At 35.7% G+C, this 72,089-nt stretch overlaps 1 pseudogene; it reads right to left on the bottom strand.

The window, feature by feature from the left end:
* Positions 1-21,366: 21,366 nt before the first annotated feature.
* On the bottom strand, positions 21,367-57,959 carry LOC100469882 (annotated as a pseudogene).
* Positions 57,960-72,089: the final 14,130 nt, after the last annotated feature.

Here is a 72,089-nt window from a genome sequence, read left to right as displayed (position 1 = left end):
TTTTTTAGTCATTCTGGCTAAACAAAACAAAACATAATGTAAACAGACTAATCGCAGTACAATATAAGAAATGCTAAGGTAGGGAGAGCCTGGGTGCCTCAGTCAGTTAAGTGTGTGACTCTTGACCTCAGCTCAGGTCTTGATCTCAGGGTCGGGGGTTCAAGCTCCAGATGGAGCCTTTTTGAAAAAAAAAGAAAAAAGGAATGCTAAGGTAGAAATAAAGGTAGGGTTCAAATAAAACATGTAGACAAAGCTTCTAATTCAATCTTGAGTGGGGATTTAAAGAAGTCTACTGAGAGAAGAAGCTAATTAGGTGGAATAGAAAGAATGACTACAACCCACTTAGGAGAAAAGAGGAAGGAAAACTCTTGTAAGAAGAAGTCATACTGCCATGCCCGGGAATAAGAGGGAGCACCAGGCAAACTGGGAAAAAGCAAATGTCTTGGGATGTTAGCAGGCAATGAGGGATTTGAGGAGAAGATGGGAAGGTGAGGAGAAATCAAATAACAAAGGGCCTTGCATGCCTCATTGAGACTTGGCCTTCATCCAGACAGTAAAGGCTTGAGATAGAAATGATGGTCTCATTTGGAAATACACCTACTTCTTCTTTCCAAATGGCACTTTCTTAGACAATTAATCTGTGAGCAGGAAAAGAAAACCCAAAGAGACAGAGGAGGAGTGGTCAATGACAGTAAATGAATCCCTTGTAGGCAAAAGGTAAAGGCCACCCAGTGCACTAGGAAACCAATGAGTTTAGAGTAGGGGTCAGCAAACTAAACGTGTGAGCCAAATCCAGCCCACTACCTGCCACTGTAAATAAAGTATTTTTGGAATGCAGCCACATCCATTCATTTATATATAGTCTGTGGCCATTTTTACCTATGATAGCAGAGTTTACTTGAGACAGATACACTGTATCCCACAAAATCAAAAATATCGCCTCTCTGGCTCTTCATAAAAAGTGCTTGCTGACCCTTTGTTTAAAGCAAAGGCACAGTTGATCAAGAAAAGGATCAAGTGTCCTCCGGATTTATCAGTAAGTAGGTTTTGGTGACTCGAAGAGCAGTTTTCAGTGTAACAACTGGTGCTAAACTTGAAGAATGGGATAAAAGGAAACGTAGAGAGGAAATGTGGCCAAGTCTTTCAAGATACATTCACCTTCCCATCACCAACTTGCCCTTGCCCCAATTTCCACCATTAACATGTATTATCTCTATTCACAGATGAGGAAACAGCGATTCAGAGATTTTTAACAACTTGGCCAAAGTTGCACAGTGAGTAGATAGGGATCAGAATAGGAATCTAATTCTATTTAATCAAAATCCACATTCTTTCTGCTGGACTGTATTTTTCCCTAGAATTTAAGACCCATGAAATTGTCTTAGATTCTAAAACTTGTGAACTTACAAGGAAAGTATTCTTGTAGTGAAAACGACATCTTGAAACCTCATCTGTTATCCCTGCTGACGGGCACACTAAAGGAGTGAGATCATTTAATCACTATGTTCAATTAATCCAAAATCATTTGCTCTCCAAATGTACAGGATTCTTACTCCCCAGACCCTTCTAATTTTCTGAAACTGCCCCCTCAGAGTAAGTTCCATAGACATAATAGAGTTCACTTACAACAGCATCTGTTCTAAAATATTTTGTACAGCAAAGACAATGAATACATGCAATCTTTTAAATTAATAGCTATTAAGGGAACAATAATAACAACAATAACAATAGGGGGAGGAAAGCATTTCCAACAAAAGGAACAGAGAGACCTGGTAGACCCGAACCTAACTATCTTATAAAGCTTCACATGAAAAACCTGAGTAAAAGGATATGAACAGGGGTGACTGGGTGGCTCAGTCAGTTAGGCATCTGCCATCGGCTCAGGACATGATCTCAAGAGTCCTGGGATGGAGTCCCACATCAGGCTCCGCACTCAGCAGGGAATCTTCTTCTCCCCCTCCCTCTGCTCCTGCTTATGCTCTCTCTCTCTTTCACATAAATAATTTTTTAAACGATTATATGACCATGTTTTCCTAATATGTAATTGATTATTTCCCAAATTCATAGTCTTATGTTATAGGAGACATTAGTTTCACTTTTTCCTCATTTCTTTGTCAAATTTCTGACCAACAATTTTAGGTAAGATTAGCAGGGCAGAGGGAGAAGGTTATCGTATATTTCACCATTCATTACAGATCACCCTAAAGCAGTAATACGCAGTGGGGATCATCTTGCCCCTCTGGGACGTTTGGCTATATATGGAGACATTTTTGGTTGTTACAACCTGGGACAGAGGAAATTGCTACTAGTATCTAGTGGGTAGAGGCCAAGAGGTGCTATTACACATCCCACAGTACATGGGATAGAGGATGGTCCCCCACACCAAAGAGTCTTCTGGCCTAGAATGTCACTAGTGCCCAGGTTGAAAAACCCTGCTTCCGAAGAACATCACGTGGTACACGGCATTTCAGACAATGACACAGTCACCGATAGTTCAAACATACTAATTATACATGGGCAACCATTATTCACAAAGTCATGAAGTATAATTCCTACACTGTCAAAGCTGGGAAGGATAGCCTAAAAGGAAAAATTAAATAGGGACGACTCAAAGAAAAAGTGTATTAAATATCAGTATTACCAAGTATAATGTTCAATGAAAACTAGCCCTCCTCTTAAAAGATGGTGTTACATGCATATATGACTGTGTACAAATACTCTTTGGACCAGCAGCCAGGAACTACATAAAAACAGTGCAATAAAGACCTATATGAGGCATGTGCCAATTTATCCACAAAGAGAGAGAGAAATGTGTGATCTTAAAGGTATTTGTCAAACAAGCTGCAGCTGTGTATAACTAATACCTAATTGCTCATCTAGAACATATTATCTATCAGGCAGAACAAAGGTGGGTAATTTGCTATGATCTACTGAGACGATTTACCAAATTACTGCATAAAAATACACTTAGCTCATATTACGGTTATGACACTAAACCAATCAAACCCCCTTATACACAGAATTAATGGTGATTTGACCTAACTTTCCTTTGTGGGTTTTAGAAAATATACTCCAAGGGAATAAATCAAAGGTAGTATAAAAGCCTCAAATGGAAACTGAAAATTGACATCTGAATTTTTCTAGAACTACTATAAAGATTTCAATAAATTTTGGTACTCAAAAACTGTAATATGGGAAAATGCCAGTAATAATTTTAAACGTGAATTAAATTTGCTATTGCAGTGTTACTCTTATAAAACAAATTACATACAAATATTAGTGTGTAATTTAATTTAAACAGAAATTTACCTTCTTGGATCTTAACAATAAACTCTATAAAGAGAAACGGAGAAAAATCTTCTGATAGCTGACCTTATCATCAAGTAAGCACTAGAAACACACTCTGGTAAATCGGAACGTTGCTCTCAATTTTTCATTCCTATCCTATATTAGAATTATAGATTCTATGCCCTTTGTCATATGACCTTGCACCACTTCTCACTAATGTGAGTAGAGTATATTTCCTCACTCAATTGATGCTGAGTTTAGACACATGACTTGCTTTGCCAAATAGGATGTGGGCTAAATTGACCAAGTCCTAACTATAAGCTGAAGTCTTAGAAGGCATTTCATAATTCTGGTCACTTTTTTTGTTTTTATGTCACTTACCATTAGAGAAATATGCCTTACATAGCTATTAACTAATTAATTAGAGACATGTAGGGCTCACCCACAGACTTGAAAACCAGAAAAAATATTTGTTGCTGTAAACCAATGAGATTTCTGAGGTTGGTTGTTAGGCAGCAAAAATGGACTATTACACTTACTAAAGACTTCTCTAGCAATGTTTATACTATGGATGTTTTATGCTTACCTCCCCAGCCTTTGTTCCCCTGATTTTCAACTGGACACCCACCTTCAGTCCACATAGTTTAGTAAAAAGTGCTGGGATGAACCAGATGTTGCCATTCCTCTGGTCACTGTGATTTGATTTACACCATGGATGCATGATTTTAGAAGGGCCAATGAGAAAACATTTCAGAACTTTTGGCCAAAAAAATAATTTTACTATTTCCTCCTTTCCTCCTAGTCTTTTACTAGAAGAATGGGAAGTTGAGGCTACTGCAGGTATTTTGCCCACATAAGAGAAGCCCAGAATTACCAAGACTTAATTCAACAAAGGTGAAAGTAGAGTTAAGAGACAGAGGGAAACAAATTCTGAAGATGTGGCCCCGTTCCGAGGCCTAACTACACCTGAAGAAAAATCTAACTTTGCTTTTTTTTAATGCGTTGATAATTACTAATTCCTTAATATAATTTGAATTGAGTTATTAGCCTCTGACCACAGAAATATTCTTAATGGATACATCATCACTTATTTCAATTTAAAGGACAGGAAATAGAGAAAAAATATTTTTTGAATGCAAGTTTCTTTTATGCAAACTGAAACACTCAGCAATTTGGTACTGTACATAGAAAGAAAAATTCAGTGTAGAAAAGAACAATTATAAAAGCATATGCAAAGTAGATGCTTAAATCTCCTTCTATTCATATAATTTTCTTGTAAAAGTGAGTATCATTATAACATAATTATAGTTTATCCAAATCCAACACGAAATTAACATTTCAAAGATATAATAGAATTATAACATTTTTCCTACAGGACAAAATATTTTATCAATTCAGACTAAATTTGTAGTCTTCCAAACTTCACATGAAATACAACAGACTATCTAAAACTCTACTAAATTTAAAATGAACAAGTTTTAATCCCAGGTTTGTAAACAAGACACAAAAATACCTCTGATAACAGAGGGAGTAAAGTATGTCTGTCCTGAAGTCAGGTCTGCATTAATCTATTTGTCCAGATAAGACAGGCAACGTGCTTGTTTGTAATTGAGTAAAAGAAACTTATTTCTATCACTTAATCAGGTTGCCCCAATTCACTGAAAAGTTTTCCTTGGTGACCATTAGTAATGCATACACATTGCCTAAAGTGACTAAGTCTTTGATAAGTAAATTACCAGATGTTAATATTTCACTCGAGTTGCTTAGCTACAAACTGTACTTTAGAAAATAATATTCTGTTTCTTTGACTGCAAATGTGATACACACTATTTTATATAATTTGTAAAACACTGAATTGTACAAGGAAATAAAAGCCAGCCGTGCTCTAAACATAGGATATTTATTGCTGTTACTATGTTACTGTATTTCTCTCTAGAATTTATTTTCTAGAATTATATTGTTTATATTATCATGTGCTTTTTTAATACTTAGTATATTTGAATATTTTCCTACGATAATTATTTGTTAAAAACAATTTTAAATATCACAACTCACATCTCACTTTAAGAGCCAAATTCCTACAATAATCTCCATGAATTGCATTGTCTCATAATCTATCTGACCCAACTACGCCACCTCTTTAACTTGACTCTGTTCAAAACAGACTCTACACTTCCTCCAACATGACATGATGGCCCCACCTTAATGCCTTGCTCTTTGTCGTCCCTTCCACCTGGAATGCTTTCCCTCCTGATGTGCATTGGTCATCCCACCTCCTCTAAATAGCAAATCTCTGTGAGATGCACCATGGCCCACCAGGTGACAATGATCATGGTTGCTGGAGTCAGAATTCACATACTAGCTGGTGACCTTGGGGAAGCTGCTGAATCTGTGTTTTGAGGAATAACCCTAACTACTCATGGGCCTGTTGTGAGAATTAAATACATCTCTCTTGCAAAACTCTCTTCCTTCCCAGCATTCTCAGTGTTCCAAGCCAGCTCTTTTTTCTCATGTCACTCTTTCCATAGTCCACATGTCATTTGAGAATATACTCTACTACTTACTGGTTTGTATAGTTTTATTACAAATCACTGACGTACTATGTGTATTATGTACCATTTTATCTCCTCTCACTAGAATATAAGGTCTATTGCTGTCAAGATTTTCACCTTGAAGACTACCTCAAAACTGCACTCAAAGACAAAAATGAACAAACAAAAAGTTAACACTAATGTAGGATGCACAAACCCATCACTATCCTAAGCTTCTTAAATGTAGTAATCATCTGTTCCTTGTCATAACCCATGTTATAGGTATTATTATTATTATCATTATTATCATCTCAATTTTATAGATAAGAATACAGAATCATTCAAATCCTTAAGCAATCCTCCCCACTGGTGAGGATGGTGAGAGGAGGATTTAAACCTAGGCAGTCTGGCTTTAGAGAGAATTCTCTTGACCATTATGCTATGTTCTGATGAACATGGAATGATTAAATGTGCTGAATAAACCAGAGAACGAAGCACCGTCCTACTAACAGAATCAACTTTCTTTCATATGCCTCACCTCCTTCTGAAAAAAAGGTAAATTCGAATTCCTCTAAGACATTGCTTTTTCTAGTCAGAGAAATGTAGGCAAGAAGGCAGGAGAGTGAGGCTTTTATTTCTTAGCCCTCCTTCCGTGTGAGAAAGACCACCTTCCTTTGGGCTGGGTGTCCAAATATGTTGGATTTTTTCCTTTGTTCCTTCCATCACCTTCACTTGGCTTCCAGCTTCACGCTGATTTGCATCCATAATGCAAATGACCTTTGCTGGCCAATGTGTGTTCCCTTTAACTTGGGCATAACTTACTTTTTTCTCTTTTTTCACATTATAGCACAACTTGTTAGTATACTATTAATAGCAGCAATTTTCAAGCAATTACATCATAGTTTTAGTCAATTCGCCAGCATATTCTGTTCTCCCACTCCATATATACTGCATCCTAATATAATTTCTTTTATTGAAATATGAGTTGTTTGCTGAATGCATTATGAAACTCCACATGGATGTATTATGAAAGCAATACTTTCTAGCTGTGCTCAGCTCTGCTCCAGCTTTGCTCAAATATGTCATGGGGTAGGGGGAGGGGTTCCTCCTTTAATCCTTGAAAGGGAGTGAGTAAGCCAATGTTCACACCCCTTTCATCAAAAGAAGACTAAAACACATTTAAACTTCACTGTCCTCTAGGACTACCCAGAACACGATTTCTCAAAATAGAACCCACAGACAACATCTGCATCAGAAGCAGCTCAAACGCCTCATAAAAATGAGGGCTATTATTCCCCATTCTAATTTTTGCCAAGCTGAGGCAAAGGAATTCGCATTTTTAAAAGTACCCCCAAGTAAGTGTATGTGTGTATTAATATATATTAAACATTATCATTTAACAAATAAATGCTGAGCACCTTCTCTGTGCTGTTTCCTATGCTGATTTCTGGGAATATAATGATAAACAGTAAAAGACATAATCCCTGCCTTCATGGAATTTCAGCAGAGCAGGGAGGCAGGTGTTAGTCAATGACCACACAAAAGCACAGAGAATCTTTACTATGGCAAGGACTATGAAGGAGAGAACGTCCAAACTATGGATGCTTGGCCTTGCCAGGAATTTCAAGGAAAGTGTCTCTGAACTGAAACCCCAAACAGTATAAATGAACTCGGGAAGAGAGGAGAGGGGTTGAGCTCCAGGGAGTTGGAAAGTGATGCATAAATCATGCTGCAGAAGGAGCGTGCAGAGAGAAAGGCGGGCACAGGAAGCCCAGGGTGATGACAGCAGCTGGGCTAAGAAGCAGATTATAAGAAGAAGCAAGACTGGTGGCAGCTGCCAGACCATACTGAGCCTGTAAATGAAGCTCTGCCTTTACTTTCTACAAATGCAAGGGAACCCCTTGGAGAACCACTCTGGGGGAGAGGACACTGGCAGGGTGATAGTTAAAATTATTCTTATTGACCCTAGAACTGGGGAGTTAAATAGGGTAACACTAGCCACATGTGGCTATTTAAATGTAATAAAATTAAAAACTCAATTCCTCATTCACACTGACTACTTTTCAAGTGCTTAATAGTCACATGTGGCTGGTAACTACCTATCAGCACAGAGATAGAATATTCATTGTCACAGAAAGTTCTAACAGCAGTGCTGTTCAGATGAGGTCTGCAGACCCCAGCATGGTAGCCATCCCCTCAGACTGGTTAGAAACGCAGAATGTCAAGTCCTGCCCTGCATGCTTAGAGGATTCTTAGGTGACTTGTATGCATATTACAGACATTACAGATTGAGGACCATAATTCTGAAAGGTAACTGAGCATTTATTGAAATCCTATATAATAATCTGATGCTTTGAATGGGGTGAAAATCACAGATAAGCTTCTAATATAGAAGATAATGACTAAAGAGATGTCGATTTTGCCAAGTAAAGGACCAATCTGAGCCCCAGTGTCACAAGATCTCTACAAGTCCCTTTAAGAACTCCGTAAAATATACATACCCATACCACCTGACTCAAAGCAAATGTTTTACATTTGGGGAAAGGGGATCGTCTTACAGTTCTTTCCAAAAGTGATTTTGAGGTGATCCCCTGCTCCTCCCCTTTCCCATCCCTTCCCCTGTATTATCCCTCTCTAAGGTCTCGCAGTTGTGAGTAGGACTGCTACATATCATACCAATAGAATTCAGGCTGTGACACAAAAAGCTTAATTTTCTTTTCTAGGGTTCCCGGTGGAAGACTATAATATGTGAAATGTTATTTGTTAGATCGTTAAGAGAAACTAATGAACTCACTGGCTTCCTGAAATTGTATTCTATTTTTCAGGAATATGGGTGCCTATTTATTTTTAACTGTACTATTATCATATAAATAGATCAACTAGCGGTTGTTACGGTTTTCAGACGCGCGCTCCACTCCACTTTCATTGCACCGTCTGTTACGTGACAAACTACCTGCGGAAGCTCACCAAAATGCCAACCTTGTAAACAAAGCATGAGAACATATGCGGGGATGCAAAAGAAAAATCCTTCCCAACAGCTAGCCTACGCTAAGGGTTAATTATGAGCTACAGTACAGCTACAATAGCAACATGATGATAATCTTCAAATGAACGCTTACCTATAATAAACACGTATTAATCATGATGGACTGATTTTTTTGTGTTCCCCAAAAGTTCACATGTTGAAGCCCTGCCCCCCAGTGTGATGTTATTTGCAGACAGGGCCTCTGGGAAATAATATTGCTTGGCTTAGATTAGGTCATGAAGGGTAACAGTCTCTCCTGACCAAACCTTAGTCAGACTCCTCTGTCTGAGTCCTCTCCCCGAGGAGGCCCCAGGTTTCATACTACCCTGCCTCCCTCTGCATTGTCCGATTTTAGCAAGAATGCTGGTAAATCAGTCAAGCCAGAATTCTCCACCCTCAATGTCCCATCACCCTGCTTGATAACTGGGTTCCTCGTGCCCCATGCCCCCCAGGTGATATCTGGTCACATGGCCTGCCTTCAGCAAGAAACCTGCTCGGTAGATTCAGCCAGAATCCCCCTTACTCCTGATGTTCTCCCTTAGTAATTTTCCCTCCAGTGACTCCCATCCTGCAGTGTTGCTATCAACATTCCGGGATTCCTTGTTGTGTTCAGAGTTGATCCCAATCTCTCTCCCCTACTGAGAAATCCCAGGGCAGTGCCCCTCCCTCTATTACCCAGAGAGTCCTGAATAAAGTCAGCCTTACCATTTTAACAAGTGTCACAATATTCTTTTCTTTAACAGGGTGAGATGGTCAGGATGGGATTAGTGGTGTGTGGAAAAGAGAAAGAGATCTCTCTCCCCATCTCCATCTGTGAAAGCACAGAGGAAAGGCCATATGAGGAAAGGCCATGTGAGAACACCGCAAGAAAGGAGGGTCTGTTTTCCAGGAATACCGTTCTTGCCAGAAACCAAAAATGCCGGCACATTATCTTGGACTGCCAAGCTTCTAGAACTGAGAGAAATAAATTTCTGTTGTCTAAGACACAGTTTATGGCAGCCCGTCCAGCCACTGTGTGCCAGGCCCAGAGCTACGCACCTCACAGATATTGTCCCATTTATGTTTACTTTACATTACTAAGCTAAGAGACTAATATCACAAACCCTTTACAAATGAGGAAACTGAGGTTCACAGAGATTAAGTAACTTCCCAAGGTCGCTCTGTCATTCTAAAGTCATCTCACATTTACTTTTAATCCAATTTCAAAAAATACACAAAAACCCCCTATGTAATCCTTTAAGCAATACAGAGGTAAAATGCAGCTGCCGCAGAGCCATCCAAAGCATTGAAAATGCTAACAATTTCGACAGCTGTATTACACTACTACCTGCACTTAAACACATGCTATTAGTTTTACAGGTATAATTAGGCTGTGTGTACAAAACAAGTACAGCTGTGGTTATTTCTTGTTTTTAATCTGAGAAATCTTACTCTTTGGGACTCATATAGCACAGACAGGATGGCCTGCTAAAATACAAATGTACATCAAAAGGGAAACCCGGTGTGGATTGGAAACCCGAATTCTAATCCTTTTTTGTAACTAATTTTGCGACCTTGGGCAGGTCACTGCATCTCTTAGGACAAAGTGTTCTCCTATGGGAAGAAGGAGCTGGTCTCTAACAATCCCCCCAGAGTTCACACTGTCTGCTTTTGTGTTCTCAAAAAGAGCCTTATCAAGAATTCTATTATCTTAGCTGACAAAATAAAATGTTTGATCTTTATAACAGATTTAAGTCTTGCTATAAGATTACTTTGAATTTTGGCCTCTAGGGTCAAAAAAATAAAAGAATAATAAAGAAAGAAAGAGAGAAAGAGAGAGAAACATTCAGAGAGAGAGAGGGAGAAAGGGAACCAGAGGGAGAGTGTGAGGAAGAGAGGAAAGGGGGAAGGGGGAGGGAGGGAGGGAAGTAGAAAGAAAAAAACAAAAAAAGAAAGAGAGGAGATCAATCATATACGCTGTTCTACCAAAAAGAAAAAAAAAAATCAGACACTGTTTAGCTGATAAAATCCACACTGCTAGGAAATGTTAAATAATTAGTTGTGTTGGCCAGGTCCCATTCAGTTGCAAGTGACAGAAGCCCATCTCAAAATGCATGAAGTAAAAACAATAACAAATTTATTGATTCACATAAATGAAAAGTTCATGGGTGGGTACGGCTTCAGGCAATTATCTCTGCCAGCAACTCCAGGTTTACATACTCTTTCATTTCTCTCTTTCTAATAAAGGCCCCAGAATAAAATCTCATTGGCCAAAAAAGTGGTCATGTGCCCCTATTTAAATCAGTCCTTTGGTCATATGCCTATTCTTTGAACCAAAGATGAGGGCAGCTTTACTCTTAGTCACCTAGAAACCACAAGAAAAATCCAGGTAAGATTACCATATAGCTGGCAAGCAGAAAACAGTAGTCATCTATCTCACCAGGAAAGATATTAACAGTACTGACATTAATAATGGTATGTGAGTGGTTTCCCCATCTTACGAAAGATAATATAATCATACAGGTATACCTTGGAAATACTGTGGGTTCAGTTCTAGACCACTGCAATAAAAAGAATAGGGTAATAAAGCAAGTTAAATTTTTTTTTATTTCCCAGTACATATAAAAGTTATGTTTACACTATACTGTTTTCTATTAAGTGTGCAATAGCACACTCATGTCTAAAGTGTGCATCCCCTAATTAAAACATATTGCTAAGGAATGCTAGCCATCATCTGGGTTTCAGCAAGTCATAATCCCCTTGCTGTTGGAGGGTCTTGCCTCGATGTTGGTGGCACTAACTAATCAGGGTGGTGGTTGCTGAAAGCAGGGGTGACTGTGGCCATTTCCTATAACAAGACAATGATAAAGTTTGCAGCATCAACTGACTCTTCCTTTCACAGTTTCCATGAACATGCAATACTGTTTGATAGCATTTTGCCCATGGTAGAACTTCTTTTGAAATTGAAGTCAAGCCCCTCAAACCCTGTCTCTGCTTTATCAGCTAAGATTCTGTAATATTCTATGTAGTCTATGTAATGTTCTTTGTTGTCATTTCAACAATCTTTGTAGCATCTTCACCAGGAGTAGATTCCCTCTCAAGAAACCACTTTCTTTGCTCATCCATCAGAAGTAACTCTTCATCTGTTAAAACTTTACCATGAGATTTTAGCAATTCATTCACATCTTCAGTCTCCATTTTGGATTCCTGTTCTCCGGCTATTTTCACCACATCTGCAGTTCCTTCCTCCACTGAAGTCTTGAACCCCTCAAAGGCTTCCATGCGGGTTGCGATCAGCTTCTTCCAAACTCCTGAGAGTGTTGATATTTAGACCTCTTCTCATGAATCATGAAAGCTTTTAATGTCCAAATCCAACACAGGAATCACTATCTATGGCACCTACAGCCTTACAAAATGTATTTCTTAAATAATAAGACTTGAAATTTGAAATGAGTCCTTGACTCATGGGCTGCAGAACGGATGCTGTGTTGGCAGGCACGAAAACATTAATCCCGTTGCACATCTCCATCAGAGCTCTTGGGTGACCAGGTGCATTGCCAGTGAGCAGTAATATTTTGAAAGTAATTTTTTTTTTTTCTGAGCAGTAGATCTTAACACGGTGCTTAAAATAGTCAGTAAACAACACACTAAATCAACGTGCTGTCATCCAGGCTTTGGTGTTCCATGTATAGAGCATCAGCAGGGTAGACTTTGCGTGGTTCTTAAGGGCCCTAGGACTTTTGGAACAGTAGATGAGCACTGGCTTCGACTTCAAGTCACCAGCTGCATTAACTCCTAAACCAGGAACTGACTTCTCCTCTCTAGCTATGAAAGTCCTAGATGGCCTCTTCTTCCAAAACAGGCTGTTTTGTCTGAATTGAAAAGCTGCTGTTAGTATAGACACCTTCATTAATCAGCTGTGCTGGATCCTCTGGGTAATCCCGCAGCTGCTTCACCTCGCACTTTATGTCACAGAGGTGATTCTTTCCTTCAACCTCAAGAACCAACCTCTCCTCGCATCAAGCTTTTCTTCTGCAGCTTCCTCACCTCTCTCAACCTTCATAGAATTGAATAAAGTTAGGGCCTTGTTCTGGCTTAAGGGAATGTTGTGGCTGGTTTGATCTTCTAACCAAACCACTGAAACTTTCTCCATGTTGGCAAAGTCCGTTTTGCCTTCCTATTATTTGGGTCTTCACTGGAGTAGCGTTTTTAATTTCTTTCAAGAACTTTTCCTTTGCATTCACAATTTGTCTAATTGTTTAGCACAAGAAACCTAGATTTTGGCCTATCTCAGCTTTTGACATGCCTTCCTCACTAAGTTTATGCATTTCTAGCTTTTGATTTAAAGTGAGAGACGTGCAACTCTTCCTTACCCCTGAATATTTAGAGGTCATTGCAGGGTTTTTAATTGACCTAATTTCAATATTGTTGTATGTCAGGGAATAGGAAGGCCTGAGGAGGAGAGGGATGGGGTAAGGGCTGGTTGGTGGACCAAACAAAACACATACAACATTAATCAATAAAGTCTGCGATCTTACAGAGATGCAGCTCATGGTGCCCCAAAACAATTACAACAGTGACATCAAAGATCACTGATCATAGATCACCATGACAAATATAAAAATAAAAAAATATTGAAATATTGAAAGAATTACCATAATGTGACACATAGACAGAGAATGAGCAAATGCTAATGGAAAAATGGTGCCAGTAAACTTGCTTGATGCAGGGTTGCCACAAACTTTCAATATGTAAAAAATGCAATATCTGCAAAGTACAAAAAAGTAAAGCATAATAAAATGAAGTACACCTGTAGTTGTAAATTATCGAGCATTCCTTATATGCTCAGGTTTGTGCTCAATGCTTTACACATATTACCTACTTTATTCTACACACAGATGAAGAAATAGAGGCTCAAAGAACTTACGTCATTTGTACGGAATCCCAAAAGCTAGTAGGAGGCAGACCTAAGATACAATATGGATTTATCTCATTTCCCAGTGTATGATCATAAGACTCTTAATTAGATACTATTTCCATAAGAACTAACTTGATATTTTATTTTCAGAGCGTAAAAGAAAATGGGAGACTTAAAGTAAAATAACTTCACCATGTGGCTTCAAAAAACAAAAGTCTTTTGCAATAACATGAGTACAATAGAATATGGTTTAATAATGTCCAGAATGGATCTGTGACATAATCAGTAATACACTGTTTTAAAGAATTCAGTTACCTTACTTCCATAGTACCATGATGATCAAAAAATAATTGTCAGAAAATATATGCATATGTATGTGTGCATATATGTATGTGTGTATACACATATACATAATTAGAATTCAATGTTTGCAAAAGAGTCATTGACAATCAGAATATGTAAACCTCTGAGAACCATCCACAACTCTTACTAGTTACATCAGAAATATAAATTATGGGGTGCCTGGGTGGCACAGAGGTTAAGCGTCTGCCTTTGGCTCAGGGTGTGATCCTGGCGTCATGGGATCGAGCCCCACATCAGGCTCTTCTGCTATGAGCCTGCTTCCTCCTCTCCCACTCCCCCTGCCAGTGTTCCCTCTCTCACTGGCTGTCTCTATCTCTGTCGAATAAATAAATAAAATCTTAAAAAAAAAGAAATATTAATTATATCAATTACTAGTGATATCCGAATTATTTCAAGTGTGCAGCTAAGGATACTGGGACACCACAGCCAGTCATTTGAAAGTTGGCTGTTCATATACCTACAACCATCAACTTCTGCAGCTAGTCATTGAGTTACCACAATGGCATTACTCTGAGCTAAGCAATTTTCTATAATAGGGGTTGACAAATGGTGGCCTGTGGGTCAACCCCAGCCTGCTGTCTATTTTTGCAAATAAAGTTTTATTGGAATATAGTCATACATACTGATTTACTTATTGCCTATGACTATATCTGTACCATAGTGCTAGAGTTCAACAGTTGCTACAGGGAACTTCCACCCTTAGGGGTCAAAAAATATTTACTACACTGTCCTTTACAGAGAAAGGTTGCCAAGCCCTGCTCTAGAATTGCATACACATTGCAAGGAGGACTCGAATTTTATTATTTTTTTAAAGATTTTATTTATTTACTTGACAGAGAGAGCACAAGTAGGACGAATGGCAGGCAGAGGGAGAGGGAGAAACAGACTCCACGTTGAGCAGAGGACCCAAAGCAGGGCTGAATACCAGGACCCTAGGATCATGACCTGAGCCGAAGGCAGACGCTCAACAGACTGAACCACCCAGGCCCCCCAAGGACATGAATTTTAAAGGGAAATTCCAAAGTCCCTAATTTTTTTCCTTCCTCTTTTGTAAATCATAGGTCAGGAAGCTAATATTTTATGAATACAGATTGAATTTCTAATGTTATAAAAAGAACATCATATCACACCTTAAATCAACCTTTGAAAACGAGGTAATGAACTGCTTCCCAGGCCAGCTGCTCCAGAACAATTCAGAGTTCACGTGGATGCCTAGAGAATCCTCTCCTGCTTTTACTCCTTTAAATCCTGTTTCTATTCGGCCTTTAAAAAAGGAGTTAATGAGCTGGAATCTTTTCATTTGTGCTCTTTGGGACAGCTGTCATTTGGAAGCTATGACATGAACTTTCTTTTTTAGAAGTTTCTAAAAACCTTTTAAACCTTAAAACCTTCTGTAATGGTTTCCCTTTCATTGGTTTCTGCAAACCATGTCTTGTTTCCTTCCCACTAAATCATGATGACCCTGTAGTCATATATAAATTAGACACGTTCAACCCTTAACAGGCATTCAAAGCACCATGTGGCTACTGAGGGACTTTGCTTACCCACAGGTCCTTTGAAAGATTAACTAGGCACTTGGCCTTTATTGGTCTGTACTTGGAATTACTGTATTTCATCTGTTTTTCTTAAGCAGCTTGGGCTCTGGATGACCCACTTTTACTAAAGAAGGAATTTACTTAACCTTAGAGCATATTGTATTTTCCCTGGTCCTGAATTAAACTCTAGAGCTAATGCCTTCATTTCTACACACAGACTGATTACTCCAATCTTATCTGATTGGATGGAAAGAGGATATTTTGGACGTGAAATTCTTGTCTTGATCCTTTATCTTCAACTCTAGACTGCATAGGGAATCCCTGATCAAATTTCCAGCAGTTACATGCCGACGACATACTAGGCATTAGGGTATACCACTGAGAAGTACCTCTAATGGTCTGCCAGTTGCTGGATACATTTCGCTTGTTTTATTTAAATAAACTAGCCATGTTTCATTGTGCACCATAATGTTTCACTGTTGGCCTCACAAGCCTTAGATTTTTCAGATTTTCAACAAATTCAAGAGTAAAGATGGGAATGTGAACATATATAAGAAGTATTCACCCCAAGCCAGAACAGAATATATCCCCCTCAAAGGAAGAACACATTTTTGGTTGTAAAGAGACCATATGGCTACAAGAAAAGCAAAACAAACAACAACTCTTAGAATATTTTAGAATCAGCACAGGAAAGCTGTTGACAAGGGAAACAGGATTGCAATGTGGGTGAGAGAATCAGAACTCTGAGTTAAGGTCTTCCTAAGAACAACTCATTCATTGTTGCATGCTGTTCCACTTACAGGGAGAAGTTGCCTCCCCTCTCTACCCCAAAGTCCATATCCTCCCAGAGAGTGTTTGCATCAGCCCTCATATCTGTAATTCTCCTTCTGGAATGCCAATTCTATGTGCTGAAACTACTAAAATGCAAATAGAAATGCTTCCACTAACTCCACAGTTAAATACATTTTAGTACGACTGCCTTAAGGCTTGTTGAAAAATGCACTGAGTGTGTTCGATGTATGCTTTTTCCCTATCAAACAACCATCCAAGAAGAATACCATGTCACCATAAGGTGGTGATTTGTTCCAGCGGTCAGCATGTGACTGACAAACCAGTTGGGAATCAGGAACTCTAGGTCTTTTTCTCTACAACTCTTAGAAAAGATGCATTCTCTTTCCACTGAGAATGCCTAGCTGCTCACAGGTAAGCCTGGAGGTATAAGCATACTTGCTCCAGAAAGGCAGACCCTGTTTGACAATGAAGTCGGCACAGACAGCAGAGCTAGGAGACTTGAAAGATGAATCCCAAATGGCATCATTTGAGTCCAAGAGTGAAACGCTCCCCAAGGGAAGAGCTGCTGTTACCTCAGTTAGCTAATAAATTCACTTTTTGTTTAAGCACTTAGAGATGCCACTTATAGGATAGTAACAAGTAAGAGAAATTTTTTAAATGATCAAAAAATAATAAACTCTTAGTATGATATGTTTATTAGATATCAGAATTTTGAAGATCTGTGTTATTTGATAGAAAATTGCTAATATATGAGGAGGGAGGAGGAAGAATCTGGATCCATAGGAATCTGGAATCCATAGACCGGAATGGAATGCAGAATGACCAGGCATGCTGAAAAGAAAGGGGAGGTGGGCTGTGATAGGAGGGGCATTTCAAAAGGGAAGTGAGTGGATGTGGAAGACATGTTTTTATGTACTTGACCACTATGGTTGGGGTTAGGAGTGATTTAGCAAAATGGGAGATCCACAGTTTTATGTAGGACTGAAGCTAAAATACTCCAGCAAAACTATATCTCCACTCATGTTACCTCTGTCGTGAGCCAGAGTCTGATATGTTAATATATATTTCATATTTTTGACTTATTAACAAATACCTCTACCACTTATCAGAACTTTCTGATCACTTTCTGATCCAAGATCAGAAATTTCCAACCACCACACTGAGCTACTCATAGCCTTTCTCTCTTAGGATGAATCGGCGGGTCCTGAAGTGGCTGAACCCTTGAACAAGTCATTGTCAACCATGAAAAGCCATGAACAGTAACAGTGTGAATCATGACAGTCATGTGTGTTTTGTTGGAGTCGTTTTACCTCCCTTAGACTGGTTCCTCATCTGAAAAAGGGAATAGAATATAGAGATCGCATACTATAGAGATTCATAGTGGAAAATTACACCCAATATAAAATAATACATGAAAACTGTCTATGTAGCGCCATAGACTAGGAGGTACTAAATAAATTATAGCTGCTGTATTTTATATAAACAAATTTTACATTTGTTTGCCAATCACATTTGCATTTGTCTGTAAATGCACATATTTAAGACTGAAATTATTTTCCCCAAACAGAATGTATATATGAAAGTATCTATAAAAAGAAAAGACTTGATTTTTCAGAATGCTTTATTGTTGGCATTGTTGAAATCCTGGAGTTAGAGAAGAAAAATGCATGGAATCATATCTAATTATTCCATCCTTTTAATCAGGTAATTTATTTATTACAAAGGAATTATTCACACTGGAATTAGTGGATGACACAGAATAAAATTGGATTTGAACAATAATATGAGGCTATAGTGTTTTTTATGAGTAAATAATATGCATAAATAAAAGATTAATAATCTACTTAAATTATTACTTTTTTTATAGTCTATGTCCTAATTTCAAATATATATATATTTTAAAGAGAATATATATATTAATCATATATATATAAATCATATATATATATATATATTAATCATGCTACTTAACAGTGCAATCATTAAAGGTCAACGTACTTTTGTAAAAGCTGAAAGGTTCTAATAGACTTGCAAAAAGTATTAGCCTCAACAGAAAGCTAGCATTCAGGAGTCAGTGGAAAGCCTAAAAAATTGTAAAAGCAAAAAAAGAAAAAAGTGCCTATGGATAAAATATTCAGCAAGATAATAAGGTAATATGACATTGGTGAACTGTAAAAAGTGCATTTCAGAGTGCATACAGAAGAGAAGAACAAAAAATATTTCAGTGGGCTTAAGATTTGTGACTTTATTCTGGGATGAATACAGTAAAAATCAATGAAGAAAAAAATTGCACAAAGATATAAAAGAGATACTATGTTTTTCTGATAACAGAAATAGAGACTAAATATAAAATTGCTGCTTCTTGATGCCTCCTCTTCCTCTATACTCCAAACCCACCGCACAGCCCATCTTCTCCCTTCTCTTTTATAAAGCTCTTTCTGAAAATGAAATAAAACATGCAAACAGAAAAAGGCACAGAGAACTTCACAATTATTTTTGACGCCTATATAAATGGACTCGCATGGTATGTATTGCCTCCCTCTTTTTTTTTTTTTTTTTTTTTTTTTTTTTTTTTAATTCTAAGTAGGCTCCACGCCCAGCATGGAACTCTTTCTGGATTTCTTTTACAAAATATTATGGTCATGAGATTTTTTTCCCTTACTGTTACATTTAGTGGTAGTTTTCATTGCTGTACATGTATGTACCACACAAGTTTTGCTATTAAAATAATACTGTTCTAAACAGCCTGGAACAACTTTTTCTACTCTCTCTCTCTCTCTTTTTTTTTTTTTTTTTTTTAATATAACTAGGAGTGGAATTTCTGGGTAGAAGTTTTGTGGATCTGGAACACCTGGGTGGCTTAGTCGGTTAAGTGTCTGCCTTCAACTCGGGTCATGATCTCAGTGTTCTGGGATGCAGTCTTGTATCTTGCTCCTTGCTCAGCAGGGAGCCTGCTTCTCCCTCTACCTGCCACTCCCCCTGCTTGTGCTCTCTTTCTCTCTCTTTGACAAATAAATAAATAAAGTATTAAAAAAAAAGTAGTTTTGTGGATCTTTATCTTTAGATTTCCAAACTGGTTGTCCCAGTTTACCCCATTATATGCACTGCTTGATTGTTCCCATGGGTCCATAACCCCATCAGTATTTAGGATTACCACGTTTGTTTGTTTCTTTTAATTTTAGCCATTTTTATACGTAATGACATCTCATTAGGTTCTTTTTTTTTGTCAAAGTATAATGTACATGCAATAAAATACAGATAGTAAGTGTTCAGTTTGATAGGTTTTGACAAATCTATCACCCCAAAGTTATTCTCTTGCGTTTTCTATTCAATTCTACACTCCCCCCTAACTATTGCTGTCCTAATTTCTATCACGATCTTCCTCTTCTTGGACTTCAAATAAATGAAATCCTATGGCATATAATTATTTATGCATGGTTTCTTTTGTTCAAAATTGTGTGTTTTTTTAAAGATTTATTTTTAATTATTTATTTACTTGTTTATTTACTCATTTATTTATTTAGAAGGAGAGAGAGAGAGCACAAACGGGGTGGGGTGCAGAGGGAAAGGGAGAGACAGAATCTCAAGCGGACTCCCTGCTGAGTGCAGAGCTCGATGTCGGGCTCGAACTCATGACCCTGAGATCATGACCTGAGCCGAAATCAAGATTCAGGTGCTTAACCAACTAAGCCACCCAGGTGTCCCCCAAACTTTGTGTTCAACATGGTGTTTATAAGATTCATCATGACACGGCATGTATCAGTACTGTTCATTTCCTTTTTATGGTCAAGAAGTCTTCCACTGTATGAGTATCCCACAAGTTGTTTATTCCATTCTCCCACTGATGAGCGTCTGAGTTGTCTCAAATCAGGGGATACTTGGATGATGCTGTGAAAAACATTTTTATAAATCTTTTTGTGGACATACGCTTTTATTTATCTTCTGTAAATACTCAAAAATGGAATTTCTGGGTTGTTGGATAAAATGTATGTTTAACTTTATAAGAAACTGCAAAATAGTGATTCGAAGGATTTGTACACTTTTACATTCTCACCAGTATTTATAAAAGTTACAGTTGCTCCACAACCTTGCCAACAATTATCATTGTCACTCTTAACTGTTTCCCATTCTAGTGGGTGTAAAATTGTATATAACGGTGCTTTTCTTAATTTGTTTTATTCTATGACAGTGGATATACCGTTGTGGTTTTCATTAGTATTTCTTTGATGATTAGTATAGAGCTTTTTTTTTTACATATTTGTGCTTATTGGTCATTCTTTTTTAAAAACATTTATTATTTATTTAATAGATTACCACCTTTGTCTCCCTCCCTCCCTACAATTGGGATTTCATCTTATTTCCATGCTGAGTAATGAAACAATGACAAAACTAATCAGAATAAGGTACTTCAAAAAGGGAAGCTAACACAGCTTATTTTCTTTTTTTTTCCTTAAGATTTTATTTATTTATTTGACAGAGAAAGAGCCAGCCAGAGAGAGAGGGAACACAAACAGGGGGAGTAGTAAAGGAAGAAGCAGGCTCCCAGCAGAGCAGGGAGCCTGATGTGGGGCTCAATCCCAGGACCCTGGGATCATGCCCTGGGCCGAAGGCAGACGCTTTAATGACTGAGTCACCCAGGCACCCCTCCGCTCATTTTATTTTAACAAGCAAAATATAAATATATGCATTCTAGAATGCACAATGGTTTAGTTACTAAAAACGTCAAATGGGATCTTGAAGGATGTAGCCAAATCCAGGGTGCGGTAGAGATGAGCTGAGATGCCGTGCAACTGTTGAAGTGCTCTTGGCGTTGCATCTCTTGGCCACTAGCTGAATCCTGACATGGGGGAAGATTTTAGCTAATGCCATGTGGAGATGCAGTAAGTGCTAAGTTGACTTAGGGGCTATGCACAGGCAACAAAAGGCAGAAAAATACTAAACACTGCTGACAGTATCCACCCCAGGGAGTACTTTACTTTTCAGGAGCTCTAAACTGGCATCATTCCCAGGGCTCACAATGCTGACATTCTCCTCTGTGTTCCATTTGGTACAGCAAGTGACAGTGTCTCCACCACCTATGATGGTGATGCAGCCCCTGGAAGTGGCTTTCACCACCTCATCAATAAGGGCTTTGGTTCCTTGGGCAAAAGCTTCCCAACCAAATATGCCCACAGGTCCATTCCACATAATCTGCTTAGTCCAAGCAACTGTCTTAGGTACCTCTTGCTCCTCTCAGGACCAGAGTGCAAGCCCACAGAGCTTGCAGGTATGCCAGAGGGCACAGCGGCTTGGCCAGTCTTGGCATTCTCATCAAACTTGTCAGCAGTGACAAAATCAACAGGTAAGATAATCTTCACACCATTCTTCTTTGACAATCTTGGCTCTGTCTTCATCAAGCAGAGAAGTGCCAATCTCCATGTTGTTGAGCAGCTTAAGGAAAGTAAAAGCCACTCCACCACCAAAAATGATCTTATTGACTTTGTCCAGCATATTATCGATCAGCTGAATCTTGTCTGCAAATTTAGCTCTGCCCAGGATGGCCAGGAAGGGTTGTTTTGAGCTCTCCAAGGCCTTGGCAAAGTAGTTCAGTTCCTTCATCAAGAAATCTCCAGCAGACTGACTCCCACCATGGAGCTGTGCGCTTGGTGAGTTGTGCCCAAAGCATCACTGCCATGGACATCCTCTAGCTTGGAAAGTGAAGCTTGGAAGGCTTCTATTTTGGCTGGCTCAGATTTAACCTTCTTCTCAGAAGTATCTTTTTCCTTTTCTTCTTCCTCCACATGAAAGCAAATGTTCTCCAGCAGGATGATGGACCCAGCAGCTGGGTCAGCACAAGCTTTCTCCAGTTCCAAGCCCACACAGTCCTTCAAGAATGAACATCCTTGCTCAGCAGAGATTTGAGTTCTACAGCAACTGGCTCCAAAGAGATCTTGTCAGCCATGGGGACACCATCAGGCCAGCCCAGATGGCTTATAAGAACAACTGACTTGGCTCCATTGTCCAAGCAGATTTGATACTTGGGTGGCAGCCTTGATTCTCTGGTTGTTTGTTATCTGGTTGTTCTCATAGGACTGTTGAAGTCCACTCTCATGATGACCTGCTTCCCCTTCATGTCCAGTTTGTCAAGAGGCAGCTTGTTAGAAACCAATATCTTGGCAATACAGCAGCGGTGAGGCTGAGATCTTAAACAACAGCATTACTGGCCATTCTTATATCTCCTTTGGCAAAGTATCTTTTCAAAAAAGTTTTGCCCTTTTTATTGGGTTATTTGTCTTTATAAGATTAATTTGTGGAGTACATTCTATATTCTAGATAAAAGCCCTTTGTCAGGTTTACGCATTTTATAAATATTTTGTTTAGTCTGTGGCTTGCTTATTTATTTTCTTAATGATTTCTTTTGATAGAAGTTTTCTTTTTAATACTGATGAAGTGCAAATTATCAATTTTTATAATGACTGGTGCTTTTTTGTTTTGTTCAATAAATCTTTGCCTACTTGAGGTGACAAAGACAATTTCTTATGTTTTCCTCTAGAAGATTTAGGGAGGTAGATTTTATATTTAAGATTTTGATACATCTTGAAGTAATTTAACTTTGGTATATGGAGTGACATATCAAATTGATCCAGCACTATATGTTTAGAAAGACTACATTTCTTCTGAATGGATTTAATTTAGCACATTGGCTGAAAATAAGTTGACTCTCTAGATGATTTACATCTGTACCTATATCTAAAGCTAGACTCTGTATTTGGTTCTACTGATATATTTGTTATTCCTTATACCAATGCTAGTCTTAACTAATGTGGCTTTATAATGGTTCTTAAAAGAAGGAATGTATATTTTTTCCATTTTGTTCATTGTAAAAATCCCCTAGTAATTCCATTTTAATTTTAGAACAGTTCACAAATTTCCTCGAAAAATCCTTCTGGGATTTTGATTGGAATTAAACTGAACCTGTAGACTTCTGATTGCTTTTAAGATTTACTATTTAACTTTTGTTTTCAATAATGTATGACATACCACAGTATATTTTTCTTTGTGTCTATACTGCCTGGATTTTACAGAACTTCTTCAATCTTGGCCTTGAATTCACTAATCAGATTTTTAAAATTCTCAGTCACAATCTTCACAACTATTGTTTTTGCCTAAGTAACTCTCTTCCAATTCTAAGACTTCAGTTATATATTTGTTAGATGTTTATACTATATTATAATTGTTATGTTCTCAGGTTCTCCATATTTCTGGAGCTCCTTGCTTCAGTTTGGACATTTTCTTTTTACCTATCTTCTAACTCACTTATTCTTTCTTCAGTAACATCTAATCTAATGATTAAACTCAACCACTCAGTTTAATAAGATCTCAGCTACTGAAATCTTAACTTCAATTATTTTAAGTTCTAGAATTTCCAATTTTCAAATTTTCCTGTTCTCTGCTAAAATTTTCCACCTTGTCACTTAATTTCTGATTATGTTAATTAATCTAAAAGTTATGTCCTATAACTTTAATATGTGTCTATTCTCTTGATAAATCTCAGTTGCCTGCTTTTTCTTTTGTGTGTTGGCCAATTCTTAACTTTTTGTGCCTGATTACTTTGTATTGCTCAACAACATTATATATCATTAAGTACCAAATTTATATCAATCAAAGCTTTAGCTAATGCCATCTTTTTCCAGAGAGGAATTATTTCTTTTATTGTTTAGCAGCTGGGTGCATCATCATAATCCAGTCAGAAATTGAGGTGATTTTAAACTCGGCATCAGTTACGAGAACTGGTCTAGTTCCCATGCGTGTAAAATATAACAACTTTAGATATCAACTGAAACCTTAAGTATTTATAAGAACCCTTAATTCCAGATTTTTCCCAGTTACATGAGAGTGTCAATGTTTTGTTCAGTGTGTTACTCTCTCACTAATGCTTTAGCACTTATCATTATCTTTAATGGAAAAAGTAGCACCAGACACTGAAATAATCATCCTTGGTGTTCCTCATTTTCTGGTTCTTGGTTCTTTCAGTTCTGCATTGGTAGTTTTTTTCCATTGGTAGTTTTTTTGTGTGTCTTAGAATAGATATTTAAAAACATATTTTCCTAGCTTATTTAGTTGTTCTCAGCAAAAAGGCTGTTCTTAAGTGTCCTAGTTAGTCATTGCTAGAAAAAGAATTTCTTTATCATCTCTCTTTAAAAGTAGACTTTTTACAAGTTACTGAACCAGCTTTAAAAATATATATTAAAATACCATTCTTTCTGATAAATTTAGAAGAGGCAAGGTTTTCCATATTTAGATTCAGTTAATTTACATCTGGAATCTTTAGTTGGGATATGTCAATTTCTAATTGGTAATTAGGGACATTGCTTGATGATAAGGAACACATGACTCATAAGTGTAACTTACTGAGAATAAAAGAGGATGTTATGATTAAATGATGCTTGTGTTTACCCCCGAAATGTATATGCACAAAATATACCCAAACCAGCATAGCAAAGGCCAAAAAAACTGAACTGAAATTTAAACCCCTACCCATAAAAGACGTGACAGATCTTAGAGTTTGAACACACCTGAACTGATTCTCTCCTAAGACAAAACCATCCACATCCCCAAGAGGACTATAATAGCAAACAGAATCTATATGACATAACATTAACAGTGACCAGCATAAAATCCAGAATTAATTGACATAGAAAGACCTAAGAAATGTGACTGATTTTCTCTCTTACTTTCTCCCTTCCTTCTTTCCTTTCAAAGAAAAAGTGTGTGTGTATTCAAGTGAACATGTGTTGGGGAGGGGCAGAGGGAAAGAATCTTAAGCAGGTTTCATGCCCAGGGTAGAGTCTGATGCAGGGCTTGATTTCACAACCTTAAGATCATGTCCTGAGCCAAAATAAAGAGTTTTGACTCAGGACAACTGAGCTATCCAGGCATCCCAAAATGTGACCCATTTTTAAGAAAAAAGACAACAGATACAAAGCCTGAGATGACCCAGAATTTGGGATTATCATGACAAGGACTTAATAGTAACAACTGTAACTACTAGTATGTGTTATAACTTTTATAACAAATATATATGGAATATATACAGAGAAAATATCAGCACAGAAATAAAAATATAAAAAGTAACTAAATGAAGTTTTAAAACTGAAAAATACAATATCCTAAATAAAAGGTTCACTGGATGGGCTCAATAACAGAATATATGTAACAGACAAAGCTATTTGCAAACTCAAAGACGGATTAATAAAAATTATTCAAATTCAAGAAAACAGAAAAAAAATTGATTCAAAAATTAAACAAGACTTAGGCACAAACGAAACAAAAGTAAAATATCTAAAGTAAGTGGTGTTAGATTTCCAGGAGAAAATAAAGAGATTAGGGCACAAATGGATTTAAAACAACATTTGAAAATATCCCAAGTTTGATGGGAAACATAAATTATAGAATCTAGAAGCTCAGTAAATTCCAAGTAGGATAAATTCTAAGAAAATCATGCATAGATACATAATAAACAAACTGAAAAATTCGAAGATATTTCAAACAAAACTAAACACACTACATGGAGAGGGATAACAAATTGAATACTATGGATTTTTCATCAACATTTACCAAGAAGAGTCAGTATAACAACATTGGTAAAGTACTGACATGAAAAACAAAACTGGAATAACTTTCAACCCAAACTATATATCCAACGAAAACATCCTTCAAGAATAAAACATAAATAAGAGAATCAAGGAATCAATCTCAAATCAAGGAACAATGAAGACAATTTATTTTCAGCTAATCTAACCTACAAGAAAAAAATTAAGAAAGTTCTTCAGGATGAAGGAAAATGATACTGGAGGGAAAACTGAATCTTTAGGAATGAATGCAGAGATTGGGAAAATGATAACAAAATGCATTAAAAATTCCAACTGATTTTGATAGCTAGATGCAAAAATCGAAGCCTTAAATTAGATATTTGCCCCTGATTATTGAGATGGGTCAAATATGTTTTGTCACCCAGATGTTTCCTCTTAGAACAAAAATACTCATTCCTCCAGTTGCCAGGACTTGTTGGCTACTAAAGGCTCACAGGTGAAACCTGTTCAGGAAATGCCCTCATTCAAGCAGAGCTGCCTCATTCACTTTGTGCCTCTTTCCCATGGACCACTCACATTCAATGATTGGTCTATATTGGGGTGTAAAAGCCCATCTGCCTTTTCTCAGTTTGGACAACCCCGAAAGGTCATTGCACTTCCTCAACTCTTCACAAAATCGTGGATAGCCTTTGTTCTAAGCACATCACAGTAAAAACTTTTCTCTCTATATGATCTTATTTCATCACTCCCTTGTAGATGTGGTTCCAAAGGGCCCTCCCCAACAAACTTCGTCCATGCAAATCCGTTTCCAGTCTGTTTCCTGGGTAACCCGACCTAAAAGAGTTTAACATATACAGAACCCTGGTAAAGCTGAATCCTTTGAAAAAACTGTGAAAGATGAGGGGGCGAGGAAAGAACAAACATCACAGTAATTTTCACTTGAAGATAATTATTTAGATTGTTTTTCTCAGTATGATTGGCTAAATAAAACACATTCATGGAACCCCGTTGAAAGGGAAATGAGAGTGTTGAGACTTGCTTTCTATCTAAATTCCATCAACTCTAAGATCTTGTATGGGTTCAATCTACCACCGGTCTGCAATGCCAAAGATAAAATAAATAGAATAAGATTAGAAAATGAAAAAAATGAGAAAATGCTCTCATAAGCCATAAAGTGTGGAGAGAAATAGATGCTGAGTTATAAGGAGCCACAGCTATTCACTGGCATTCAGAACGAACAGACCAGATCTTCCTTTAGAGGCAATGACAAATTTATGCTGAAAAAAAAAATCTCAAATTCTTTCCTTAGGTCAAGCACATTAAAAAAAAATCACACAAACACTCTCAATCACTCTAAAACGTTGAGGATGAAAGGTGTTCTGGCTGAGCTTTTTGCTTATCCTATTTCTACTGTTTGAAAAAAAATTCCAGTCATTTTTTAAATATTTTATTTATTTGAGAGAGAGTGCAAAACCTGAGGCGGGAGGCCAAGGGACAAGCAAACTCCCCACTGAGCAGGGAGCCCGACATGGGGCTGGATTCCAGGACCCTGAGATCATGAACCAAGCTGAAGGCAGACCCTTAACCGACTGAGTCACCCAGGCACCCCAATTCCAGTCATTCTTAATAATCCCTTTCATTATTGAGCTAGGGTGAGAGTACACTATTGTATATAGCATCTCATCTATATTTTTGTTATTACCCACACAGTATTTATTATAGAATTATAGAAAAATACAATGGTGCCCAGGTGGCTCAGTTGGTTAAGTGTCCAACTCTTGATTTCAGCTCAGATCATGATCTCAGGGTGGTGGGATGGAGCCCCGGGTCAGGCTCCAAGTTGGGAGTGGAGTCTGCTTAAGATTCTTTCTCCCTCTGTCCCTCCCCACCTATCCCCATCTCTTTCTCTAAAAAAACACACAAATAAAAAAAAAACCCAAGAAACAAAAACAGAGAAGCAGAAATTGGATAACAGATTATAGGTAATCCTAAATACCAAGACAGACATTGCCAGAGTCATGCTTCATGTTGCCTTCCTAGTGGTCTTTCCTCCCAAAGAACATACTATTTTTCCTCCAAGAACCTCCAAGCCCTCCCTCCCCAAATGCAGTACAAGTACAGATATGACTTACCCTATCCTTCACTTTAAAAAAGTAAGGTGCTTGTCTCAGGCCTAAATAATCAAATCTCAAAACAATTGGTTCAGGGATATTATATGCATCAAGATAAGACAATGAATGCTGGGGTATTGGAGGCAGCAATTAAGGAAGATTTTTAAAAAAATTTTTTCTAGCTGGGAATGGTAAACTGGTAGGAAATGTTTTTACATATGGCCATCTTGATCACCATATGGTGGTCCTTCCTGAAACTAAAGCTAACACAAACAAAAGCAAAATAAAGCTAAAACCTTAGAGTTCACAACATCTAAGCCTTTGAATTCAGTTGTACCTAAATCTCTTTTGAACTTTTCTGTTTGTAAGTTAATACAGTCCCTTTATTCTTAAGCATACTTGAATTTTGTTTGGGTTACTTACAACTGAAAGAGCTTCAATAATATATAACTGTTCATACGGTTGATTATTTTCTCCTGGCTATATTTAAATAGATGTACACAATTTAATAGATAATAGGAAGACAACAAAATTGGAAAATGTTTCATTTTCTAAATATAAAACTATTCAGTATAGCAGGCAAGGTAAATATTATTAATCATAGTTTACAGACAAACCAGGGAGCAAGGGACAAAGTCAAATTTTGAACTGGAACCCATGTCTTGTTAACATTTGGCATTTTTTTTTAGAGAGATTTTATTTATTTATTTGAGAGAGAGAGAGCAAGAAAGAGAGCATGAGCAGGGGGAGGGGCGGAGGGAGAAGCAGACTCCCTGCTGAGCAGCGAGCCCAATGCAGGGCTCCATCCCAGGACCCTGGGATCATGACCTGAGCAGAAGGCAGCTGCTTAACCAACTGAGCCACCCAGGTGCCCCCAACATTTGGCATTTTACCTATATCTATATCTATATTTATATCTATATCTATATATATGGTGTGACATTGTCTTTCAACTCTCTCATCATCTTAATAATTTATTTCCTGGATATTAATAAAAATTAATTACAAGGTGAGAATAAAAGTGAAGGAAGAAATTATGAGTTTATAAAGACTTTATCAATCCTCAAAATTAGAAATGTAGAAAAATAATGATATTGAAAAGAGAACCAGGACCTCCGAGTGTGTGGATAAAGGTTTGAAAGCATCCATTCCTTCATTTAACATATGTGTGTCTCACGCCTTCTTGGTGCAAGGGCTTGTGTCAGAACACTGGGGACTCACTGTGATCAGGCCCTAACTGGCCCCTGCCCTCATGGAAAGAGACAGAACACATCCACGTGTGCACACAAGTGATATGAAAATTCCAACTCTGGCATGTACATTGTAGGGGAGATATTTTGGTGCTGAGTTCATAACAAGATGATTTGATGTAATGAGGAAAACTAAGGAATGCCTGTGAGGGTAATGATGCTTAAACTAAGTCCTGAGGATTAAATGGCTTTAAAGGGAGGGAAAAATGGCCCAAATTGAGGACAGCATATGCAAAGATCCTGGGAAGGTGAGAGGGTGTATGAAGAATACATTAGACCATGAGATGCTCTGCAGGTCTCACCTAGTTAGAAAAAATGGTACTATGGCTAAAGGTATGGGTGGCTTTGTTTTGTTTTGTTTTGTTTCCCCCAGAACTGAGATTTATAAGACTAGGTGTTATTTGTTTAAAATGGACTTATTTCATTCTCTCCCAACACATAAGCAGACAAAGATTTTTCCACACAAATTAGCTTTCTATTGTTTAAAAAAAATGGAGGAAGAGATTGTTGCAGAAGAATATAAATGAATTAACATTCTTTTCCTTTGCAATGTGTAGCCTAACTTTCTCTTGCTTCAATTTAAGTTATTTTATGGTAATACTTTTTCTGTGATAATCTTTCTTAGAATTATAAAATTTAGACTGGGAAGAGGTCTTAAAAATATTCTAGAATAATCCTTCACTTTTAAGGATGGAGAAATTATTCCCTCTCCCCCAGTGTGATTTGTACAAGGGCACCCAGGGAAAAGAGCACAAGTGATTAGTTATTTCTCAAAAAGCAATTTTTGCCAAACTAAAACCTGATTTCTATATCCAACCATTATCTTGTCAATCTTTTAATCCTTTCATTGACTCTCCACTTTTCCTGTATCTGTTAAGCTATAGAGCTCAAAGTGTGTCACATAGTACCTAATGACAGCGTATTGAATAAAACAGCAGGTTAGATTCCTGCAGAGTTTTTCACATTATATCCCTAAAATATTGGTGCCTGAATGTTGAGTGTGTTTGATATCACTAACCAAATAGCCTATAATTTTTATACAGATATGTAACATACTCTGTCATAATACAACTATAATTAATTTTGTATATTAAGAGGTATGGGTTTTTCAAATAATCTATTTTTTAATAGGAAAAACAGTCCTGTTCTTTTCAGAAGAGATCATAGATAAGGTAACAACAAAGAAATGATATTTGCAGCTACAGAATGCAAACCATCTGTTATTAAAGTAATTATTGAAATATTACTTTGACATAAGTTAAATATTTCAAATTAAACTACCTAATAATTAATAGATTTATTGAGAGCCTCAGAATTCACATTGGTTGTAAATTTATTTAGCCATTTTCTTATTTTTTAAAAAAGATTTATTTTAGAGAGTGGGGGGCAGGGGCAGAGGGAGAGAGTCCCAAGCAGACTCCATACTGAGTGTAGAGCCAGAGGTGGGGCTTGACCACATAACCCTAAGATCACTACCTGAGTGGAAACCAAGAGTTGGGTGCTCAACCGACTGTGCCAACCAGGTGTCCCTTCTCTTGCTCTTAAATCCTTTTCAAAATCAGTTTTAAGGTTTAAATCCGCCTTGATTTTTATCTATCATCTTTATTTTATTTTTTGATAATGGAATGGATTAAAAATTCTGAGCAATTACAAATGGAACCATCCTCCATCTATCATGAAACAATATGTCCAGAAAAATACTGCTTTTGAATAAAGTGTTACATAAAAGATAAAGCAACATAAAAAGCAAGCAATTGCTTCTTCATTATTGTACAAATAATACATTTATATTAGTTATATCAATTAATATGTTTAATGAAATATAGGCATAAAATAAAAATTAAAGATGTATAAAAAATATAATGAAAAGCAATCATCATCCCAGTTCTACTATTTATATCATTATTTTTATTTTTATTCTTTCATAACCTTAAACAATATTTTTACAGCTCATATTCTTGTGCGATTACAGCCAGTCATTAGGATGGTTCTGTCAAGGTAAGCCCTTCTATTTCATCTTCTCCCACTACTTTTCACCTTCTACATTTTCTCAAGTACCTGCATATTTTTAAGATTAAAACTAACATTACATTCTATATTCATAACCTTTAACTGAACTTTTGTATAGATTTATTAATAAAGTTGAAAACCAACAAGCTGTATCAACATTATTATGAATGTCTTAAGTTCATTTAAGGATTCGCCAGATAGAAAACTTTTTACTTTACTGGCCCAATATTATGATCTCCAAGTATCTCTAAGGGCAATATTCCTAGGTAAACAGAATTGCTTTTCTTATACTCCTTTACTTCAAACCATTGCTTGTATAAGTTTGCTTCATATTTACCTGGATTATGATTTTCCTTCACAAAATTTGCTTTTGCCTGGCCACTATAATTGCCTTTTCTTTTCTTCTTGACCAAAAAACAAAACAGCTCCAATTTATCTCTCTCTCTCTCTCTCTCTCTCTCACACACACACACACACACACAGATCATATATTATATAGGTCTTTTCCTGCAAATACATAAATTCCAAAAATTCCAAAGTGCTATAATCTGCTCCAATTTAAGGTGAGAGTCACCTGGTCAAACACCATTAACCTAGAACTCAGCTCTCCTAGATTACATCCCTATATTCTGGATCTCATGAGCGTGGTTCCATTGGTTTTCTTCCTCGTTTTCCTAGTATATTTCAAGAAAATCCTATGATATAGAAATGGTAAATATTAAGAGTCTTGAATATTTTAAATGTTCCCAACTGACTCATATTTTGGGTGTGTATAGAATTCTAGATTCGACATAATTTTTTTTTCTAAGAAATTTAAAGGCATTGCTTCACTAACTTTTATCATTCCATGTTTTGATGCTTGTCTACTTTTCTTTACTTTGTACATGTCCTATCTTGTCCTTTGGTAATTTTAACTTAATAGTTTTAGGATCTTCTTATCATTAATGATACCGCATGTGACTTGGTGTAGCTCTTTCCACACTCATCAATGAACACTTTCATTTTAAAGACATAATTCCTTTCCTCTCTGGAAGATTTTCTTGTACAATTTCTTTGATGATTTTCTCTTCTCTATTTTCTTAATTCTCCCTCTAGAGCCGTAATTCAGATGATGAATGTCCTACAAAATTTCTCTGTTACCTCCCAGATAAGCTACCTACACTCAAATCCTTGTCTCAAGTTCTGGTTCTGGAGGAAACTAAATCAATACACCATGTAACATAAAAACAGACTTTAAATTCAATGTTAAAGTCTATTAAAATAATCAATAAAAGTTAGTCTTTTGGGCAAGTGAGAATGAAGTAATATATCTGTATGTTGAAGTAATGATTTCATTTCAGTTTTCACCTATAACTGTACAGTTTCTTTCACTTTTCTTTGAAAGATTATCAGAAATTAAAGGAAGAAGATTAAAACAACTATACTACGTTTTTAAATTAAAAAAAAATAAAAAATCAGCTTATATTTTTCACAAATTTGTTAAGAAGTTCTGTGTTCTGAGTTAAGGTAAAGGACTGCAAGTGTAACACAATTACCATTCTCTAAGGCACACACAAAAAATGAGCTACCACCCTCTCAAAACAAAAAACAAAACAAAACAAAAAAAACCCACCAAAACCAAACCAAAACAAAAATACAAAGTAAAAGAGGATAACCTAACAGAATAAGCTTGAACAACTTGTAAACAAGGAAATTAAAAAAAACAACAACACAGAAGAGTCTTTAACAGATAACATTGGGTGATAGGAGATAAACCACTTGATTCCTAACACCGTTCTCATGCTTTAGCCCCTTTACTAATGAGTTAACAAAACTTCATGACTAATCACTGTAAATGCTTTCCAATATCGGAATGAAGCAACTGAGTAGACATCCATTTTTATCTCTTCTTTTTGCATTGAGGAATAATGGGATCTAAAGGTGAACATAAGGAAGATAACAAAGGCTGTAACTCAAACAATTAAAGGCTCCAGGACTACATATCAGATGAGAAAAGATTCCAAAGTCCAAGGGTAGTCCCTCCATGAGAAAAATATTCAATTACAGAAATGGAAATCAGCTTCAGGACTTCAACCAAAACCTCTACTGAGTTCTCCCAACTCCCCTCACCTTCACACCCCTTATCCCACCACTCCTTCTCAAACAGCAGGAGCATGGTTAAGGTACACAATCCCCAACCCTCATCTCTAGCTTGGAGGGGAACACAAACTAGATACTAGAGGAAAGGAGTCGAGATCCATTCACTCTGACTAAGAGCAAAAGAATTTACAAGCAGAATATCCTAAGCATAACCAGGATGAAAGAAACATGGCAATAATGCAAATATACTTCAAAGGAGAGAAAGCATGAAGGAAAGAAAGAAAAAAGAAGGGAGAGATGGAAGAGGGGATGGAGAAATAAAGAAGTAGGACATAACAGGAAAGCAAGTAATCAGATTCAGAAAAAATTAAAATCTCAAAGAATAGAATGAAATTCATCACAAAAGAGGATAAATAAGTAAGAACATGAATTTAAACAGCATATAAGAACAATAAAATAAATGACAGTATGAGATGAAAATCATATTGCAGACCCCCCAAACAAACATTGAAGGGCAAATGCTGTCATCATTACAGAGCTAAACAATCAATTAAAAAATAAGAAGAAGCCAAATAGAAGTCACACTAAGAACTGAAATATTGATATAAAAGGAACACTTAGGGAAAGCAAAGTGAATACAAATGAAAAAGTCTAAGGGTTTACATTCTCATGACACTATTTGATAGGACACTTAAGAAGCCAGCAAAGGAGATGGAATTATGTAAGAATTCTTTTTTTTTTCAATGATGAAAAACTACTAATAATAATCTGTCATGTTTCAGAGAAAGTTGATGCAGATACTTCACTCTTAGAAATAGCTTAGTTAGTATCCCAAAGTTAAAAAAAAAAAAAAAGAATTCTTTAAGCACCCAGAAAGGAAAACAAACTAGCCTATAATGGAGAAATACCAGGCTGGCTGGCTATGGACACCTCTGTGGCAGGATTCGACGCCCAAAGATAAGAAAGCAACATCTGCAAATGTCTGAGTGAAAGCAAATATAAAACAAGAATATTATCTACCCTGTAAATGTCATTCAGTTATTTGAAACAAAAACAGAATCACACAGTTGTGGGTGGAAAGGAGACCTGTGAGAATACCTGTCTTTACTGTTCATGATAGGGAAATATGAGAGAAATAATAGAATCCAACTACTAATGCATTTTATAATCTTTTTTTCAACTTGAAGGACCATTTATGAAATATTTCTTGCAATGAAAAAAATATTTATTTGAAGTTCATTTATTTACTCAATTTTCAGGTTTTTATCTGCTATTAAATTTAAAATTACTACTCCTAAATTAAAAGTAGCAGTAATTATGTGACCTCTTTATGTCTACGTTCTCTTTATCTCTCTAATATATGTAATATGAAATGATAGTCACCTGATGTTCATAGCGGTGGGTAGGGTTTACAGTGTATTTTGTCACTGTTTTTATTTTCATCTTGCTGTTACTGTGTTATTGTTTAATTATTTAATAGTTTACACTGTGCACATATAATTTCAAAAAAATCAATAGAGTAATAAGTTGAGAGGGAGAGAGGAGCAAAAAAGGATGAGGAGAACAAACAAGGTAAAGAAGGAAAGCAAATAGGCTAAGATCTCCACAGCAAGGGAAAATACGGATCAGTGTTATTCTGTTACATGTATTTTTCTGAACTGTGTAAATATACAGAAGTATTTTTTATATGAAATCAAAACTTCGGAAACTCTACTTTCAACAGCTAATTATTCCTACAGTTAAGCTTCTAAGAAGTTCAAGAAATAGACAAATATTTCCAAAATACAGTGACAGGAGTCACTTAGCTAACCTGAAGTCACTTAGCTAACCTAGTGACAGGAGTCACTAAGCTAACCTGAAGCTAGAAAGGGGTTAGGAGAAAGAAAAGGAGTGAAAGGTGTTTTCTCCCCACTTTTTCATCACAAAATGTATTAAGGACTGATTATATATCTATGAACAGCAATTTCCAATGTCAGAGAGATGTCAGTCTTCTCGTCTGCCCAGACTTATTCCAGTTTGCCCTCACATCAGCTATGACATGGAATGAAGTCCTCTTACTGGTTTCCTTAAGAAATCTGAACATATTAATTTCTTTTCGTAAATCTTAGAGCCTTTGCTAAGATTTTAGGATTACTGGGTGTGTTCACATTACACTGCAACGTATTTCATTTGAAAAGTATCTTTTTAACTTTTCCGTTCCCCAAAGTTCCTTCTTTCTATGCTTTTGGCAGTGATTTTNTTTTAGGATTACTGGGTGTGTTCACATTACACTGCAACGTATTTCATTTGAAAAGTATCTTTTTAACTTTTCTGTTCCCCAAAGTTCCTTCTTTCTATGCTTTTGGCAGTGATTTTTTTTCTTTTTTTTTTAATGTTTTTTTATTATATTATGTTAGTCACCATACAGTACATCCCTGGTTTTTGATGTAAAGTTCAATGATTCAGTAATTGCGTATAACACCCAGTGCACCATGCAATAGTGCCCTCCTTACTACCCATCACCAGCCTATCCCATTCCCCGACCCCCTTCCCCTCTGAAGCCCTCACTTTGTTTCTCAGAGTCCATAGTCTCTCATGCTTCATTCCCCCTTCTGATTACCCTCCCTTTCTTTATCCCTTTCTTCCCCTACCAATCTTCCTAGTTCTCATGTTCCATAGATGAGAGAAATCATATGAGAGCACATGGAGGGAGGGGTGGGAGAGAGGGAGCGAGAGAGAATCTCATGTAGGCTCCATACCCAACACAGAGGCCAACCCAGGGCTCCATCTCAGGACCCTGAGATCATGACCTGAGCCAAAATCAAGAGTCAAATGCTTAATGGATTGAGCCACCCAAGCTCCCTGGCAGTGAATTCTTTTTTGAAATCCTTTTGCCACAAGGCAGTTCTAGGTACTCTTACATAAGCTTCTATTTTAGGATATTCCTCAGATAATTAAAATGTCTCTCCTCTTTATAAAGCCTGGATCTTCAAACATGGCGCAGGTCCTACCACCATGTTTCCATGCCCAAGCCTGTCACTACAAGGAGCCACCAGTTAATTATTAATTTATTACAGTAGTCTTATGCACTTGGACACTTTTAATATACAGTGGGACAATTGTATTCATTCATTTTGATTTCTTCTTGTGGTAGACAAATTCTAAGTTGGTTCCCAAGACTCCTGCCCCTTGTTGTACACACTCTGAGTAATCAATCTCCTTCCCTTGGTGAGACTGGTGACTACCATGAGATAGTCATTCCCTTGATTAGGTTACACCATATGACAAGTTAATGAATGTGATAATCCGCCCATGATTATGCTGTGTTACATAAGACTCACCATTGGCAACTAATGAAAGCTCCTCCTGCTGGTTTTGAAGAAGTAAACTGCTACATTGTGAGAACACCACATGGTTAGGTTTTGAGGGCTGCCTCTAAGAACTGAATATGAACCCCAACCAACAGTCACCAAGACCATAGATCCTATAAACTCAAGGAAATTCTGCAAAAAAAAAAAAAACAAAAAACAAAAAAAACTGGAGTGATCTTGAAAGAGGACCCTAAATCTCAGATTTTATTGTAGCCCCAGCCAACATCTGAATTTCAGCTTGCTGATAAGCTGAGCCCAGGACCCAGGTAAAACATACACTGACCCTTGACTCAAAGTGAGATAATAAATGTGTGCTCTTTTAAGTTAATAAATTTTGATAATTAAAAAAACAACAGAAAACTAGGATATTTGGTAAGTGAGCAAAAATAAGTAGACAATAAAAATCAGAATATAAGAAAAAAACTCATGGACAAGTATATGTAGGAAAAAGTAGACAAATTTCTACTACTAGTAGTAAAAATATAGAATATTTACACAAGTACTATCAACCACTTTGAATGAATTAACTTTTATAAAACACTACAGTCATCAAGGGCAGAATACATTTTTCAGCAAAATTTGGACCATAAAAAATGTCTCAGTTAATTTAAAATAAATTTAAGAAGGTCAAGTTTAAAACCAAAGGGAATTTTAAAACAAAATAATAAAAATAGAAAAAAGTTAATGAAATAAATAACAAATAATAGATAAATAAAGGTAGAAGTTAAATCTTTGGAAAAACTGATAAAATTGATGAACTCCTACTATGCTAATAAATTCAGAAACTCAGATAAAATAAATTCCTTGAAAAATAAAAATTAAAGAAACTGCAAATATCTTCTCCCATTCCATAAGCTGCCTTTTAGTTTTGTTGGCTGTTGCCCTTGCTGGGCAGAAGCTTTTTATTTTGATGAAGTCTCGATAGTTTATTTTTGCTTTTGTTTACCTTGCCTCAGGAGACCCATCTAGAAAGAAGTGAGTATGGCGGATATTAAAGAGGTTACTGCCTGTGTTCTTCTCTAGGATTTTTATGGTTTCAAGTCTCACATTTAGATATTTAACCCATTTTGAATGTATTTTTGTATATGGTGTAAGAAAGTGGTCCAGTTTCATTCTTCTGCATGTAGCTTTCCAGTTTTCCCAAGACCATTTGTTGAAGAGACTTTTTCCCATTGGATATTCCTTCCTGTTTAGGGTTCATTTCTGGGTTTTCTATTCTTTCTATTGATCAATGTGTCTATTTTTGTGCCAATGCCATACTGTTTTGATCGCTACAGCTTTGAAATATAGCTTGAAGTCTGGAATTGTGATGCCTCCAGTTTTGATTTTCTTTTTCAAGGTTGCTTTGGCTATTTGGGATCTTTTGTGGTTCCATATAAATTTTAGAATTGTTTATTCTAGCTCTGTGAAAAGATGCTGCTGGTATTTTGATAGAGATTGCATTGAATGCATATATTTCTTTGGGTAGTACAACATTTTAACAACATTTGTTCTTCCAATCCATGAGTATAGCATGTCTTTCCATTTCTTTGTGTCTTCTTCAATTTTTTCATCAGTGTTTTATATTCAGAATACAAGTCTTTCTCCTCTTTGCTTACATTTATTCCTAGGTTATCATGATATTTGGTGCAATGTAAATGGGGTAGATTCCTTAATTTCTCCTTCTGCTGCTTCAGTATTGGTGTATAGAAATGCAACAGATTTCTGTACATTGATTTTCTATCCTGTGACTTTATTGAATTAGTATATCAGTTCTAGCAGTTTTTTGGTGGAGTCTTTTGGGTTTTCTATATGGAGTATCCATGTCATCTGTAAGTAATGAAAGTTTTACTTGTTCCTTGACAATTTGGATGACATTTATTTATTTATTTATTTATTTATTTATTTATTTATTTTGTCTGATTCCTGTGGCTAAGATTTCTAGTAGTATGTTAAGTAACAGTGGTGAGAGTGGGCATCCCTGTCTTGTTCCTGATAATAGAGGAAAAGCACTTAGTTTTTCCCTATTGAGGATGATATTAGCAGTAGGCTTTGCATATATGATCTTTATTATGTTGATGTATATTACCCCTAAACCTACTTTGTTGAGGGTTTTTAACATGAATGGATGTTGTATTTTGTCAAATGCTTTTTCTGCATCTATTGAAATGATCATATGGTTCTTATCACTTCTTTCATTAATGTTGTGTATCATGTTGATTGATTTGTGAAATTACATACCTGATAAAGGGTTAATATCTAAAATATATAAAGAATTTATGAAATTCAACTCCCCAAAACCAAATAATCCAATTAAAAATGGGCAGAAGACATGAAAAGACATTTTCCCAAAGAAGACATACAGATGGCCAATAGACACCTGAAAAGATGCTCAATATCACTGATCATCAGGGAAATACAAATTAAAACTACAGTGAGATACCATTTTCCACCTGTCAAAATAGCTAAAATCAACAACCCAAGAAACAATAGGGTTGATGAGGATGTGGAGAAAGGGGAACCCTCTTGCACTGTTGGTGGGAAATGTAAACTGGTGCAGCCATTCTGGAAAACAGTATGGAAGTTCCTCAAAAAGCTAAAAATAAAACTACCCTATGTTCTAGCAATTGTACTAGGTACTCAAAATATGCATGAATACTAATTGAAACTGATATACCCACCTCAACGTTTATAGCAGTATTATCTACAATAGCCAAACTATGGAAATGGCCTGTGTCCATTGACTGATGAACGTATAAAGAAGATGTTGTGTGTGTGCATGTGTGTGTGCATGTGTGCGTGTAATGGAATACTACTCAGCCATAAAAAAGAATGAAATCTTGCCATTTGCAACAATATAGATGAAGCTAGAGAGTATAATGCTTAGTGAAATAAGACAATCAGAGAAAAATGAATGCCATTAGATTTCACTCATATGTGGAATTTAAGAAACAAAACAAATGAACAAAGGAGAAAAAATAAAAAGATAAATTAAGAAACAGATGCTTAATTATAGAGAACAAATGATGGTTACCAGAGGGGAGGGCATGGGGGGATGGATTAAATAGGTGATGGGGATTAAGGAGTACACTTGCCATGGTAAGCACCAGGTAATGTATGGAATTGTTGAATTGCTATATTATAAATTGAAAATAATATAACACTGTATGATAACTAGCTGGAATTAAAATAAAAACTTAAAAAATCATCTCACAGAAAATTCTGGGTCTAGATACTTTCACTTGTGACTTCTGTCAAACATTTAGGATAGAAATAATATCAATCTTAGACAACTCTTTCAAATTAAAAGTAAGAAGGAACAGAACTCAACTTGATTTATGAAGGCACCATAATTCTGATATCAAAACCTGACAAAACCAATGATCACTCATGATCATAAATACAAAATGCTTAAGGCAATACTAGTAAATAACATCTAACAATACATGAAAAAATAATATATCATAAACATGCAGAGTTTATTCCAAGAATACAAGGTTAATTTGACATTAGAAAATTAGTCAGTGTAAATTACACTGATAAAAGGTGATAGAGAAACATAACATCATTATAATAACTGGAATGATAAAAGATTTTCAAGAAAATATAAATAGAAGGAAAAGTCTTCAGTCTGACAAAAATCACTGATAAAAACCCTAAACCTCTACTTAATGTGAAACATTGAAGACTTTGCCCCTAACATAACAAACAAGGATATCTTCTCCCACCGCTTCTATTCAACATTGTACTAGAAGTCTAGCCACTAAAATGAAAAAAGAAAAAGAAATAAAAAAGGAAGGAAAAACTAAGATATTTTATTATTTTTATAGGACCTAATCATGTACATAGAAAACACCAAGAAAATTTTTTTAAAAAACTGGAATTAGTGAATTTAGCAAGGCCAAGGGATATAAAGTCAATAAACAAAGTTCAATCATAGGTCTATACCTTATTAGTGAACAATTAGAAAAAAAAATTGTAACATACATTTGCATGTCTAAATAGCAAATACCTAGGTATAAACTGAGTACAATCTCTACACTGCAAACTATAAACCATTGTTGAGAAAAACCAAAGATGATCTAAATAAATGGAGAAATTTACCATAATATTGTTTGAAAGANAATACCTAGGTATAAACTGAGTACAATCTCTACACTGCAAACTATAAACCATTGTTGAGAAAAACCAAAGATTATCTAAATAAATGGAGAAATTTACCATAATATTGTTTGAAAGCATCACTTTCTGCTCTCACCAAAACCATCAACTGATTGAAATAAACTCCAATCAAAATCATAGCAGGATTTTTAAAGAAACTGAGAAGCTGGTTCTAACATTTATTATGAAATGCTAACAATATGATATTATACTCAAAACAATCTTGAAAGAGAAGAACAATGTTGACTTTTACTATGGAATTTTCAAGGCTGTGTATAAAGATTTAGTAATGAAGATACTGTTCTATTGGTGTAAGTAAATAGATCAATGTAACGTAATAAAGAGTACAGAGATACCCACACACAATTTGCCAACTGATTGAAAAAGCTCCAACTCCTTTCTGTAAGAAAATGACCACCTTCTAATGAATAATGTTGGAAAAGCTGGATATCTGTTAGAAAAACAATGAACATTGACCACTACTTTACACCCCAAAATTAAGAAGAACCACAAATTAATTGTGAAATTTAGAGCCATAAAGTTTCTTGAAAGTATCTTTATGATCTCTAGGATGCATGAAACACTAACCATAAAAGTCTTTTAATACAGATAAATTGGACTTCATCAAAATACACAGTTAAGAAAATAAAAATGGAAGGCAGAGATGTGGATATTTATCTGCAATATATACAACTGACAAAGGACTTATATCTATAATATCTATTTTTTAAACTGCTATCAATCAATAAAAACAAAAATAACAAAAAAGTTGCATATGTCTGAATAGACACTTCACAACAGAAGATGTACAAGTGGTCAATGAGCAAGTGAAAAAATGATCAACACCATCAGTCACCAAGCACATGCAAACTGAAACCAGAATTAGATTCCATTTTATATACACTTAAATGGTTAAATTTTATCAAGTTAGGATCCCTGTTTGGCAGTTTCTTAGAAAGTTAAATACATCAGCACCCTGTGACCCCAAAACTCCACTTAGGTCTTCACTCAAGAGACATGAAGACATATGCAAAAATAATTTGTCTAAGAATGTTCTTAGCAGGGTCGGCTAGGTGGCTCAGTCAGTTAAGTGTCTGCCTTCACTCGGGTCATGATCTCAGCGTCCTGGGATTGAGCCCGTCATCGGGCTCCCTGCTCAGCGGCGAGCCTGCTTCTCCCTCTCCCTCTGTCGCTCCGCCTGCTTGTGCTCTCTCAGTCTCTTTGTCAAATAAATAAAGAAAATCTTAAAAAAAGAAAAAAGAACGTTCTCAGCAGACTTATATACAATAGCCAAAAACTAAAAACAATCCAAATGTTGATCTTCAGTAGAATGGTATAAACAACATGCAGCATAGTCATACAGTGTAATACTAGTCAGCAATAAAAGGAACAAGGATTGATATATGTAGCAACATGGAAGGATTGCAACATTATGGGGCATGATAGAAGCCAGACACAAAAGAATACATATTCTAAGTCATTTCTATGAAGTCACAGGAATGGTACAAGTAATCTTTGGAAACAGAAATCAGGCTGTGTGGACTCAGTGAGGAAATTGACTAGAAAGGGGCAGGAGGAGAATCAGAAGTTCTTTGCCTTGTTTTTGCGTGTATACAACTGTTAGAATGCATCAAAATGAACATTTGACATCTGTGCCTTTCTTTTATTGCATGTGAACTATAACTCAATCCTAAAATGTGAATGGGATTCTTTCACAAATGTTCAAGAAGTGTTATTTTTTAAAATTCTATTATTAATTTTACTTAAGCTTACAGATTGGTTTTCCTCTTAAAAAGCATTTTTAGTACTTCAGCAACAAAATGCCCTGCCTGGAATAAAGTGCTATTATGATTCTGCCAGAGAGAAAATACTGTTATCATTGTGTCTCCTTAAATATTATTATATGGATAGATGATTTTATAGAGATGAAATTACCCATGTCTTTAGTACTAATTCTGACAGCCACAACAATACAAGTAATTGTATCTATCATTTCTTTAAGTGCTTGGGTAAGTATTAGGCACTTGATCTGTTATCTCTGGTAGTTCTCACAATCGTATTTTGCCAATGAGGAAAATAAGCTCAAAGCAGTTATATAACTTCTCCAGGGTCACGTGGAATACAAGTCTGAGCTGGCTTTTGAAAAGCGATCTAACTGCACAGGCATTTTTCTGTCCAGTATATAACAGTGGCACTTAATTGGACACTTGACATCATTCCTTTGACATAAAAAACTTTTACTGATTTTTTAAATTGTTACAGATTAACGTATAAGTCAGAGTTTAATCAGAGATGAAAAACCACTAGGGCATTATACACACACATAAACACACACACACTTATACATATATATAATAGCAATTATCCAATATAATATTATATTAACATATTATAAAATTATATATCCAGGTACTAACAACAGTTATATGTAATGGGAATTTTATACAATATAAATTATATAATAACAATGATAATATCTCAAGGGATTTAACCTTACTCAATTGTGTGACCTGTGTAAGCAATCTGCATAAGGCTGTTGTCTTGACGTCTGATGCAGGCAGTTTAAGAAAAGAAGATTGTAAAATGGGGAGAAATCTGGCAAGCTGAGACCCCCAAGGGTGAACTGGAGCCCATAGGACCAGGAGTAAGGTGACACCAATTCTTGTTGACTTTGATCTTGATGGTGTAGGTGTCCAGCAGAAGCCAGGACCCTCCATCATGGAGCTAAACATACACATATAGACCAGGACAGGACTAAATGAAGGAGGATCCAAGGGAAGGAAGAGCAACTGTAGGCCCTTCTGCTGTCTCAGGATAAGGGGTAATGGAGCAAATAGGTGATAATATGTTAAAATAGCTGCTGCTTTACTTCTGCCCCTCAGCCCTCCCATAAGAACCTCACTTATGGCCCATATGAACTGGACACATGTAAAAAAGGGATTTCTGAGAGAGGTGGTCTAGCTTAGCCAAGTTGACACATTATACAGCCACCTTGAGCCATGTGCTCATGAATTCTTCCTGTAATCAAGTCTAGCCACTTAAAACATAGTGTGGAATTAAAGACAGCATCTTCCAGAGTGTCATATCTTGCTTTATTGTTGTCTAGCAGTATGACCCTGGACAAGTTTCTAGAGTTCTCTGGGACTGAAAATAATCATATAGAAAATGAAGATAGTAATAGTACCTATAATTAACATTGCTGTTAAGACTAAGAGAGAAGAAATTTTTAAAAAAATTTTAAAAAATCAACTTAGAATAGATCTTGGCACATGACAATCAATCAATAAATGTCTATTGTTAGTATAGAATGAACAAAATCTCTCAAATCACATAAGTAGAATCCTATTTTTTACTTTAACTGGTTAACTTAAAATAACTTACAGTATCTTGTAATTGTGAACCAGTAAATTATATGCAGACTTATGTGTATAAATGTAAATATAAATACATGTGTTTATAAAATTGCATGTATCAGTAAAAGTTCAGTTTGAAATAGGTATTTATCAAGTAAGTCACAGTGCTAATAAATCCGATTTAATAGAAGAATCTGTCTAAAAATAGCCCTATCACATGAAGGCTTCTCTATAGGATTCATAATGAGAGCAGGCCTTTGTACATTATATATATATATATATATATATATTCCACTTGTATAACAGTGTTTTATATATATATAAAACACTGTTATACAAGTGGAATTTTTCTGATCTCAGTCTACTTGATCACCTTCTATAACAAAAGCAGTTGTTTGTGGGCTGATATACAGCATTTTAGATAAAGAGGGGTAAGAATGCTAAGCTGAGCTACAGCTAAATTATTTAGTATTCTCTTTGAGAAATAGGAGACTGTGCTACTGTATTATCTACAGTCTGCATCTCCAACCACATCTGCTATAAAAACCTACCTGATACTCTCTGCAACCTATCTAAGCAAAAAATGCCTGCTCAAATGTGTAATGGTTCATGAGAAGGGGATCCACCTTCATTTAACTAGATCCAAATGCATGTATCAATGCAAAAAATTCTAAGGACCTAAAAAATAAAAAAAAGCTAAGAAAAGTAATGTGAGTCTAACAAGGGGTCAAAATACAAGGTCAATATGCAGGTCAATTACATTTCTATGTACAAACACACACCAGCTCAAACTTCAAATATATATTTAAAAAACACTATTTATGAAGGACTCTAAAACTAAAATGCTTAGAAATAAATTTCACAACACATGTTCAAGTCATGTGCAGTGAAACTACAAAATATGCTGAGAATAATTACAGAAAATCTATAAATCAAACCATGTTCATGGTGACACCTGGGTGGCACAGTTGGTTAAGCATCTGACTCTTGGTTTCCACTCAGGTTGTGATCTCAGGGTCATCAGATAGAGCTCCACATGGGGATCTGTGCACTGAGCGTGAGGTCTGCTTGAGATTCTCTCTCCCTCTGCCTCTCCCTTTGTCCCTCCCTGCCACACTCTCTCTCTCTCTAAAATAAATCAATGTTTAAAAAAAAAAACCATGTTCATGGATCGGAAGACTAGATATTATTAAGATGACTCTCTCCAATATGGTCTACAGATTCAACATTAAATCAGTTGAAACCCCCGCAGGATTTCTGTAGAACTTGACAACCTGATTCTAAATATTATATGGAAATGTAAAAGCCATCAAAACAGTTCTGAAAATGAATAACAGAGTTGAAGAACTTGCACTAGCTGGTTTTGAAACTTACTCTAGAGCTATAGTAGTCAATAAAATACAGTAAGAATAGACATCATGATCAATAGCATGAGAGTCCAGAAACAGGTCCAAACTTATACAGTCATTTGATTTTCCCCAAAAGTGCCAAGGTAATTCAATTTGGAAAGAACAGTCTGACAAATGGTGTGGAAGCTATTGGATATCCATAAACAAACAAACAAAAATAACCTTGATCCTTACCTCACATGATAAAAATATTTACTTGAAATTGGCTATAAACTAAATATTATAGATGGAAATAGAAAATTCCAATAGAAAATAGAGTAGAAAATGCTTATGACCTTGGAGTAGGCAAATATTTCTTAGTTTGGACAAGCTAAGTACACACTTTGAGGACAAAATAGTAAATTGGATGTCATCAAAATTAAAATATTTTCCTCTTCCAAAGGCACTCTTTAAAAGAAAAGACAAGCCACAGAATGGGATAGGGATAGAATATATGCAAATCTTATATGATAAAGGACTTGTATATAGAATATACAAGGATTCTTAAAATTCAGTAAGATAAACAACTCAATTTCAAAATACGGGCAACAAACTCGAACACACAAACCAAATAAGATGTACAAACGGCAGACAAGTATCTCGGAATATTTTCAACATTCTCAGTCACTAGTGAAATTCAAAATAAAACCACAATGTGGTACTACTATACACCCACTAAATTTGCTAAAATTTTTAAAAGAATGACAATATCAAGTGTTGCTGAGAATATGGAGCCACTAGAACTCTCATATGTTGCTTCTGGGAAAGCAAAATGACACAGCTACTCTGACAAACAGTCTGGCAATATGCTAAACTGTAAAATATACATAATCCTAACAACCAACAATTTTACTCCTAGATATNTATATAGAATATACAAGGATTCTTAAAATTCAGTAAGATAAACAACTCAATTTCAAAATACGGACAACAAACTCGAACACACAAACCAAATAAGATGTACAAACGGCAGACAAGTATCTCGGAATATTTTCAACATTCTCAGTCACTAGTGAAATTCAAAATAAAACCACAATGTGGTACTACTATACACCCACTAAATTTGCTAAAATTTTTAAAAGAATGACAATATCAAGTGTTGCTGAGAATATGGAGCCACTAGAACTCTCATATGTTGCTTCTGGGAAAGCAAAATGACACAGCTACTCTGAAAAACAGTCTGGCAATATGCTAAACTGTAAAATATACATAATCCTAACAACCAACAATTTTACTCCTAGATATTTACCCAAAAGAAAATAAAATATATGATCAGAAGACTAGATATAAAGCTAAAAGTCAGAATGCTTATTTATCACATAAATCTTTCAGATCTAAAACTATCTGAACCTTTATCCATGTTTGCCCAAAATGGCTAAATGTGAGAGAATCAAAAATTCTTTGTCAATGAATAGTTTCTTTTCTCTTATAATTCTTTGTGATTCTATTACAAAACAGGATAAATATTGTTTTAAAGGTATATTTTTAGATATATTCTAGCTCCCAGGTCACCAGTCTTTTCTTTTTTTTCTCTCACCAGTCTTTTTTCTGAGACATGAAACATATCCGATTCTACAGTGAACTGAAGATAATGGGATAGAAATACAGTGTAAAGATCCTTACCCAGTATTAAAAAGAATGAAAGATAAGGAGGAGGAGGAGGGGGAAGATACACAGATCTTACTTTTCTTGATGTGAAAATCCTCACTTGAAAATCACATCTGACAAACTAATATATAATGCCTTCTTTTCATGCCTAAAATAACTTTATCTTTCCTGAAATCTCTGACTTTGAGATTAGATCAATTAAAGAAAACACTCTTGGTCTGGACGTCTGTAAAACTTTTCCACCAACCATACACCTAATTCATTTACCTGTATGAATATTTAGTGAGAAACAGAATTTCCCTTCCATTCCTTGTTAATCTAGGAAACAAATTCCATATTTCATTCTAACATGAATTTGTGTGATTTAGACATTAAACATAAACTTTTTGAAAAATCCCAGATGTAGGATAAAGAAGGAATATAAATTTGCTTTAGAGTTAGGCAAATACTAAAACAACCACCTCAAAATGTCAAGTTAAGGACACTACCAAAATGAAAGCAGTCAAGAAAATTAGTTATTTGTTACGATATAAAAAAGGTGGAAAATCTTGTCCTCTTCATCTCCTTACCATCCATTTCAACTCCATTCTACTAGAGCTAACTAAACTGGATATTTGGAATCCATACCCCATAATCTTCTTTGGGTTGAGGTGTGTAAAGCCAGTTTTAACACTCACGTGCTAGTATTTTTTTAGACGGTAAATTCATTAAATACTATCAGACATGAGTTAATGAAGGATATACCATACTTATGGATGGCAAGACTCAATACAATAAAATCTAAGCCTTCCTTGATAGTTATCTACAGTTCTGATGCAATCTCAATTTCTCAGCAGATATTTTTGAAAGAAATTGACCACAGACTCCAAAATATGGTTATGCAAAGCCAAGAATAGCCAAGGCTATTGTTAAAGACAAAGATAAAGAGCCTTTGATACCAGCTGGCAATGCTTATTATAATTAAGACAAAGTGCTATTGGTGCTAGGGTACGCAAATATACTGATAGAACAGAATAGATCTGATAGTCAGATCCACACATATATGGTCACTTTATTGGTACCAAAGGTGACACTGCAATGTGCCTTTTAAAAGTGGTTCTGTGTCTAGGGGTATTCACATGGAAAAAATAAGTTTGTGTCCCTTCCACAAAATACACAAAAAATAACTGTAGATCTAAACATGAAAGCTAAAACAGAAACTCATCTGGAAGATAATTTAGGAGTATATCTTCATGATCTTAGGTAGTCAAAGTTTCTTTAACAAGACACAAAAGAACCAACCATAATTACGGTCAAATATCAATAAATCAGACTTCATGAAAGGATTAATTTTATAAATTTAAAGACGGATTTACTGAACAGTGAAAAGGCAAGACACAAATCTGGAAGTGGTATTTGTCATACATCTATCTGACATAAGATCTGTATATGGAATGTATGCCATCAAATATATGTGTATGTGTGTGTCTGGATGTGTATATATATATGTGTATATATTTATATGTACATATATATGTATTTTTATGTATATACATAATACAGAAAAATTAAAAATTAGCAAAATACCTAACCTGCGACTTCACAAATATATGCAATATATTTTACTCAGTATATGTATATTCAAATGAAAAGATGTTCAACCATAATAGTCATCAAGTAAGTGTAAATTAAAACCACAATGTAATATGATTAGACAGCCCAAAGACTAAAACAAAAAAGGCCAACAATACCATATGTTGTCTAGTATGTAGAAAACCTAGAATTCTCATATGCTGACAGTTCGGTTGTAAATTGGTATATTATTTTGGAAATCTCTTTGCCACTATTTAATACATGCATACTCTATTACTTAGCAATATGTCTTCTAGGAGTACATCCAACAAGAATGTGTCTATATGTATAGCTAATCACATGCACAAGAATGTTCATAGCAGTATTGGAAATTACCAAAACCCGGAAATAATGCAAATGCACATGGACATTAGACCAGATATAGTATTATAAAAATTGGATACTTTTACAGCATTGAAAATAAACTACAATGACATGATAATACAGATAAAACCCTAAGACATAATGTTGAACAAAAGAATCAGACCAAACCACAAACATGTATAGTTCCATCTATGAAAATTTTACAAACAGGCAAAACTCATCTTGGATATTGGAAGACAAGGCAGTAGTTACATTTTCTGATGAGAGAGAAAAACTATAAGGGGGATTTTTGTGGAGCTGGTAATGTTCTAATTCTTCATCTGAATACTGACAACATGAGTCTGTTTACACTGTGAAAATAGTTAAGCGGCATATTAAGCATTTTTTCTCTATGCTAAGTTTATACAATATTTAAAAAGAAAATAAATTTAAAAAATTAAAAGTGGTTACTTCAGGAATGGTATATTTTATTTTCATTTGGCATCATGATGATCTCCCTGAATGTGTTTTATCATTTGTAAGTTTTATTTTTATAATATTAAACTTCAGATACTCATTTATAAATAGAACCTACATACCAAGTTTTTCCATGATTGAGACATCCACAAAGATGTGAGTTGCTCTTACCCTCAGGAGTCAGTCTCAACAGTTAAACTGTACTACACATCTTTTCTCCCTGGAAATGGCTTATTGATAAAGGGTTAGACAGCGGATACCAATGTGGGCCAACTTCTGCACCCCACACATGTGCAACAAAGAGCCTGAACATCTGTTTGCTAATACAAACATGAAACTGAGAGATCTGGCATGAATGTATGCGTGGAGGAACAAGAAGTTGTCCACAGAGATGAACGAACAAATTAGACCATGTTTTCTAAACTGAACAAAGTCAGTGAAAAATCGATAGCTTTCCAGTTCTTGATCCTAGCCAGTCCTTGAGAAGTCCCATCACACTTCTTGCCCTTGTGTTCAATAGATGGCATCCTTATGTCCAAGTGATTAAGTATCCACTTTTGCTGATAAAAATTACCAGATAATTTGTCTGGTAAACTGGCAGAGTCAAGAGGAAAGGCAAAGGTCTGGTAGATTTTGATGGAAGCATCAATGGATTTCAGAAAAAAATCCTAAAAGTGGTACAACTTTGTGAGAGAGCAGGTTTTGGTGAGGGAGTTAGGAGGCTTGAGAGCAGAGCGTTTTCTGAAGGCATTCTGAGATAAGGAAAGGAAGAAGAACTAGAAGAGAGGACAAGAGACTGAAACTAGGATCAGCAACTACCACCAGAGCAGTTTTCCATAGTAAAAGCTTTCCATGCATAACACAATTACTCATTTTACTGTGAAACCAACAGTGGTTATACAAAACGACTGCTCAAGACCCGTAAACTAGTAACATCTTTAGTTGTTGACCATCATACAGTTGTCTGTCCCTTTTGGCAAAACTGAAGACCTGGTTATTTAAGCATATAGGATAACAGCATTCACTAAAATTAAAAAAAAAAATTTAAATAAATGAAAAATAAATAAAATGAAAATAAAAAATTGCAAATAAAAAACTTAAATGAAAAAAAAATTGCAAATAAAAAACTTAAAAAAAGATATTCAGATGATCACAAATATAAAAGTTAAAAGCGAAGTAAGTCAATTCAAATGGCCAATTAAATTCAGATGATATTATTAAGAAAAATATGAAAATGAATGAGAACAAGAGCAATCATTAGGCGGAATTTTAGAAAACATGCAAAAAACGGTTACAAATCTATCAAACATTATATGTCAATAATCAAACGTGACAATGAAATATGAACCTGGTTTGAGAGAATCAATGGAAAAAGTTCACTCTAGATTGCTACCAGGGAATATAACACTATATAGATCTTTAGAAAAATAATAGCTAAAGAAGTGACGATTGATATTATATTAAAAGACATAAAACTGTTAGAAAAAGATCAGGTAAAGAAAGGCTGGAAATACAGTTAACAGGATTTGTATGGCAGTAACCTCCCAAGGGCCAGAAATCAAGGGAACGGTTAGGAAAAAATGGACTTAAAAATACATTGTGGGGCACCTGGATGGCTCAGTCAGTTGAGCATCTGACTCTTGTTTTTGGCTCAGGTCATGATCTCATGGGTTGTGAGACTGAGACTACAATCTGCTCCACGGTCCGGAGGAATCTACTTGAAGATTTTCTCCCTCTGTCCCTCTCCCGACTTGTGAGCGCACTTGCTCTCTCTCTAAAATAAATAAATAAATCTTTAAAAAATTAAAAAAATAAAAATACATTTCAAGGCATTACCAGAAACTGAGGAATCTGTAATAAGTATGAGTTTCAAATAGAATCTTTTTTCTGTAAGACTAGTAGTGGGGCAGAGAGTAGGCTTGAGTGTAGGGCTTAGGCCGAGTCAAAATCATCCTTCCCGGGGTGCTCTTCAATCTTCTAAAGGCCCTTGCATGATTAAAAATACATTTATTTATTTATTTTTTAGAGATTTTATTTGAGAGAGAGAGAGCGAGAAAGAGAGCACAAGCGGGGTGGACGGATGGAGGGAGAGGGAGAAGCAGGAAGCCCAGGGTAAGGCTTGTTCCCAGGACTCCAGAAACAGGACCTGAGCTGAAGACAGATGCTTAACCGACTGAGCCACCCAGGCACCCCTAAAAGTACATTTAAAAGCAGAGACATGGCTTCATGATGGATTGCAATGGGGGAGGGGAGAGAGGGTGTGATGGGAGGGCATGTTGCAGACCTTAATATGTAAGTGGACAAGTCATTTAGTGACAGAACCTTGTCAAAGCCTGAGTCATCTGGAGGACAGAGACATTTCCATCCATCGATAGATTTGATGCTCTTTGATCTTTCCAAGTGATAAGGGGTGTGTAGTCTTACAACACCTGTAAGTAGAAATAGATCTAGCAGATTTGTCTTAAGAGTCAGGATCATTAAGATTAGTGAGCTAGGGTGGGGGAACTGGGTTGTCAAAGTCAAGAAACAGGACTAAGCTAATGTAGATTATTTAGGGAAGTTCTTCACTATAAAACATTCTCCCATTACATTAAGTGGATTTATTCCTTCTAGGTATAGGTTTATTCCCACATGAAGGACAGAAGTAAATGGGCAAATAAACAACAAAGGTGGACTCGATGACTTAGACATTAGTTCTCAAAGTGTGAACTAAGAACCAGCAGCATCAGTACTTAGAAACTTAATAGAAACTCAATCTGCTCACCTCCTTGGACCTTGCACACCAAACCTATTTCCCTTCTGATATATTTTAAAGCAAAAACTGGGGACACAGTATCGCATCAGGTTTCTGTGAAATGAAATCAGAATGCTCCCTGAAACACTGGCACCCATTTACCAAATTTCTCTACTTAGCTACCAGACTGAAATTTCATCTTCTCTCTAAAAATATTTCTAATAAAAGATAATTTATTTTATCATTATCATACTAATTTAATTATGAACAATAATTACAATCACAATTTACTGAGCAGTAGTTTAACATACCATATTTATTTCTAAGTCATTTCAATTTGGTATTATCTTAGGGTTAACCAGAGTACAGTTTTATGTGTATCATCAAAGATACACAAAATTTCTTATATGAATATGTATGTAATGTTTCCACATGAATTAGAAAAAAATACTGCTTCTCTTTATTGTTTTCTTTTAAAATACAAAAACCAAATGTGAGTACTTTCATAGAAATATTAAGTAAGTAACTGGTCATATGTAAGTATGTGAACAACTGGGAAAGTATACAGGGGAAAGTAATATTTGGGGGATATCGCTTTTTACCACTCAATTATCAAAACAGTGCCATGAAAAAGGTATTATTTCTGAGGATCAGAGAGTTTCTATAACTTGCCCAAGACCCTACAGCATACATGTCCAGAGCTAACATTTAATCCCAGAGTGGATATCCATATCCATGTTCTTACTTTTATGTTATATCCTCTTCCACATTTCCAGTATTATACTTCCAAAATATATATATGTACATATATGTATATGTAACTAATATAATAATTTATAATACTTTACTAATATTAATTAATTTCAGTCACTCTACTCTGAACTATATGAATATTATTTTGGATGTTTTGTCTTGATATTATATCATTATGCCTGAGTTAAACTGAAATTCTCTTCATATTATAATTTACATTTCTAGAAATCAGAATTATGTCTGCTTATTTGTATAGTAAGTATATTTGTGAGTATAAAGTAAAATGTTATGTGTAGACAGTGCTTGGTGACATGTAAGTCTACATATACATGCATGATATGCACACACACATATCTCAGCAGTAAGAGAAGCAGAAAAAATCCTTAAAAATGAACAAATTTGGTGGTAGAGAGTACTCTGCTAAACAATCAAGAAATCATACTAGATAGCATTTTCTCTGGGAGTGGGCAATCCTTGATGAACACATTGATTCCATTCATTGCAAATGAGGAGTGAAGTGTTGGAAGGAGAAAAATTATGCTTCTTGTCCACAAGGAATTTTCCATTATGAAAAATGAACAAAAACACTTATAGCACACAATTACAAGGAAGCTGTGTGAGTGGATGTATAGTTTATGTGTGTCTGTGCGTTGTATGTGTGTGCACATCTATAATTTAGAGAGGTAAGAGTAAAGAGAAGAGGGGAGGAAAAATGAATAAATGTAAGAATTCGGATTCTCTATGGAAGTACAATAACTCGTTCACACTAGAAGTGATTTAGAGATGTGGAATTCTGTGGTGAGCAAAAAGAGTAAGTAATTGGCATAGGGAACTTGGAGAGCAGACATGGGAGTTCAGGCTTTCATTACTTATTTATTGCATTTACTCATTTATTCAACAAATGCATAATGAATACCACTACAGTATGTGCAAAGTGAATTGGGAGGTGCTGGAATATAGATAAATCCATGTCTAGAGTAAAAAAGAACAGATTGTAATGTTAGGGAGATCTTTGGAGAAATACGAATAGTGGTGAGCTTGATTATAAGTAAATATTTATATGTAAAGGAATTAGAAATGGGGAAATATTTGTCCCCACAAAATAATGATGTCAATAACTATAAAAATGAAAATAAATAAAAGGCAGTGAGATAAGCTACATGTTTCTAAGATGAGCCTTTCAAATCTCAAATGTATACTGAAAGTAATTTTAACTGAAAAATGTTTTTCACACTCCTGGAAAAGCCTCTAGCTTTAGCTTTTAAGGTTACTCTTTCAAGAATATCCTAAATCATACATATTAAATTCAAATTGTTTTCTTTTTAAAAGTGAAATTAGCATTTATTCATACTTTCCTGGGATAAACCTAAGTTCATATCCTGGAGAACATATAATCTTTTTAAGCCTTATGTCCTTATGTAAAAAGCGGGTGTAATAATAATACGTACCTTAACTGTTTTCTCATCTGTAATATCAGGTACAATAATAACAATTGCAATTAAAGACAGCATAGAGTTTCAATGAAATAAACTATGTAAAGAATCAAGCTTACTGCCTGGCACAGAATTAAGGTTCCATAAATACCCGTTAATGTGGTTACTATTATTCCTGTTAGCTTCAATTTACTTTTGTTAATTTTGAATGTATACTAAGAAAATTTGGGGACTGAAATCTATCCATTGCCAAGTAGCAGAATAATTAAAAACAGTATTATTATGAGAAGCTGCACAGAATTCCAAAATTCACAAAATTAAGAAATTTCTTTTAGGAATAAAATTAGCTGAGAATAAGGAAACTAACAAGTTCCTTAGAATTCATCCAATAAATCTCTATAAAGTTAAGGTTATTTTGTGATTCCATAGTGCCCTAAAAATTTATGGCAGTTTACATTATGGGAATCCAATGACATGGAAGTATAATTTAGAAGTTTTGCTTCTGACTCTGAAGGAATAACTGGTATGAAACTTGCCCTCCTGCCATAAATAATTAGAGAACTTGACTGAATATAGGAAATAATTATTTTGATACATTTGAACAAGAAGCAGTGCAGGACTGTGATCCCTTAGAGAAGAGAATGAAATGATACCCCTTGAAATGGACATAGCTTCCTTTCTGGAGACAACTGCAGGACAACGGCACAGGAGGGACTGCCCCGAGCAGAGAAGGAAGATCTTGGTAAGGTGAAGAGACACTGTTGAGAGTTTGGAGAAGCTAAATTAGCTGTAATCTGTAGGACAGAGTACTGGATAGGAGGAAGTCTTAGAGAAAAAGGGCTCTAGAAGTCTTCATTTGATGTTTTTTGAGCCTTAAATACTCATCATCACTGTCAAAGGGAAATATTTTTTTGGCTGAAGTAAACCAAACAAAAATGACCAGAGGTTTATATGCAAAACCTTCCAGAACTCACTCAGAATACAGAGACCTTGTTGAGCACTGAGGCAATCAGCAGAGACACAGAGTCACACTTTTAATATTAAGACGAAACTAGCCTTAATTTAAAGGTTACTACTGTAAATATGCTCTAACAAAGCAAAAAAAAAAAAAAAAAGCTTTTAAGAAATTAAAGAAAAATCTCATCAGCAAATAACTGAACAGCCTGACTAAAGACACTTCTAGAATAGAGGTACAAGACAGTAGCATACATTATAACTCATAATCACAAGGAAAAATCAGTCAATAAAAATAAACCAAGAAATGGCATAGATAATGGAAGTAGCACAGAAGGGATTTAAAATAACAATCATAAATATCCTGAATATGCTCAAGAATATAAATAAAAACATTAATATAATGATTAGAAACATGGAAGATATGAAAAGAACCAAATGGAAATTCCGAAGGTGGAAAACACAACATTGCACATTTAAAATTCACAGTATTGGGCACCTGGCTGGTTCAGTTGGTAGAGCACATGACTGTAGTTTTCAGGGTCATGAGTTCAAGCCCCACACTGGGCATGGAGCCCCTACTTAAAAAAAATAATTAATTAAAAATTAAAATAAAAATTCACAGGATAGCTTAACTTCATGTAAGATACTGAAGAAGAAAAGATCAGTGGACTTGAAGTTAAAATGACAGAAATTATCCAAATAGAAGCATAGGAAATACAAGAGATTAAAAATAAAAGTACAGACTTCTGTTTTTCTTTCTGACATGTGAAGAGCTTAGAAGTCATCACTTTTGCCCTTGTAACAAGAAAAAACTAAACGAACTGAAAATCAGTGACTTTTCTTGGACCCATCAGTTAACCAAACTTGAAGACAAATCTGGAAAGAAAGGGGAATAAAAGGAATCTTGGCCAAGATCTACCTATTTGAAATTGAAGACAAACTGGAAGAAAAACTTAAGTGGTAATTTTAAAGACTTGCTGGAGGCTCAGTGTGGTCTAGTGTAGGAGTGACACACTACTGAGGCCTCACTCAGGAAGTCCTGACACTCTAGTAGGTTTTTCCAGGATCCTAAAACAGGGTTCTGATAGGTGAAAATCAGAGAAACAGCCTACTGCAGCTCTGGACAGAAGAAAAGATTAATCACAGTGAAATACACCCAGAGCATTCTCCAAAACAAAGGTGTACTCTCCAAGGGTGAAGATTTTACCAGAGCTTTCTCCCAGCTGATAGAAGGTCTTTTTAGCTCCCTTCAGCCTTCTTGTCTTCCTTAAGGTATGTGTGTTGAGGCAGCAGGGAGACCTTTACCACTAGAGAAACACTTGTGAAGGTCAAACCAAACCTAGAGACAGGTCAACTAAAAGCAGATTTAATCACAAGACTATACAATGCTTCCCCATAATTCCTATGCATTATCACCACACCAACAGGCTTCACATAATAATGTGGATTACAATTAAAAGAGCAGAGAGACACAGAGAATACTTAGGAAATATTTAGGGAAACTCAAAGTCAACCCAAGAGCCAAAAATGACATTAGAGGAATGTAAAGCCTCTGTCACCTATGGGCACAGAAAACATTAAACACTGCACAAGTCCTAGTCAGGTGAGCATAAATCCTCAACATTAAAAGCCTGTTTATCTTTTTGTTTTTGTAAATAAATGAATGATCAATGTTAACTAAACTTATTGTGGTAATTGTTTCACAATATATGTAAATTGAGTTATTTTCCTGTATGCCCTAAACTTATACACTGCTGTATTTTAATTATACTTCAATAAAACAGAAAAATAAAATGTTCCGTGTGAAAAAATAGAATACAAAAAGTCTGTTTACGTCAGTACTTATTACTAATGGAACATATCCAACTTTCAATGAAAAATTTCAGGTATACTAAGAGGCAAGACAAACACCATCTAAGAGACAAAGCAAACAATAGGACGAGATTCAGAGATGACACAGATGTTGAAATTATTAGAAGATAAACTTAAAATAACTGTAATTAATATGACAAGGGCTTTACTGGAAAAAGTGAACAGCATGCAAGAACACACAAGATTGTAGGGGAATGTCAGCAAAAATGGGGAGGTAAGAAATGTCAGAAATTTGTCCCTACATAAAAATAACTAAGAAACTGGAAACATCAACCTTTTTCAGAATTCTGAAAATGAACACAAAGCCTGCAGCAATTCAAGGAGTACCTATTGAATTCACTGAATCTTGGTAAGGACCGTAATCTCCATGATAGTTTAACTTACCTTATGCCCATACACCACCACCACCCACTGCCCCAGTTCCTGTGCTCCAGTTCAACAGTAGCCTGGAAAATAACAGTTTGCATTCTACCAGTATCCAAGGGAATATGACTGATTTCACTTCCAAAGATCTGTCCTTGGTTCATCTGCCCGGTGACTTCACAGAAGACTGGCTCAAATGGTCTGTTTTATTTTGCCTAACTCTCATGCTAAAGCCATCCAGGGGACATTTATGGAAAATATTTCAGGCAAATGCTTTGGTCTTCCCTGCCCAAAGCAAAAGATCACAGTGGGAAGACAAACAATAGAGTACCTAAACGCCATGGGAGGAAAGTCTGGAGAATGAGATGATTTGGAGAAGAAGAGCCTTGAAAAGTTCTGAGACATTCCTGGGAATACAGAGACCAAATGCATGTTCAAGATTAGGTGCATGCTCAGGGATGCCTGGGTGTCTCAGTCATTAAGCGTCTGCCTTTGGCTCAGGTCATGATCCCAGAGTCCTGGGATCGAGCCCCGCATTGGGCTCCCTGCTCAGCAGGAAGCCTGCTTCTCCCTCTCCCTTTCCCTCTCCCACTCCCCTTGCTTGTGTTCCCTCTATCTGTCAAATAAAATCTTTGGGGGGAAAAAAAAAGGATTAGGTGCATGCTCAGAGAAGAACTGAGAAGGCCTATGGTCTCATATCTGGATAATGTTAAGGATCTGCACAATCAGGAAGTGAAGACTAAGGCAGAGTTGGAAAATGCCTGGCTGAGTGTTTGAGAGGTACCCCTATACACATGGAGTATATCTGCAAAGACTAGAAGATTCTTTATTCTTGGAATTTAAAGAAATCTCTAATCATTACCTGACTAATAACGTTACAGAAAACTTCAGTAGCCACAGTCAACAAAGAATACAGACTTTTTAAATTAGTTCAGAAAACTCACTAAAACATATAACACAAAGAAGAAGTGATAATAAATTCTGCAGAGGGGAAGGAATCTAAATTCCAGAGTTACAACATTATAATATTCAAAATGTTCATTTTTCGACAAAAAACTTATGAGGAACCAAAATATGGTCCAAAGGCACCAAATATATGGCCCAAAAGGAAAAGGAAGCAAAATGTAAGGCCCAAAAGGAAAAAAAGTAATCAAGAGAAAATGTCCCTGAGAAAATCCTGGCGTTGTAATTACGAGACAAAGAAGTTAAACCAGCTATTTTAAATATGTTCAAAGAACTAAGGAAATCACATCAAAAGAACTGAAAACATGAAAATTATATTTCACTAAATGGAAAATATAACATTTAAACCACAAAAAGAAAAAATGCTGCAGTTCTTTGGCTAGTATAAAAATTAAAATGGAAATTTACCAGAGGGGATCAAGAACAGATTTGAGCAGAGAAAAGGAAGAATGAGCAAGAGTGAACATAGGTTGTTTGAAATTATCCAGTTTGAGGAAAAAAAGAAAAAACAATTGAAGGTAAATGAGCAGATCCAAAGACACCAGTGAGACAAAATTGTAGTACCAGGAAAGAGAAGGGGAAAGAAAGAATACTTAAAGAATACATGAAGAAAAAAGGGCCCCAAGTTCCCAAACATGATGAAAATATTAATCTATTCATCAACAGGTTCAACAAACCCCAAGTAGGATAAACTCACAGTGATTCACACTGAAACACATTATAATCGAACTGTCAAAAATCAAAGACAAAGAAAGAATCTTGTAAACAGCAAGAGAGAAGCGCTTCATCCATGTAGAAACAAAAGAAAACAAAACAACACAATAAGATTAACCACTCATATCTCATCAGAAATCATGGAGACCATGTATATAGCTATATAAGTATATATAAAAAGGATTATATATTAGTGCGTTTGTTTGTAGCATATCTTTTTTCCTATCTGATTTAAAAACATTCACATAAATAAATAAATATCTATGTTGATGAGCATGCAATGTATAAAGATGAAATTGGCAACAGCATAAAAGAAATGGGTAGCAAAGCCATATAGGTGTAAATTTTTCGTACACTATTAAAATTAGTGTGGTATTTATGTGAACTAGATTGCTTAAAATTAAGATGTTAATTATAATCTTTAGCAACCATTAAACTATTTCAAAAATATATAGTATAAGAAATGATGATAGCATTAAAATGGTACACTACTAAATAACTATTCAATTAAAAAAAGGCAGTAGTAAAAGAATTGAGAAACAAAATATATGGTATACAGAAAACAAAAAGATATGAGAAGTTCTTCCTTTTCAGTAATTACATTAAATGTACATGGATTAAACTTACTGATTTAAAGGCAGAAATTAAAAGAATGGATATAAAATCATGATCTAAATATATGCTGCCTACAAGTGACTCATTTCACATTCAAAACACAAATATGCTGGAAATAAATGGATGGAAAGAAATATTCCATGCAAACAATAACCAAAAGAACGTCAGAGTCGCTATAATAATAAAAACAAAATAGATTTTAAGACAAAAATTATCATGAGACAAAGAGTGACACTATATAATGATGAAAAGTTTAATCCATGAAGAAAATAAAGTAATTATAAGCATATATACACCTACAAATGAAGTCTGAAAATATACAAAACAAAAACTGAATACACAAAACAAAACCAAAAATATGTATTACATTCTACTGACAAGAGTAGAATATGCGTTTTTTCTCAACTGGGTATGGAACAGTCTCCATAACAGACTACATGTTGGGCTACAAAATGACTTTCAATAAATTTAAAAAGATTGAAATCATAGAGTTTTTTCTTTAAGAACAATTTAATGAAATCAAAAAACAATGACAGAAGCAACTGGGGAAATTCACAAATACCTAAAAATGAACACACTCTTAAATAACCAATGAGTCCAAGAAGAAATTGGGAAGGAAATTACAAAATACTTTGAGATGAATAATAATGAAAACACAATGTGTCAGAACTTAGGGATTCAGCAAAAGCCATGCTCAGAGAGATATACATAGCTGTACATTCATGCATTAAAAAAGAAGAAAGGTCTCAAATCAAAACCAAACTTACACCTTAAGGCACAAGAAAAAAGAACAAACTGAAATACAAAGACAGCAGAATGATGAAATAATAAAGATCAGAGCGGAGATTTTAAAAAACACAGATGATAAACATAAATGTAATACACCACATTAATAGAAGGGAAGGAAAATGTGATCATCTCAATATATAGAGAAAAAAGATTTGACAAAATCCAAAACCTTTTCATAATAAAAATACTCAACAAACTATGAATAGAACTTCCTCAATCTGATAAACGGCCACTATGAAAAACCCATAGCAAACACCATACTTAGGTCAAAGACTAAAAGCTTTCCCCCTAAGATCAGGAATCAAAGATATCTATTTTCTTTCCTTCTATTCAACATTGTAATAGAAACTGCAGCCAGGAAAATCAGATACAATAAGAAGCAAATCCATATTGGAAAAGAAGTAAAGCTATCTGTTTTTAAATGAGTTGTGCTCAAATACAAGCAACCCTAAAGAACTCAGAAAATAACTATCAGAACTAATGTAATAAAGAAGTTCAGCAAATTTGCAGATACAAAGCCAATACAATAAATTGATTTTAAAACATCATTCAATGTCCAAAATTACCATAAAGTTAAGAAACAAACTACATTTCAATCACAAGTTCTTATTATACAAACGAGAGATCTTTTGATTAAATCAAAGAATGCTTCAAGGACATGGAAGAAACCTTTAGTATGGGTTTATCTCTTTGATGGCTGAAAAACTGCCTTGTATTCTCAAATGAACCACTGAAGTAGATGGACATGTCCAATCCTGTACCGGACACATGTAGTTGAAGATTTCACATAATATTTTAGTGATTCATCCTCACCATAGTCTGATTTACAAATGTTTATGCTAAAACTCATATATTGGCTAGGATTAAAAGAGAAGAGAGGAGTGAGGGCAGGAGAAAGAATACTTCAAAGAAAAGTGGAAATTAGACAATAGTGTACATTGATTTTTAATATCTGTCACAATGTGTAGCTTTCTCTGTACTGATTTTGCATGCAGTGTCCATCCTGAGGGGCTATAATCAATTGGAGAAAGTTGGCATATTCAAAAGGAAGTTGAGAGGAAGGAACCGAATCTGGGCAAGATTTTTTAAAATTCCCAATGTGCATTTGATTGATTAATTGAACATAGCATATGTCTGGCACATAGAAAACACTTCATAAATGTTAGCTCTCGTGGCGATGACAAAGATGGCAATGTGATGAGGTGTGGTGCTGTTTTTAGTTTTCAAACACTAAGGTATTTAAATATAAGAAAACAACTTTTATTTTCATTATAATTCATTCTCTAATCGTATAAAAAACACGGTAACAAGTTACAACGAAAACAAAATGGTTTCGTTTGTTTTTAAAGGACTTCACATGAAAGTTTGTGTGTTCCTTTGTTTCCTGGGAAGGAAGTTTAGAGAGATTCAGAAAAGACTACAGTGATAGCCTTTGAATTGAGCACTGCCATGCAGACTTAGATTTCTAAAAAAGGGAAGACAACCCTGCTCAGAAGGTGGGGACAGTATGGATAAAGGCATTGGAGAGTGAAAACAAGGTACATTTAGAAAATATGAAACAACACTGCACTGTGTCTATGACATGGCATTCAGACATGGAGTTCCTGCTGCTTCAATAATTGATAGCTACACATTCCTGTCATCTTTTTTTTTAAATCACAAAATGATCTTATTTTCTTCACTTTTTATGAATGTGAAATATTTACACATTATTACAATAACTTCCATAACAGTTACATACTTAACAGTGTCGTTAAAAATGTGTGCATTACATACACACGTTGTCCCAGTGTCGTTAAAAATGTGTGCATTACATACACACGTTGTCCCAGTTACCCAAGAGTTGTTTTGTTTTGTCTTGTTTTTAAAACATTCTTAAACATTGTATATTTTACAGTCAGGCTCAAGAAATAGACACAAGGCCTCCTGTGAATTACCTCTCTCTGTGTCCATGGCATTCATCACTAATTGATTGCAACATTCCTCTCCCTGAGCTTGGACGGTCTCATTATCCTCTTCAACACAGTGATCTAGGTCCTTGATAACTGAATGCACGTAACATGTGAGATGAAAGCAATTTGGCATTTTAGTTTTCATCTTAACCATTAGACTCAACAGAAGAAACCAAAAGTCTGCTAAACTTTGGAAAAGGGGAAATATAATGAGGTAGATTAATGTAGTGGTCGAGGCAAGGGTTGGCAAACGTTTTGGTGGGTATTTTAGTCTTTTGGGGTCATACAACCTCTGTTGCACCTACTCGGCTCTGCCAGTATACTGTGAAAGCAGACACTGATGGTATGTAAATAAATGAGCATGGCTGCATTCCAACAAAACTTAATTTATAAACACGGATAGCAGGCCAGATTTGACCAACAAATCATGGTTTCTAACTTCTGGCTTAAGTTACGACTACTCAAGAGTGTATTCTGTGGACAAGTGGTATCAACATTACCTGTATGCTTGTTAGAAATGCACATCCTCATTGCGTACTCTAGACTCTGTATCTGAATCCCTGCGGATGGGGTTCAGGAATCTTCATGGTTACTAGCTGGCAAGCTGATTCTAATGCTCACTAAAATGTAAGAGCCCCTGATTTAAATAACATGGCACTTCTCTTCCTTAAAAGTTGCATAAAACTTAGCTGGGGAACAACCTGATGCATTTATTTAATGGTCGGTCTTTAATCACTTTTCCTATCACTTCTATGGCATTCGATCTATTTAAGCTTTCTGCATCTCTGTGGGTCATGTGTGGTCATTCACATTTTGCTAGAACATTATCTACTTCCTCTAGGTTTCAAATTTGTTGCCATGGTGGTTTAAAACATTTATGCAGAATGTGTAACTTTCCTATGAAGACACGAATTCATGTTCACTCCCCCTGGAAGCAGGCTGGCTAGAGACTGCTTCCAGCAATAGGCTCTGGCAGAAGTGATACTATGTAACTTCCATCACTAGTTCAGAAAAACGCCAAGCAGCTTTTCACTCAGTTTTCAGGAACACTCACTCTAGGGGAAGCCTGGTGCCCTTAAGAAGTCTCATTACTCTGCGTCCACCATGCTGGAAGGGCCATGTGGGTTCCCAGCTAACAGCAAGCATCTATTGACAGCCAGTAGAGTGAGCCACCTTGGACACACAGTCTAATTGAACCTTCAGAGGACTGCAACCCAGCTCTGCCGTCATCTATTAATTAAATGCTTGAGTTGCATCGCTTTCATGTAGATTGTATGGACATCACTTGTCCCCTTCTCTGTTAACTAATTCACCCACATTCTAAAGTGAGTAAGGGGTAGAGAACTGGATGTCTCTATGACCTCAACGCCCTCACTGGAAGACATAAGAGGTGTAAAGAAAAGTCAGAGTCAGCAAGAATTCAAAAATTTGGGACAAAATTGAGGGCATGTGTTTATTTCTGTGTTGGGTCATGGATTTCACAGTTAAGTCAGTGGGAAATAGTAGCTTGTTCAGGCTTTTGAGAAGAAAAACACGGAAAATTATGTTCTGTTTTAAACAACTAAAAGTTTACATAATATTTCAAAATATATCTAATACTGAAACACATGGGGTGATTATATAATCTGCCAAGGACAGCTGAAAAGTCAAGGACTTTAACTTAATACACCTGACAATTAGCGAAGTTTAAACTGTTCTTTGGTTTCTGACATTTAACTCTTGCCCTACAAAATGATCCCTTAGAGCTAAAAGTAGCTCTCTGATGGCAGTGGCCAAATTGTCCATTTAAACCCATGGTTCTTGTAAAATACTAGGTACCAAAATCCTTTTGAAGTTAATAGCTTTAAAATATTGGCCATTAACCAAATTCACAAGCTTTGCTGGTGGGAGTATAAAATGATACACCACTTTAGGAGTGAGTCCAGAAGATTCTCAAAAAGTTAACCATACACTAACTCTAATCCCCAGCAATTTCTAAATATTTATCCCAAGCAAATAAAGCATACATGCATAAAAATGACTTATACAAAATGGTCATAAGCACTTATTCATAATAGCCCCAATTAGAAATAACCCAAATATCCATCAACAGGAGAACGGTTAAATGAATTGTAATATAGTCCTGCAACTGAACACTATTCAACAGTTAAAAAAAAAAAAAGAATAGATTACCGATATGTGTTTGAAGCTCAAAAACATGTTGGTAAACTAAGGAGAATAGATACAGAATGCAAACAATTTTATTCTATTTATAAGAAGTCCTGTAACAGACAAAACTAATCTATGATGAAAGAAATAAGAACACTTGATGCCTCTGTGGGGTGAAGTGGGACAGGTATTGACTGAGAAAGATCATGAGAAGTTTCTAGGAAGATGGAAAAGTTCCATTTCTAGATAGGATTGTAGAATACAGGTGTATGCATTTCTCAAGACTCAGTAAACTTAAGATCTATCTTTTGTAATTTATAGATATTTTTTAAAATTTTTATTTATTTATTTGAGAAAGAGAGAGAGACAGAGCCGAGCATGTGCACGTGGGGCTGAGGGCGGGGTGAGGGCAGAGGGGGGAGGGAGAGGAAGAGGGAAAGACTTAGTGCTGAGCCTGGAGCTTCACAAAGCAGGGCTCAATCTCACATGAGACCATGACCTGAGCCAAAATCAAGAGTCAGAAGCTCACCCCACTGAGGCCCCCCAGGCGCCCCTAATTTATATGTATTTTAAAAGTTTTATAACATTTGCTATAACATTCTCTTATAATCAACAATTTTAAAAAATGTTAACAACCAAAAGCCCTCTGGGATAAACTTTGGAGGAGACACATACTTTGAACTGACCAACCAAATCTGGACTTTGAAAATACTGAAGTGAAGACGGAGCTGCAGTGCGTACGTGTGTCTGTGTGTGCATCTATTTTGTAAAGCCATTCACTCATACCAGAATCATTGTTGAGTGAGTGACAAAAACTTGAAATGATCCACACCAAAGTACGAGTGTGAGCTCCCAATTGTGAAGTCCCAGTTGAAAAGTGGGTACTAAGATCTAAGGAAGGATAAGAGAGGAATATTTCATATTGCTCAAACACTTCAAACAAATACTCTAATTTGCAAAAAATCATGATTTTTAAGAAAGAGAGCTTTTCAATGTTTATAGCAAACAAATGATACATTTTTAGATTACTTAGCAATAGGACAGTTATTTCTTCAGGCACACACATAATCCCACACCCACAGATGTAATGACCTGGAAAACTTTGAAATGATGTTGTCACTTTTATTTTTAGTTGTATTTTCACTTCTTCGGGAATTAACTCTCAAAAGACTTTTCTCCTTTTGTTTTTAAATATATAGAACGTGATACTCTCCTTTCTGAACACAGAGAAAATTGTTTTCTACCTGAATTTTTCTTTTGGATACAGGCATCTAGTATTTAAAAATCACTTTTATTTTAACTATGAATTTCATACAACGCACCCATCAGATGTATACAGTTAATGAATTTTGGCAAAAGGATATACCCATGTAAGTCCCACAACCTTCAAAATATAACATGGCCATTGCCTCAGAAAGTCCTGTCTATTACCATCCATTACCTAATACCCAGCCCTATTCAACCACACTTGTTTTTTGTCACTATAGACCAGCGAGCTGAGTTTGTAATGGTCATAAAACATTCTCCATTTTAATCCAGTTAAATGATTCAACTGATAAGAAGTAAGAAGTAGGTAATTCAGAAAAGATTTATTTTGCTTCATCTTTCCATGACAGTAGTCCCATCTATATGTACCCTCCTCTATGCAGAAATGTGGCAAAGGAAAACAAGAGCAGCTGAATCTGAACCCAGCATGTGTTAGCATACCTGAACACTCCTTTCTCTGTTCACAGTTCTTCAGCCTACGAAGTTGCACCTAGATATACCACACACCATAAACTTATATACGCATTTTTCCAGAATGAACAAATACGTTTTGTCTCTGGTTGCTAGAGATATTCTTAATTCCTGTTGAGTTTGTTTGGAGGTGGTTCATAAAAACCCAGGAGGTGATAGAAGAGTTAAACTAATACTTAATTGTTATACTTTGGGCAGAGAGATTTGCTTATTGCTTCACTAAAGACCCTTCAACAACCCAGACACACAAAAACCTAAGGTTCTGTTCACTAAGTCAGTTCTCAAAAGCAGCTAATACAGAACCTAGATAAACAACAGAAAGTGAAAATAAAGTATTTTCTTACCTCTTCAAAAATTCGGTCAGAATCTTGCCAGTATGATCCTTAAAGGATATGTAAGCAACTGACAATATGCATATATCACCACCATCACTTGTACTGACTAAGTCACTCCTGTTTTGAAAAGCCTACCCATTTGTTTGTACTGAATCTTCACTTCGGTCTGGGGAATCCCTCTCTGTTATCGAACCTCTGTAATAAAAATATGCTCCCTGGTGAGTAAGCAAATAACAGCTACTGGCACAGAGATATGGCCTCTGGTAGTGGAAGTTTTCCTGTGTACAACAATCTGCATAAATGATAATGTAGATGGTGACCCTTAGAGTCATGCAGTGCACAACTTATACAACTGCATGTGGTGGTCCTGTGCATATCCTCAGCATTTTGCAATAGAAAATGATCCATTAATGACTGTGATTCTCCATTCCATTTCATAGGGAATACTAAGCACTATATGCTAGTATGTATTCGTGTTCAGCAAAATTACAACTTTATGCAGAAATTGTATAGGACAAGAGAAGTACAGTATTATTCCATGAAGCCTTTCAAAATATGATATTGATGTACTCATTGTTAAACCAACCTCTACCCAGGTAGGGATGATAATCATGTGCTGCAATTACATGGCAAGACCTGGCTGACATAGTGAAAAAGCTTCATATATTAAGACAGTCTCTATAACTCTTCTGATGATGCTATACTGCATTGTAAGGTAGCATGACTTGCATGAAATGTTGACAGCACTATAGATTTATCTGTTATTTTAGAGTTTTCAAGAAATAGCTTTTGTACTCTACGAAGTACATTTAATTATTCTTTTACTTGACATATGCATTACCACCGTTCTCCCATTTGAACTATAGACTCTTTTTTTTTTCAAAGATTTTATTTATTTATTTATTTGACAGAGAGAGAGAGACAGCCAGCTAGAGAGGAAACACAAGCAGGGGGAGTGGGAGAGGAAGAAGCAGGCTCCCAGTGGAGCAGGGAGCCCCATGTGGGGCTTGATCCCAGGACCCTGGGATAACACCCTGGGCCGAAGGCAGATGCTTAACAACTGAGCCACCCAGGTGCCCCTGGACTATAGACTCTTGAAAATATTTAATACCCTTTACAACATTCCCTGCAATTTCTAGACTCCCTCAATAAATTTTTGAATGAGTGATTGAGACATGAATATGTACATATGTTTTAGTCTCCCATTGATTAAATGGCTCATTATCCTATTGTAACAGAATAATACATTACTACAAAATGAATTATCATTAAATTTCATGCAATACAAACTCATAAAACACTTTAACTCACTTTTATAAGGACAGAGAAAAGATTGAAGCATGTCAAAAGCACCTGCTATATTCTATATTAGACAACTGAATTATTAATAAAACAGGCATTTCCAGAAAATTAAGTCTCAAAGCCTATATTGCTTTTTATTTTTGTGCACAGAAATAATGGCAGACTTTATAATTTTTATTACTTTTAAGTGTTTGAAATATCTCCACTATTTCCAAAATATCTTCCATATTAGGCATCACACAGGGCTAGTAACAGATTTTTAAAATATCATGTTAAAATTAAGCTAAGTTACCTGTAGTCATCATATGTAATGGACATTACCACATGGCTAACTGAATCATGTTCTGCGTATCATACTTTCTGGAAGATCAACTTGGGTTTCTACAAACTCATTTTAGATAGTGAGCTTCCAGATGGCAAAAAAATCAAATCCACTCTATATTATTTCCTGTTTTTTCTCCAGCACAGTGGCAATATTCAGAGAAGCAAAACCTGAGCCTCCTGGCTACATTCTGAAGGTTTTTCCACGTGGGACTGTGTTAGATTGCATACTGTGGAAGACGGATTACTCAATGAAATAGATAACAAAAGTACCCCTAGTTTTCCAAAGTTTGTGTTACACTTTTATGAAAGACCTACATCAGTATGTGTTTTTGTTAACTGACAGAAATCCAAAGAGGAGTTTTTCTTTTACAAAAGAAGAAGGAAAATGCAAACAGCATTTGGCATTTGTTTTGCAGTGAGCCTGTTAGAGATGCAGCACTCACCCTGAACAGCAAGAGTGGCCCCGTTTAAACTCCTTACCCGGGAACTACACTTAGCATCTCAGCATCAGACCGCCACAGCTCTGAACTGTGTCTGCGAACATCTGTGCTTTATCTTGATTTATTTTGTGCATCTGCTAGCAAGATGTGTCCTAAGGTACCAGAAAAGCCTAGAGAGGTTATTTTTTGGGGTCTGGGAATGCTCCCAATTTTTTTTCCCATGTAAATCAATGGTAATTTGCTTCTTTACTTTATGCCATTTAAGCTCATAGGAGATTTTATAGAAATACTCTGCTTTTGGATACTGGGGTAAACCTGAATAAGTAAAGCTCATGCTGTCCTTTTACTTGTTACTTTCGTATGTAATCATGGCTTCTCCAGCAAATGCATCTGTAAATTCTTATCCATTCCTGCATGTCATCTCTAAATGTAACATAGTTACTCTGAAAATATATTTATAAGGTCTAACATTTTCAAGTGTTTGTCATAGGCTAGGCATACTCAAATATTTTCTCCTACAATCCTTTCTACAGTCCTATAATGGAAGTACCCTTAGTATCCCTCAATCCTTCCCATTTTACAGATGAGGAAAGTGAAGCTCAGGAATTAAAAGTCTGGTTTGCCCAATATCTCAGAATTAAAGTAATGACACTGAGGCTTGAACTAAGTTAGTGTAACTCCAGAGCCAACCTCTTACACTTTACATTATGCTATTCATTTGAAAGAGCCCATGTATCTCATCACATTATCTTTTGCTTTATAAATATAACTGCTTTGGAACTGAGTAGAAGTTGTAAAGTCAGTAGAGAGATAGTATATGTTTAATTCACAAAATTCTTTTACATATTTTCACATCTAAAAATCAAGCTGAAATTCCGAAAATTATGTTTTAACTGAGAAATATATGTAATAGGAAAAAAGCCAACATTAGTAATTATACAATAGAGAAAGTTTAAATAAAAGATTCATGGGCCCAGTTATATTATTTGGCCAGATCATATGTTATTGTGGAACTTAGGTCCTTATTATAACAGAGGCTTTGTGATTATTTTGGTGACCTCATCCAAATCAACTGGGATGGTACAGAGATGTGTCAATTACATACAAATATTAAATTTTTAGGAAAGAGCTTCCAATGCCAACTTTTATCTCATGCAATCATGTAAATTATCATCTGTAATGACTAAACACTTTCTTTTCAGGTAATGGTCTGATTTTTTTTTTTAAGCTACTCATTAGCCATATTGTTGGCACAGCAGTCAAAGACATTAGATTAAATATAAGCTCTGGCAACAAGTAGTGTCCTTCATAAAATACTGCCATGTATCCAAATGCCATGTTACATAAAATTGGCATAGAGAATCTGGATTTTGGTAATCTAATAAAATTGGTATCCAAAGGCTCTCATTTTTATTACAGGAACACTGTGTATATTCAGCACTTGGAGAGCAGACAATGCTCTGGTATGGTCCCAACAAGAGAAGGAATAGAAAATTCTACCAATAAATCCAGCCAAGAAGAACTTCAAAGATGGGTTTTTTTTTTAAGATTTTATTTATTTATTTGACAGAGATAGAGACAGCCAGTGAGAGAGGGAACACAAGCAGGGGGAGTGGGAGAGGAAGAAGCAGGCTCATAGCAGAGGAGCCTGATGTGGGGCTCGATCCCATAACGCCGGGATCACGCCCTGAGCCGAAGGCAGACGCTTAACCGCTGTGCCACCCAGGTGCCCGCAAAGATGGAATGTTAATCCAAGTAAGAACTTGCTCTTGTTTTCTAATAATAACAGCCAAATCAGGAAAGTATGAAAGCCAAAAAGAGTCTGAAAAAAAAAAGTGACAACATAAAAGAAAAAATGGAGAAAAGAAAAACAATGGGCAAAAATGCAAAGAAAACAATGGATATAAAAAAAAGAGAGCTGGTAGTCATGGCCAGTGGAGGTGTAGAAAGGCTGAGAAAAATTACTTGGACAAAAACTAGGTGAAAGAGACAGCCTAAAGCAGAAAATAGCAGTCATAATAGTATTTTCACATGATAATTAACTGTCCCTTAAAAGCTCCCCCCCCAAACTTTTTTTTATACAATTACCATCAAGGCATCAATTTTTATAAAGATGACTCTGATTTTGGAGTACTTTCAAGTAAAGTCAAATATGTCCTGTTTCTTAAGCCACAACAAAATACAATACAGTGAAAGAAAAAAATTTTCATCTAAATGGATAAAATCTTAAATTATGCCAATTAAAAAATACAAATTAAAGAATAAAATTATGCCAATTAAAGAGAAAATGCTCATTTACCTAAAAATTTCACTGTTCTCCAATTCCTGGTATATGTGGCATGCCATAGAAGCAACACATGGCAGTACATAACTGTTGCTGAGAAACGGATCTTTCAATGTATCACTTAGATTTTTACCAATATTCTTAACTACATAAGGAAATTATGTAACATAAAATGAGGAAAGTCTACCAATAAGTTTAAGAAGAAATTCCATTAGAAATATTAATGTTATTTTTACCATACAGTATGCAGACCATTTATTTTATTAACAGTATTTTTAACACTGTAAAGTACATAAATAACAGTTTTGTATATTTTTACAAATGACATTTGCTCATAAAAATAAAAAAGTACCATATTCTTGAACCAAAAAAGAAACTGAAAGTCCAGCTTTTATCCAATTTTTAAAATAACTTATCATCCATCAATAGCTGTACTCCTTTCTCCGTAAGAATTGATCCAAAACTCTGAAGACAATAACCACTGGGGATTACTTGAGAAGCACTAGGAAGAATTCTTTCCTTTCCCAACAGACCAAAAATGTACAGCAAAAACCTCTCTGTTCCCCACCTTTGCATTCTTAAGATAAAAATATTGCTCACTCTGTGCGTGGTTTGGCACGGGGCAGAAGAGGGAGAGAAAGGGAGAGGGTAGAAAGAGAGACCAGGAACCTGAAGGGTGACTAGAGACCGA

Source organism: Ailuropoda melanoleuca, chromosome 4 (genome assembly GCF_002007445.2).
Source record: "Ailuropoda melanoleuca isolate Jingjing chromosome 4, ASM200744v2, whole genome shotgun sequence".
NCBI lineage: Eukaryota > Metazoa > Chordata > Mammalia > Carnivora > Ursidae > Ailuropoda > Ailuropoda melanoleuca.
This window is presented reverse-complemented; position numbering and strand designations above follow the sequence as displayed.